Source organism: Xenopus laevis, chromosome 5L (assembly GCF_017654675.1).
Source record: "Xenopus laevis strain J_2021 chromosome 5L, Xenopus_laevis_v10.1, whole genome shotgun sequence".
Taxonomy (NCBI): Eukaryota; Metazoa; Chordata; class Amphibia; order Anura; family Pipidae; genus Xenopus; species Xenopus laevis.
This window is the reverse complement of record NC_054379.1, coordinates 146,943,331-147,015,419: the sequence shown is the minus strand read 5'-3', so window position 1 is coordinate 147,015,419 and position 72,089 is coordinate 146,943,331.

Below are 72,089 nucleotides of genomic sequence, written 5' to 3'. Positions count from 1 at the left end.
AAGTGTCCCTTAGAGACACAAAATGAGTAAAGCTCCATTCCACTAAACTACAACTGTTCTTCCAAGAAAAAATTGATTCACACATTACCAGTTTCTTCCAGTCTTGGTTGAAGGACAGCTCCATAGCTAGACAGGGGAACGGTAGGAGGGATCTGATTTGATTTGTTGATATGGAAGGCAGAAGTGCCTTCAAGAAAAACAAGACACATGACTAAATTTTAATAATGTTGTCACGATATGCAAGCAGTTTATATGTTGTCCCTGTACTTGCATGGGTTTCATATGGGTTCTTGGGGTATGTCCCTCTGACAAAGAGGATCATTGTCTCCGGCTAACATTAACTAGAGGGTGCATGATTGGGATAGGGACCTTAGATTGTAAGCTCCACTGAGGCAGAGACTGATGAGAGTGATATATAATGTCTGTGAAACACTATACAGTATATAGTTATTATTTCTATAAATTATTTTATTTATATAAATAAAAGACAATAATAAGCTTATAAATATTATCATTCATCATGTATTTCAGGCTGATATTGAAAAGAAAAAGAAGAGATCTACATTGAGTTGCAAACATTTTGATTGCTGACCCTAACACTTCAGTATAGAAACATTTGCTGAAATCCAAAAGCATTGCTTTGTCCCTTTCACCCAAAAGCTAGAAACCTACAAATCTGTCAGTAGTAACAGCAATGGCTTGGTAAAGCACCGTGTGTCTTAATTAAAACTCAAAATCCTGTGATTTTTAAAGACAGTTTTGTTGTGACAGCCCTGGGACTGACAATAGTACAAGGTTCTCCTTTTAAACCTCCAGACAATAACAGACTAAGGTAAACTCAGCATGTGACTGACAGCGGGATTTAAATCTTGACGAGATGCAGTATTCTTGCTGCTTCGTTGGATTTTCTTAGTTGGGCCCAGGAGGGCAAAAGAAAAGCTGCTTCTGCCTGATGGATTTTTTTCCCATTTTAATACCGGCCAGGGAGGGAGAAGAGGAAAACTTGCCTCCAGGTGGTCTCATAGCAAATCGCAATCTCCCTGAGGCAGAGAAGGACTTAAAGCCTGAGAGGAAAAGAGATCCGTAGCATCCATCTGACTCAATGAAATCCCCAGCACACGCCCAAAACAAGGTCAAGATTGTAAGTCCCTAGGGAGCATTCTAACAATCAAATGGTAGGTTAAGACAACATTGATGGGTCTTTGAGATTTATATTGAAAACAACCTATGTTGCACTCTGGAAGGAGAAGGTTTAATTGCCCAACAAAGCAAAAACTTTCTTTTGTAGAGATAATTTCATTTAATAGTGCAGATTAATGAACCATTTGTGATTTATTTGTCTTACTTTAATTTGTTTAAAGAAGTAGATACTGTAGCAAAAACTCACCACAGAGTCCCAATTTGCCCTCTCTCCATGCGAATCTAAACTCTAAGGGCTCTTACTCATGAGCGTTTTTACCTGCGCTCCCCTGCATCCGTTTTTCGGCGTTCAGCCGCAGGGGAGCGCAGGAATAGACGCATTTTTTTTTCAAATGGGGCTGTACTCACACAGGCGCATGTAGGCGCCGAACGCAGGAAAAATGCAGCATGTTGCGTCTCAACCTGCGTTCGGCGCCTACATGCGCCTGTGTGAGTACAGCCCCATTTGAAAAAATTAAATGCGTCTATTCCTGCGCTCCCCTGCGGCTGAACGCCGAAAAACGGAACGCAGGGGAGCGCAGGTAAAAACGCTCATGAGTAAGAGCCCTAAGGGCAGAGATACATGTGGAGATTTGGGGAGAATAGTCCCACAGAGACAAATCGCCTCTTCTTTGGGTGACTAATCTCCCCGAACTGCCTTCCTGTCGGCTAGAATGTAAATAGCCGGCAAGATGGCACTCGGAGCGTTTAGTTTTCCAAAGTCGTCGGAAGTTCCTCGTCATAAAAATGATGGCATCAGTGAACTCTGGTTTAGGGCAGAGACACACATGGAGATTCAGGAGATTAGTCGACCAGAAAGAAAACGTCTCTTCTTCGGGCGACTAATCTCCCGAACTGCCTTCCTGATGGCTAGAATGTAAATCGCCAGCAGGATGGCACTCGGAGCGCTTACTTTTCCGAAGTCGTCGGAAGTTCCTCGTCATAAAAATGATGGCATCAGTGAACTCTGGTTTAGGGCAGAGACACACATGGAGATACAGGAGATTATTCGCCCAGAAACAAAACGCCTCTTCTTCCGGCGCCTAATCTCCCGAACTGCCTTCCCGCCAGCTAGAATCAAAATCACCGGCGGGAAGGCAGTTCTGGAGATAAGTCGCCCGAAGAAGAGGCGTTTTGTTTCTGGGCGACTAATCTCACCGGAGTTTGTAGCAGAAAATACTGAGATAAATTCGGACTTTTATAAATAACCCCCTACATGTAACAAAGGTACAAGCACAACTTCTAATGAAGCTCATTATGTTCTACCAGCAATCTTTTCCAGCTGAGATGTCCAAATAAACAGCTTGGTCTGCAAAATGATGAAAATGAGCAAACGTGTATTGACATGTATTTTACTCTAAAACGTTACATATGATGGAACAGTTGCTCTGTAAGGCTACACATTTTCTGTTATTGCTACTTTTTATTACTCGTCTTTCTATTCAGTCCTCTCCTATTCATATTCCAGTCTCTTATTCAAATCAATGCATGGAAAACCATAAATAATAAAAATAAAAAAAACAATTGTAATTTGTCTTAGAATATCACTCTCTACATCATATTAAAGTTAATTTAAAGGTGAACAACTCTTTTAACTTTTAGTATGATGTAGTCAGTGATATTTGCAAATGGACTTCAGTTTGGAATTTTAACAGCTATCTAGTTACTACAGTCCAATTTACCCTAGCAACTAGGCAGTGGTTTAAAAGAGAGTCTGGAAGATGCAAAGGAAAGAGCCTGAATAGAATGGTAAGTAATAAAATGTAAAAGTAGTAAAAGACAGTAATGAAACTAAGTGGCGGTGGGCCCGGGTGCAGGTCTTGCAGCAGGGCCCCCACCCCCTCCAGACGCAGTTTTACATTAGCTTTGCTTTAGCGAAAGTGACTGGGGGGCCTCAAGGGGGTGCGTAACCAGGTGCGACCACACACCCTGCACCCCCAGTAGTTATGCCCCTGGTAAAAAGATAAATTGTTTTTTGGTTGCCAGGGTTGCAGTAAACCATAGCAACCAATCAGCAGGTAGCATTTACTGGTCAGCTGTTTAAAGGGCATGTAAAGTCTAAAATAGAATAAGGCTAGAAATGCTGTATTTTGTATAATAAATATAAACATGAAATTACTGCACCACAAGCCTAATCAAACAAATAATCTATGCTTTCAAAGTTGGCTACAGGGGGTCACCATCTTGTAACTTTGTTAAACATCTTTGCAAGACTAAGACTGTGCACATGCTCAGTGTGGTCTGAGCTGCTTAGGGATGGTCATAAACAAAGCTGCTTGAGTTCTGCATGGCTGGGAAGTAAGGTGGGGGCTCCCCCTGCTGTTCATAAGTATGACTGTTTCCCTGCTCAGCAGTTAGGGACCGTCTGACAATTCCTATCCACAGCAGTAAATGAAGGGAGAATTTCAATGCATACAGTCAGGTTTCTTATAAAAATGGTACACATGTTTTAATTAAAGTATATTGGAGATAGGTTTCTTTTTCATTAAAGAAAGTAAAAATGGGATTTTATTTTTTTGCCTTTACGTGCCCTTTAAATACAAAGATCGTATTGGTTGTTATGGGATACTGCTCCTGGACAAACTTAGTGCCTTTTATTGCTTAACTTCAATTGTGTGATATATACAGGTATTGTGTTTGAATTCTTTCCAATATCCTCCTCCCCCACTAGAAAATATAATTTTATTACCCAGACTTTGCTGGGGACTCAACCTCAGACTAAACATGGCCACTCATCCCATACAAGAAAAATAATATATCTGCCCATAAAACTAACTTACAAGAAAAAACACCTATATTGGTGCAGTGTGGGTATATATTGGCCATTTTGATGCAGTGCTGTTAGCAAGTAAAAATAAAAAATTCAGTGGGCAAAACAAATGAAGCTGCTCATATGTCATTAATATTAGACTGAAACTGCCATTAAAGGAATTGTTCAGTGTAAAAATAAAAACTGTGTAAATAGATAGGCTGTGCAAAATAAAAAATGTTTCCGATATAGTTAGTTAGCTAAAAATGTAATGTATAAAGGCTGGAGTGATTTGATGTAAAACATGTCAGTCAGAAAACTACTTCCTGCTTTTCAGCTCTCTTGGTTTACACTGACTGGTTACCCTAGCTACCAGGCAGTAACCAATCAGAGACTTGAGGGGGGGGGCCACACGGGTCATTTCTGTTGCTTTTGAATCTGAGCTGAATGCTGAGGATAAATTGCAAACTCACTGAACAGAAATGTACCATGTGGCCCCCCTTCAAGTCGCTGACTAACTCAGAGTTATAGAGCTGAAAAGCAGGAAGTTGGATTCTGGCTGTTTTATTAGACATCTGTTCACTCCAACCTTTATACATTGCATTTTTGGCTAACTAACTATATTAGAAACATTTTTTATTTTGCACAGCCTATCTATTTAAACAATTTTTATTTTCACACTGAACTGTTCCTTTAAGGCTTAACTAAATCTCATTTTTGGAGTCTAGGCCCAGGTGCACCACAAAAGCATTATAGGGACCATTTACCTTGCAGAATGCAGCATGCAAGGTGCTACAAAAGGCCAAAATTGGGCATTGTTTTCGATTTTGCTGAAAGGCTACAGGTATCTCTGCTCTGTTTTAGAGAACAGAGACCTAGGGTTGCATTAGGAAACTATCATAGAGGGGTGGGGAGTGAAACATAGACATTCAACCTCCTACCCTTAACCCATCCTCAAACTTGGTGCCCTTAATTAGGGAGCAACGGGAGGTGCTGGTTGCAATAGGGAACCTTCCAGATGGTAAGGACAGGGCTCACATTTACCTCCTGCTGCTGCTGCAATTTTCTCTTTACACCGGATTGAGGAGCTCAGTGTAACTTTCCCTGGGGCACAAGTGCTGTTTAGATGAGCCTCAGGGAAAGGTAAATGACCCCTTATAACTTTTTCCGAATTATTTTTTATCTTATGATATTATTGCTTTAGGGGAATTCCATAGGGATAGAAAACTTTAAAACAAAAATTAGAAACTCTCTCCCAGAAGGCCATCTGCTTCTGCAACTGATGCACATGAATAAATTAAGTGGGGAAAAAAACGATACAATTTAATTTATTAAGACAACACTATTGGGTGGTCTCCCCTCCAAATGCCTTTTATTCTGAGAACGAACATTGCTGTTTCTGATTTATTTAGGTTTCGCAATCGTCTGTAGGATATTACTGTGCGTTTCAATACACTTCGCTAGAAAATGAAAGGAAGGAAAATAAATCAAAGTATTCCGATATTGTGAAGCTTTTGTTGTCATATTCTTTGGGGTTTGGATTTCCTAATGACTGCTATTTTCGGCATTTCTGTCACATTCATTTTCTATCATCTGCTCACAGGGCTAACTCTATAGGAAAAAAATGTGTTTTGAATAAAGGTTAAAGACTAAGCATAAATATCCAGTTGGAGGGCATTCTAAATCTAGGAAGCCTATGTATATTATTTATTTGTGTACTTCAGTGGATGTTTTTTTGGGGGGGACTGGACATTTTTTAAAAAATGAGCAGGAATGCTTATTATTTTCCTGTTTTACGTAAATGGAATACCTAGACTAGCATACTTTTATGGTACAGGTAGGACCTGTTATCCAGAATGCTCGGGACCTGTGGTTTTCCAGATAATGGATATTTCCGAAATTTGGCTCTTCATACCTTAAGGGGCCAATTCATTAACTTCGAGTGAAGGGTTCGAAGTAAAAAAACTTCTTTTTTGGGCTACTTCGACCTTCGACTACGACTTTGAATCGAAGGATTCGAACTAAAAATCGTTCGACTATTCGACCATTCGATAGTCGAAGTACTGTCTCTTTAAGAAAAAACTTCGACCCCCTAGTTCGCCACCTAAAAGCTACCGAACCCAATGTTAGCCTATGGGGAAGGTTTTTTGGTCGAAGGATAATCCTTCGATCGTTGGATTAAAATCCTTCGAATCGTTCGATTCGAAGGATTTAATCGTTCGATCAAAGTATTATTCCTTTGATCGTTCGATCTCAGTTTTGGCGCAAAATCCTTCGACTTCGATATTCGAATTCGAAGGATTTTTATTCCCAGTCAAATATCGAGGGTTAATTAACCCTCGATATTCGACCCTTGATGCATCTGCCCCTTAGTGTACTAGAAAATCATATAAACATTAAATAAACCCAATAGGCTGGTTCTGCTGGTTCTGCTTCCAATAAGGATTAATTATATCTTAGTTGGGATCAAGTACAAAGAACTGTTTTATTATTACAGAGAAAAAGGAAATCATTTTTAAAAAATGTGGATAATTTGGATAAAATGGAATCTATGAGAGATGGCCTTTTCGTAATTCAGAGCTTTCTGGATAACTGGTTTATGGATAACAGATCCCATACCTGTATATTCCTCTATTAGCTATGGAAAAAGCCAAGAAGTGCCATTTACTGCTCTGTTCTACTGGCAACATCCTTAATGATATTGTGTCACTCTAGACGACAGGTCTACTCACCCATTCTGGCTGCTTATATTGAAATTCTTATAAGTTAGGTGACTATTGATACACTCTACAGCACTTTATATTTTTAGACCAGTCCATGTCTCAGTGGAGCTTACAATCTAAAATCCTTATTCACAATCAAACTTTGGGCAATATAATCAGGAACCAATTAATCTTCATGTGGGTTTTTAGAGTGTGGAAAGACACGGGAAATCATAGAAACTTATTGCAGGGAACACCTGGGCTGAAATTGAACCTAAGACTTCAGTTCTACAAACCAGAAATGCAGCAAGTAGTGATGGGTGAATCTGTGGCGTTTACCGCAAAATTCACGAAACAATGAAAAATTCGCAAAACGCATTGAAGTCATTGGGCATCAAAATAATTTTTACGCGAGTGACAATTTTTATGTGTGTGACTATTTGGTCCAAAAGCATCAAAATCAATGAGCGTCCGAATAATTTTGACGCGCGCCAATTTTTATGCATTAGCGACAAATTTCCGGGTTTCGCTGCAAGCAAATTGTTGGAGCAGTTTTGCAAATTAATTTACTTGCGACGAAACACAGAAATTCTTTGCTAATTCATGTCTGACTAATTTATTCAACTATCAATAGCAACAAGGTGGCAAACACTGGGCAGAAGTGATCTGGACATGAGCACTAAGTAAATATTTTAACATTTTTGTTTTTAAAGACTTATTTTGTGCACTTGTGTTGTGCATTACCGGTATATCTTCTATTTCTTAACTCCTAATACTCTAACTCCTAACATCATGCTATTCATATAGTAGAGTCTATTATATGAATAGCATGATATCAGGAGTTAGGGGATAATTGGAGGGGGTGTTTAGTGAGGAACAAATTTAGCAGACAAAATACCTGAAACAACTTCAAGGCATAATTAAGTTATCTTTAATATGTTATATAATGATCTACTCCTAGCAACTTTGCAACTTCATTATTTATTTTTGATAGATTTTTAATTATTTGCCTTCCTCTTCTACATCTTTCCAGCTCTCAAATGGGGGTCACTGACCCTGGCAGTCTCTCATTTAAGCCACTACTTGGTTGCTACGGTAAACACGACCCTAGCAACCAGATAGCTGCTGAAATTGCAAACTGGAGAGCTGCTGCACAAAACGCAGAATAACTGCAAAAACCACAAATAGTACAATATTAAAGCCAAATGCAAATTATCTCAGAGTATCAGTCTCTACTGTTTATTCTCCTAGGTAGTGATGGGCAAATTTGGGGCATTTCGCTTCATTCTCAAAACGGCAAAAAATCATGAAATTTGGATGCCGGCGTCTGTTTTTGGTGAAATTGCACTGGTGTCCAAAAAAACGGACGCCAGCATCCATTTCTTTTTTTTATGATTTCAGGTAATCACCCCGAATTGCCTTCGCCTGCCTTGCCGCTGGCTAGAATGAAAATCGCCGGAGGGATGGCACTCAGAGCAGTTCGTTCCCAAGTTGCCTGGTGTTCATGAGTAGGGATGTAGCGAACCGCCGCCGATGTGTTCGCGAACGCCGTTCGCGAACACCGGCAAAATTTGCGAACAGTTCGCGAACTGTTCGCGAACTTCGATCATCCGAAAATCGTTCGATTCGAACGATCGAAGGATTGTAATCGTTCGATCGAACGATTTTCGTTCGAGTCGAACGATCGAAGCCATTGGATCGAATGATTTCATTCGATCCAATGCTTCGATCGTTCGATTCGAACGAAAATCCTTCGATTTTAGCGCTCGAATGGTCGAACGGTCGAACGATTTTGACGCGAACGCCTATTGGCGAACGTCGCGCGACGTTCGCGAACTTGCGGCGGACGCGAACAGCCGATGTTCGCGCGAACAAGTTCGCCGGCGAACAGTCCGCGACATCCCTATTCATGAGGCAGGAAGGCAGGGGAAGGCAGTTCAGGGAGATTAGTCGCCCCAAAGTAGAGGAGATTCGTCGACGGGCAACTAATCTCCCCGAATCTGACCGTGTGTCTCTGCCCTTATGTGAAAAAGTTTAACAACCACTGATTTTGACGAAAGGAAGCCTACGGACAATGATCTACTGTACTTCTACTACATCAAACTTTTATACCCAAAACACAGACACTCGCCTGACAAACGAAAAACAATGTAGATTAAAATAGCAAAAAAAAGAACTCTGGAAATAACTATTTGAAGATCACAGAGCAATGGCAGGTTATTCTTTCATCTGCTCCTTCTCTGAATTCTGATTGTAAACAAATGAAGTCAAAGCTTCGGTATCACATAAAGGCAGGATGTTTTCCCTTTTTTTTTTACTTTTTGTTTCACAAACAGAGAAGCTATTTGCAGCACTGTTAGAAGCTAATTCCACTGATGTGTGAGATTCTCAGAGTTTATAAATTCCAATTGTTCCATCCTGTTGCAAAAACAAACACAGACAATTTGGTCAGCCGAATCTTTAACTTCAGCCAAAATATGTTCGATATGGAGAGTGTATACAAATGACATTTCATTCTAAAATTCCACAACATTTTAGAGGCTTATTTATCAAAGGTCAAATTTCGAATGCATGTGAATTTTTCTCTAATATATTCGAATATACTCGAAATTTCATTGGGGGGGTTATTAAATAAATAAAAAACGAATATTACCGACCCAAAAACTTTAATTGAATTCGAAACGAATTCAACTAAACTCAAAACGAGTTTTTTCTCTGTTGAAAACTCTAATGTCTAACTCTCTTCATATTGGTCACTAAACCTCTCAATTGACTTACATAAACTCGGCAGGTTTTAGGCTGCAAATAATCAAATTCAAATTTTTAGCGGCCAGGTTCGAAATTTGAATTTAAATTAAAATTGAAATCGAGTTTGGATTATGCACAATTCCAATTTGACCATAAAAAAAAATTCAAAAATCCGAGTTTTGAGTTTAAGTTGGAGCCTTAATAAATCTGCCCCTTAGAATTTGCTTTGAAACAAAATGGACTTGTTTTATTTTAAGATTTCATTTCAACACTAATCTATTTATAGCCATATTTATACTGGAATTTGAATTTATTCAATTTTAAACTCCATGTTTTTTCTTCTAAATTTCATTAGGGTTAAACTGGACTGAGATTTTTTTGGTATCAATTTTTTTTTCTTGATTGCAAGCATTAATATAAAAAATTTAAAATCAGAAGCAAATCACATTAATTAGCAGAAAAAAACTTGATGACAGTAAAAATCACAGTTACATTTTACAGTACAGGTATGGGACCTGTTATCCAGAATGCTCGGGACCTGGGGTCTTCCGGATAACGGATCTTTCTGTAATTTGGGTCTTCATGCCTTAAGTCTACTATAAATTCATTTAAACATTAAATAAACCCAATAGGCTGGTTTTGCTTCCAATAAGGATTAATTATATCTTAGTTGGGATCAAGTACAATCTACTGTTTTATTATTAGAGAGAAAAAGGAAATCATTTTTAAGAATTTGGATTATTTGGATAAAATGGAGTCTATGGGAGGGCCATTCCGTAATTCGGAGCTTTCTGGATATCGGGTTTCCGGATAAGGGACCTGTATTTTGTTACAAACAAAAATTTAAAAAAAATCAACAAATAAATAGAAATACACCTCTCTTTTAACTTCTATAAAAGCTGAGTTTTTCATTCAGATTTTTCAGACTGCTTTCAATTCGAGTTTGCAAAATTCAAATTCTAAAAAATTTGAGATAGCATTTTCCGTTGTGATTTTGTCAAATATAGGAAAATAAGCAAATCAAATGTTTAGAAGTAGGCCCCTTAGTAAATCATTTGCAAAGTAATCGCATGGGTTTTTTCATATTTATGTCCTAAATACATAGATAAAAAAAGATGTTTTGAACAAAATATTTGAGAAACAATTGGTCTTTATCTAAATATTGTCACCTTGTATGTAGTGCTCATTACATGAAATTTGAGAGTGCTAATTTGCTCCCCATCTGTGAACTTCCAGGCTTGTTTACCTGTGAGACCATGTGTAACTAAAAGAAATTCCCACAGCCAGAGGTGGGAGTTAAGTCTGCGGGACATTTCACTCAGTGCTATGGTGCTGTAAAACTTCCAAGTATTCTAAGGCCTCCACTGTTTAATTACCATGTTCAGTCCAGCGGAAAGGAGCAAAAAAAATGCTACCTGACAACTTGGAATGATTCTCACACTCCCTCCGAAATGAAAGTGAAGAGGGTGAGAATGTATAATGCATGTGCACTCTATGGCCAGTGGGGATGGACACATTTTATTTTCATCTCTGCTCTTTTTTTTTTACTGCAAATGTATATTAGCTGAGATAATGCTATTGGATCAAGTCATGCAAAAAATCTGCTAATGATAGGGTCAGTTGGTTAGAAAGATGCAAGAAATAACCAGAAATAAAAAAGATTTCTGCAAGGGTGATACAAAGGAAAATATAAGCACAAAAAGGCTTATTCGCTTTAATTACAAAATGATTGCATTCTGCATCTTGTGCTGGATTAAAAAGAGATGCAGAGTGCAGCACTGGTGGTTGTACTAACTGCCTGGCAAATCTGTATTTAGATCCGGTGGCACCCTAGGCACTGGACCTTCGCACACCCCCTCATTGTAGTAGTGACGTCTGTGCATGACATCATTTACACAATGTATTACATCACTTCCACCGACAAGCTCCAAAAAATGTGCTCCTAACGTCTATCCCCCACCTTCAGCTTATCTGCCAGATTTAACCACACGGCTCTGGTTGAGTCTGGAGAAATTATTTATATTTACATTAAAAAAACTATTTGACAATGACACCCGATGGGTGAAAAAAATAGTTCCACATCAAAAATTTGTTGCCCGTCAAACATTGTTGCCCATAGACTTCAATGCATTTTGTTGAATTTTAGCTGTTTTGCAAATTTTCAGCACAGCAAAACTACTTGCAACCACATTCTCACTATACTCAATATCTGGCCATCACAGTAGTAAAGTGCTGCGGATTATGTTGGCGCAATATAAATAAGAAATACTATTTAGAAAAAGAGCAGTACATAGGGGCAAATTCACTAACAGGCGTAAATTCGCCAGCGATGGCTTCGCACACATCGCAACACTTCACCAGGCGTAAATTTGCCTGGACAACGCTAATTCACGAAGATCCCAAGTTGCACACAGGATACCGAACGCTCAGCTCAGCAGTTCGAAGTTACGCTAGCGTTGGCTAATTTGCATACGACGTGCAGTTAAAGTACAATGGCCGTATATGCTGCAGCAAATACATTATACTACACAAGGCCAGGGAACCTTAATAAAATTATACAAAAGTTGTTATAATGCCCTATACATGTGTCCACAGTATAGTTTAGGTGCCATATGTTAGCAAATGTAGGGGGGAAGGAGGGTACCCATAAAAAACATTTACGATCTATCACCCTTTAAATAGGAAAAAACGCCTATCTACTCCATTGCACTTTGCCTGGTCTGTGGTGGCGAAGGCAAGTCTGGCGATAGAGGTAACGGTCAGAAATATCAAAAACGTAGTGAATTTGCATAGTAACGCTCTTTCGCCAGACCGTAAATTCGCCTGGCATTAGAGTGCGAAGTTGCGCCAGAATCTATCTCCTATCTCTAATTTACTCCAGTGTTAGTCACTTCACCCTTTAGTGAATCTGCCCCATAGTGTTTCGCCAGTATCTGCCATAAGTGCTAAACTGTGCTGCATCAGAATAATTCCATATTCAATAAACATTATTCATAAACAGCGATTATCTCCCATTTATCTTTTGTAAACAGGTTGTAGAAAGGATGAGGTTGTATTTAACTGTGTACTCAGAACATTATTTCGGCATAAGAAAAAGTTGCCATATTGGTGGCAACTAGGGATGGGCAAATTTTTTTGCCGTGTTTCGCCACGGGAAACGGCGCCCATAGACTTGTATGGCTTCCCACGTCAGAAAGGCTTTGATGCCCATAGACTTTAATGGGCATCGGCATAATCTCGCCGGCGGCAAATTTTTGGTGAAACTAAACGTGTCAAATTCGCCCAACCCTAGTGGCAACCAGAAAAGGGCTACAAATATATTGAGGGCCAGATTTACATAGCGGGAACTCTTAGGACGGCTGATGTTTGTCGCCTCCCTTTTATTGGTGCACAGGAAATTTAAAGAACTATTTATCTCCTGCTCATCCCCAGTGTTTCTAAATGAATGTGGGTGCGGTTGGGCAGAATGCCGCCCCCTAAAATCATGCTGCCCTAGGCCCGGGCCTTGGTGGCCTTTCCACATATCCGGGCCTGAATATATTGTGCACTGTATGATTAGATTGAAGCAGAAGGTCTTGGAAACTAACGTATAATAACTATGGGCAGATATGTTTGGATATCAAGAAAGAGACAATGTCCCAAGGTTTACATTAAGTCAATGAACTTCCATTTAAGCTCCATTCCCACACCTCTCTGTCTTCTACTCTCTCTCTCTCTCTCTCTCTCTCTCTCTCTCTGTATGTTTGTCCCAGTCTATCTTCCCCTCTTCTAACAATAAATCAAAAACATGTGCTGCCTTCCCTCCTTTCTTCAGTTCTGACATCTCTCTCAGACAGTTATTCTGTTTTGAGGTCAGGGGCCAATGCTTGATCCAACAAACAAGGCATAGTTTTAGCCTCATGAAAGCCATATTTGTTGATTAAAAATAAACTTGCTCTCTTGCCAGAAAAGTTCCACAAACCTCTGTTCCCAACCCCTACAGTAAGTGCATCTTTAATTTCAGTGATATATTTCTTTTGAGGAATTCATATAAAGCTACAGTAGATTTTGCTGATTGCAAAAATGTAACTGACCATTTTTAACAACCCTGTGTTCCAGTAGAGTACTAACCATTGTTTGTAAAATTGCCATATTCAGTTTTTATATAGAATGAGATGTATTAGTCTAATAGGTAGCAATAATGGGGCAGGTGAAAGTTCCAAAGTGCTTTAAAAAATCTTACCAGTCTTATTAGGTGTCACTAATGCCACCAGGATGAAATATGAACCCAGAACTGAGACAGGTAGAAAAATAGAAAAACATGGGTTACAGTAGGCAAATATCAAAAAGGTAAATATTAGTGTAGCACTATAGTCAATGGAGTGCACCGTTCTCTCCACTATAAGCTTTACCCCAATATGTTGCTCCGGATGAGACTGGGGGTAAGCCCTTGAAACGATGTGGAGCCAGGGTGTAGAGTAACAACATACATTAATTGCTCGCCAGAGGTTCTTATAACTTAACCAGAGAATATATTTAATGAACAAGATAATCCACAAAAGGGTGTACATAAAGAGCAAAGCAGGATCATACAGCAACAGTAGATAGGCATATACTCACAGCATTTGTTAAAGAGTTGGCCGAATCCTAATTTGCATATGCAAATTAGGGGTGGGAAGGGGAAAACATTTTTTACTTCCTTGTCAAAAAGTCACATGATTTCCCTCCCTGTCCCTAATTTGCATATGCAAATTAGGATTCGGATTGGGTTCAGCTGGGCAGAAGGATTTGGCGGAATCCTGCTGAAAAAGGCCGAATCCTGGATTCAGTGCATCCCTAGTTTAATGTTTAAACAATATTTTGGTACACTTAAAATATGGAGATCCAAATTACAGAATGAAGCCGTATCCTGAAAAGCCCAGGTCGCAAGCATTTTGGATAACAGGTCCCATACCTGTATTTACATTGTAATTTTATGCTCACTTCCCCATTCTAAAAGCTATGTAACCAAATCTGCAGGCTCCTACAGAATCCTGTACAAATGCTGTTTGTCTTTTGTTTATTTTCTGTCTTCATTGAGAGAAAGTGAAGAATTAGGAAATCATAAACTGTGCTCATAGAACAGTATAATTTTTCTGTATAATGGGGGTCTTACATAACAGGGAAGTTTTCATACAATTCTCTAAGCTCTGCCCTATCTCAGTATCTACTGTATTTTCTCCTTTTGCCTAATTGGCTTACTACATGGCAGCTCAGAAACCAGTGCAATTAGCATCAGAATGTAATAATTAGCACTGTAGCATCAGCTTATTTTCCTGCAAACCTAATTTTCTGCTTGATAAATTGCAATGACCACTAAGCTTTGCTTCTCAACAGCTGCTCAATGCACACTGAGCATGTGCAGTGTCAGTGACTAACAAAATCTAAGATGGTTGAAGGCCTGAATTGTTGCTTTTATAAAGATGCTGTACCTTTAGGCTGCTGCAATAAGTTCAGTATATAAAATATGGCATTTCTAGCAATATTCATTTTTAGGGTTTAGTTCCCCTTTAACAATATATATTGTGCATATCACAACTGGAAAGCCCGTATGCAAACCTAGTGCACAACACAAGACACCCAATGCATATATAATGCAAAAGAGTACAAGTGATTTAATTTGTGCAGCACAATGGAGCAGTTGTGCCAATAAATGGAGCAGCATTTAATTTGTGTCCAAAATAAGCCCTTTAATGAGCTATTGGGACGGCAAACCATGGCTTTGAATGTGATTATCATATTAGTCATATGGAAAATTCAATGAGCACAAGACCAGATTTCAGTTTTAATGAGAGAAGATGGGTGGTGCTTCACCCCAATAAATTGATGTTCAGATGGACTTGCATTTCTTACTGTATTAAATATGGACCCAAACAGATGCCTGATTGTGATGTTACCGTAAAAAGGAAAGAAATGCAGTCAACCCATAAAACAGTATGGGATTTCCAGCTTACTGTATTTAGCTACAATGACTATTTATACCATAAGAAATGTGTTTGTCTGTGCTGACGTCCCGTCCCATACAAATGGTTTATTAGCTGCTGTGGAAACTGGAGTCAGATGTTTGCTCTGCCTTTAACTGTGGAACACAATGCAGTGGCAATTATGCAAAAAAAATGGTGGAAAAGGGCAACTCGTTTACAACACGCAGCCCATAATGGCTTAAAGCAGCTTCAGGTTGTAAAATGGGTTCGAAAGTGCAACAGCTCGACTTTGCTGGATATACTTTACAGCCCACAGCTGCTCACTGGCTGCGCGGTGTGGTGTTGCTCGCAGTAATCCTTGCCCTCGAAAGAAAAAAAAATAAAGTTCCAAGGATTTAATTGAACTCTGGGGAATTAAAACAGTGTGCTCGAAATTAAAGATTTAAATGGAAAACGGAGGCTGAAAACAGTGGAAGATGGAAATGCGCTCTGTGTGCAGGTTTTGTACCGTTGGCAGTGGGTTTCGTAGGCATCAATGGTCTCAGTACATTGAAAATAACCTGTATGTTGGCCCAAAGCAAAAACAAAGTATTAAATAAAGTCCAGGGGCGTCAGAGAAGCTCTTTTCTACCATAAATATTAAAGAACATGTAATTAAACCCACCAATGTGCATGTGTAACTTGTAGAAAGATTCCTATATGGAATCACAGCCTTATGTATTAATAAAAAACTGTTCTGATCAAGAGCCAAACCCTCTGGTTGTGCTTGTACAGGTATGGGACCTGTTATCCAGAATTCTCGGGACATAGAGTTTTCCAGATAAAGGATCTTTCCGTAATTTAGATCTTCATACTATTATGAATAAACCCAATAGGCTAGGATTAATTATATCTTAGTTTGGATCAAGTACAAGCTACTGTTTTATTATTACAGAGAAAAGGGAAATCATTTTATAAAATTTGGATTATTTGGATAAAATGGAGTCTATGGGAGATGGCCAGTCCATAATTATGAGCTTTCTGGATAATGGGTTTCCGGATAATGGATACCATACCTGTATATAGCACCTACAGCTAATATGAAGGTATATGGATCACTCTCCTATTCTCGGTCTCCCTTCATATTTACTGTATATATATATATATATATATATATATATATATATATATATATATATATATATATATATATATATATATATATATATAGGTATGGGATTCGTTATCCGGAAACCCGTTATCCAGAAAGCTCCGAATTATGTAAACGCCGTCTCCCATAGACTCCATTTTATCCAAATAATCGAAATTTTTCAAAAATATTCAGTTTTTCTCTGTATTAATAAAACAGTAGCTTGTACTAGATCCAAACTAAGATATAATTAATCCTTAATGGAAGCAAAACCAGCCTATTGGCTTTATTTAATGTTTATATGATTTTCTAGTAGACTTAAGGTATGAAGATCCAAATTACCACAAGATCCGTTATCTGTCAAACCCCAGGTCCAGAGCATTCTGGATACCGGTCCCATACATTTATTATATAATAATCCCTTATTCTTAATAGGAAATAACAATGTCTACCTCTTGAAATTATAGCATTAGCTTTTTGCATAGGAAATTATAAATCAAATCTCGTTTATCACAGCTGTATCCAAATGATTCCCTAGCCTGGAAAAAGAACAGATGTCGCCATTATCATATGAATAGAATGGACTTCTACTGTGAGGTTATATAGCATCATAATTTGTCTTGGGAATAGCTGCTTCAGTAAGGATTGTTCAGCTGTGCTACTACCAGGAGCAGTAGGAGGCACTATTTGATTTTTAATGAGAGCTGTATTGGCTAAATATAATAAAGCATGTTCTATCGTATAGGTCGAACTTGAATAGCCACATGCTTTCTACTGGTTTAGTGCACAATGTCTGATATTATTGTTTTGTATTTTAGGATGAGCTGCATTATATTCCCTTAGTTCTGGGGCTCATAATGGTTCATTTATAAACACAAGGGTAATGGGTAATTCCAATCACAATTTCAGGCACTATTTGTCATGTTTTTTTACCCAAAGTCCAGCATTTCCTACCACAGTTCCATCATAATTAAAGGCTGCATTGAAGATTAAGGAATTACCACCACCATCATGGCGAGGTAGCTCAGCCATGAAATTGAAAATCTGGGGGTTCCGGCAAATGCCAGAGGGGCTCTTATAAGGTGCCATAGAAAGTTAGTATTTAGTGGGCTGGTGGCGGCTGTTTGGGCCTCTGTGTAGGCTGATTGACCTCTGTGTACCTGAAATGCCAGGGCCTATTTTAATTTATAGTCCAGACCTGCCCACACATAAGTGGTGGGCGATAATGCACTCAGCTCAGTTACGTCCAAGTATGTGGAAAGTGCTTAGACACAGGTACCTTAAATAAATTGGGGTATATTTATCAAAAAGTGAAGTTAGAGGTCGCCACAGTCCTCTAGAGTGAATTTCCACCACTCTCCATTCATTTCTATGGGATTTTTAAAAGACTATTTATCAATGGGTCAAAGTGAAAGTTCATCCTTTAACAAATACGCCTTTCAGATCCCATAGAAATGAATGTAGAGTGGTGGAAATTCACTCTAGAGGACTGTGGCGACCTCTAACTTCACTTTTTGATAAATATACTCCATAGTGTCGATATGAGCAATGACTGTGTCCATTTTTTTTTGCTATGGCAAAAATAAGGGCAAAAGCATATACAGTTCCCTAACATTAATTGGACTAGAATATTTGCACATGTTGCTGCTTAAAGGAACAGTAACACCAAAACATTTAAGTGTTTTAAAGCAATGAAAATATAATGTACTGTTACCCTGTGCTGCGAAAACTGATGTGTTTGCTTCGGAAATAGCCATGGGGGCAGCCTTTCAAGGCTGAAAAAGGAGAAAGAGCACAGAATACACAGCAGATAACAGATAAAACACTAGTATACAATGAGATTCTACAGAGCTTATCTGTTATCATCTATGTGTCCTGTGCTTGAATGGCTGCCCCATGGCTACAAAGCAGCTTGTTTACATAAACTATTGTTTCTGAAGCAGATACTCCAGTTGTACCAGTGCAGGGCAGTTCTACAATATTTATTCATTGCTTAAAAACACTTTCATTTTTTGATGTTATTGCTTCTTTAACCACCAGGTATATTTGGTTCCCACAAATCCAGTAGCCCATAGCAGTCATTTTCATTCATCTATTTGTGAGTGACAAATAAAAGCTGACTACTGATTGCTTGCAATGTGTTTTTCCATTTGTGAGGTTTATAACAAAGATCTCCAACCATGCCCTTATAATATCTAATATCCTATGGGATCCATGATCATGGAAACCTGTGATATAGAAAGCTCTGAATTGCAGAAATGCCGTCTGCCGTAGATTCCATTTTAATCAAATATTCCAATTTGTTTTTTATGATTTCCCTTTTCTATGTAATAATAAAACAGGATCTTTTACCTGATCCTAATTAATATAGAATTAATCTTTATTGTAGGTAAAATAATCCTATTGGGTTTAATTAATTTTTATCCTGAGCATTCTGAATAACAGTTTCCATACCTGTACAGATATGGGACATGTTATATAGAGTTTTATATTATTAAACTTGAATCTATAGGAGATTGCCTGCCAGTAATTCAGAGCTTTCTGGATAATGGGTTTCCTGATAACTGATCCCATATCTGGGGCATATCTAATATCCTTCTGGTGACTCTAAAAGCTGTAGTTCAACAACAGCTGCAACACCATACATTTAAAATACTTGCTTTAAACACAGGCCCCTTTTTTTCCCCCTGTTCAAGCAGTGAATAGAATTCTGTTGTGTTCAAGTAGACCAGACGTCTACATTCTACAGAGCTTACTGCAGCCAATAAATTCGCCTAAACCTCTTTCCCCCACCTTTTATGAATTCTGCTGTAAAAGCAAATCCCCATTTCGAGACCTGCTATAATTGTGAGACAGTTTTTCAAGTGCCAAATGTGTCAACTTCGCATTGAAAACATGGACACGTTTAAGAGTTACCATATGTTCCAAAGCAAGCGAGAACCTTGGGCGAGTTAATAATCCCCACTTCTTTTTTCTGTTTTTTTATTTTTTTTGTTGGCCAATAAGTTAATTTCAGTCTTATCAACTTTAATACAAAGTTATTCATTTTGCTGGCGGTAATTTATGCATCTCGATGGTTTATTAATAAGTGATTAGTTGATGGCCAAATGAAATGGCCCTTTAAGTGGTATAATTTATAGGAGTGCAGATGTCAAGGGCATCGGTGGCCGGGACTTAACATCATTAATGTTCATTAATACTTCAGCAAGGAGTGATATTTTGATTGTGTCAAGAGATTGACAGTTTGTTAAAAAAAAAAAAGAGTAAAGCTATGCTTTTCATTCCAATGATCAGAGTGAATATGATAATGACTATATGCAATTTTTTTTTTTAAAAAAGAGATTTTTTAGCTTTGGCTGTCACATGAGCAGGGTCCAGCAGCTAGTGACGAGCAGATGAACAAGAACAGGAATATATATATATAGATAGATAGATAGATAGATAGATAGATAGATAGATAGATAGATAGATAGATAGATAGATAGATAGACAGATAGATACAAGAAGTCCTCTGCACTCAACCAATTATCAATATATTGGTTCACCTTTAGGGCAGAGACACACGCTGCTATTTCGGAAATTAGTCGCCCGGCGACAAATCACTTCTTCTATGGGCGACTAATCTCCCCGAACTGCCTTCCCGCTGGCTAGACTTCGTTTTCTGAAGTTGCCTCACGAGAAAACTTTGGGCGACTTCGGAAAGACGAAACGATCCAAGTGCCATCCTGCGGGCGATTTACATTGTAACTGGCGGGAAGGCAGTTGGGGAGGTAAGTCGCCTGAAGAAGAAGTGATTTTTCGATGGGCGACTAATCTCCCGAAATAGCAGCGTGTCTCTGCCCTTAAGGTAACTTTTATTATGTTATAGAACGTCAGTTCTAAGCAACTTTTCAATTGGTCTTCATTATTTATTATCAATAGTTTACTAGTCTTATCACTGACTCTTTGCAGCTTTCAAGTGGGCGTCACTGACTTCCTTCTAAAAAACAAATGCTCTGTAAGGCTACAAATGTATTGTTATTGTTACTTTTTATTACTGATCTATTTATTCAGGCCGTCTCCTATTCATATTCCAGTCTCTTATTCAAATCAATGCATGGTTGCTAGGGTAATTTAGACCCTAGTTACCGGATTGGTTAAGATGCAAATTGAAAAGCTGCTAAATACTGTAACTCAAAAACCACAAATAATAAAAAATTAAAACCAATTGCAAAGATGTCTCAGAATATCACTCTCTACATCATACTAAAAGTTATCTCAAAGGTGAACGACCAATTTAAGCTAATAAAATTGCCTTACCCTTTAAACAAAACAGGGATTGTTTGTCCATATATTGCAATACATTTAAACTGGCCAACTACGTCAAAGTCATCCCATATCTGGCCAGTCCTATGCTCAATTTTATCTGATTCATTAAGAATTCTATTGCTTCATTATACATTTTACAAAGGGACTAAGTTTTACCTGCAACTTACTTGCTGCTTTCAAAGTAAACCCCCATACTTGGCTGCCCTTTTATTAGACACCAGTGGGATCACCTGACTATAGTTGGGAAGGGTGGGAGTTACAACATGGAGCTGGTCACTGCTCCTGTATAACTATAACAAACAAGGGAATGTTGTGCTCACCACTAGTTTTTAAAATCATTAGGCGGGGGTGCAATGAGGGTGTGACCACAAAATACATATAGACAAATACAAGAGTCCTCTGCACTCAACCCATTATCAATATATTTAAAACATTGAGACATTTTGTGCATACTGCTACTAAAAAATTCCTTACCCTTTAAAACAAAACAGGGATTGTTTGTCCATATATTGCAATATAGTTAAGCTGTCCTTAATATATTGATAATGGGTTGTGTGCAGAGGACCTCTTGTATTTGTCCATGGGAATTTTGTGGTCACAAATATATATATAAATCCCATACAACTGGTGCACTCTAAACTGTCCTCAAATGCCTGGGTGCCGGTTAACACATAAGTATAGCAGAAAACAAACAAACCGCACTCCAAGGACTTTGTGTCTCAAAAGCCAAGTGAAGGTTTATTCTTGCTCAACGTTTCAGCGCTTCAACTGAGGCCATCTTCAGGACTCAGTGAAGACGGCCTCAGTTGGAGCGCCGAAACGTTGAGCAAGAATAAACCTTCACTTGGCTTTTGAGACACGAAGTCCTTGGAGTGCGGTTTGTTGGTTTTCTGATATATATATATATATATATTTTTTTTTGAGAAAGGCCTCGAAAGAGGCCGAAACGTTAGTCATCCATGTGAATAAATTTTTTCTTTTTTCTTAGACCTGAGAGTGCGGACCTTACTTATGTGACATAGATACTAAATTTGGACACTGCACCCAGGCATTTATGAACCTTGTACCGAGAGTGCCGACTCCTTCTTGGTCTGTATATATATATATATATATATATATATATATAAGGACCAGGCTTGTATGGAAATATCATGGCACGTCAGTGCCGGTACATGAAAGCACCGAGCACTCATTGTTTGGCAGTTTGCAGTGCGTCGGCTATGTCTGAAACCTATCTGGCCATATGCTCTCGCCGAAATTGTATTAGGTGTGCTTTATCATGTAAAGAAAAGTTTCTTGTTTCAAGCATTGTGTGGTTCCTATAAAAAGTGGAGAGCTGTCAAGTTGGAACACATGTTATCCAAGGCATTATTATTGTATTCGGCCTGTGCTGGGAAGCAGATGTTCCCTTCTTTCTTTTCCTTCTCTTTGTAGCCTGTGTCTGCAGCAGTCTTCTAATGTAGCAGCTACAGTGGTATTTTAATGGTTTGTTTTTTTTGTTTTGTATCTTAATAATGGAAATGCTACGGAAGGCATAGGAAATAATATTTCTATTCAGAGGCTTCCCTGACTTCTTAAAATGTGTTACTGTGTTGACTCAGCAATTTACTCCATTTTTATCTGCTGTCATTGTCCACCTGTCAGTCTGACAACAAACCAGTGGGCGGCGTGACAAGCAGCTGCGCAGGTAAGGCCTCATTACTAACCCAAAGCAGCCAATCAGAAAGTCCGGCCAGCAATAGCAATAACCCCCCCCCCCACGCCCCGAGGCAGCTCATGGCATTTACAAATTGACATCAACAAGTCATGTCTAAGATACATGTCCCTTTATATTAAGAGCAGTACAAAGAGTTGAGGGGTCAATTACTAATTGCATCACACTGGGCTAAGGTCAGTTTCAAGCAGAATCACCATCAGTATTTACCATGATTCTCGCATAATTGCAGTTGCAACAGGAAATGTGCCTGATACAATTGTGGCCTATATGTTAAAATTGATACCATTGTGCTTGTACTTTCAAGCATACACCATTACACTGAAAACTTTCAAAGTTCGGTTGACATCAGGATAATGTGTTTGCTTGATTTATTTCGGTTCAGGTATATTGCTGAGATTGACTCAGGCTGCTGTAGGAACCCTGGAGAAACCACCTGGATCAGAGAAAACAGTGACTCCAGGGTTTGCATCAAAAGATCAAATATTGCTCGATATTGAACAATATGTAAATGCAAGGAATGAATAATATTGAATAGGATTTTTCACCAACTGCTGGGAAATGTGGTGTGCTAAGCAAATTGTTCACTGATTCTTCTGCCCAACAGATAAATGCACAGGATTTTTAAAGTGGACCTGTCACCCAGACATAATAGGTAATAAAAGATAATAGAAGCTCTTTTTAAATTAAACGTTAAACCCAATTTCTTTTTTTATCAAAACATCCATACCTGTTATAAATGTATTTAATGATCTTAGCTGTCAGCCATATATTGAATGTCCCGCCTCTAGTGATGGGCGAATTTGCGGCGTTTCGCTTCGCCGAAAAATTTGCGAATTTCGCGTGAAATTTGCGAAATGGGGAAAAATTCGCAAAAACGGCGCCGGCGTCTCGTTTTTGATGCCGGCGACCGTTTTTGACCGTTTTTTCGGAAAAAATTTTTTGGACGTCGGCGAATTTTGGCCGCAAATTTTCGTGGGCATTTTGCGAATTTATTCGCTGGCGGCGAATCGCTCGAATTTGCCGCGAATTTGCGCCTGGCGAATAAATTCGCCCATCACTACCCGCCTCTATACCTGAATCGGATTTCATAGATGTCAATGCCCTCCACACATTCCCCTTCCCTCCAAACTGTCTATAATTGTGTAGCAAGTGAGAAGTCATGGGCATCAGGTCCCCCATTCTGGAGCAAAAACAAGATTTTGGTGTTATACAAAGCTTGCCTTAATAATAGTGTCCACAAAATGACTGCTGCCTGCTTGCGAATTCCAAGATTGAAGGCAAAGTGGAAGTAAAGTTTATTTAGTTTAACAAATACAATAGAAAAGACTTTGGAATTAATTCTTAGGATGACAGGCCTCCTTTAAAGAAAAATGCTACTTTTATGTAATAAGGAATGAGTGAGATTTGCTAAAGGTATATCGTAGGTAAATAACGGAATATGTACATAGCTATCCTTACTAAGACACTTATTTATTAAACTGAAAGATTGTGTTTTTATCTTAATTAGAGAAAATGGCGGCAAAAAAAATAAAATCTCTGTTGATATACTGTATTCCTCCTTTGTACAGTTTTAAATGGTTATTATTATTATTGTAGGTAAATAATGGAATGTGTACATAGCTATCCTTACTAAGACACTTATTTATTAAACTGAAAGATTGTGTTTTTATCTTAATTAGAGAAAATGGCGGCAAAAAAATTAAATCTCTGTTGGTATATTCCTCTTTGTACAGTTTTAAATGGTTATTATTATTATTATTATTAAGTGGCTTGAAGGCAGTTTGACAATCACACGGACAAAGTTTCAAAGTAATGTCCTGGAAATAAACTCTACCATTCATAAATTTAAAATAAATTTGCATTTGAGTAAGAACACTGGATTTCTGGTTACATTTCTACTTTCTTTTAAGACCTATTTGGGCTTCATAGATAAACAGTATAAATCAGAGAGGCCTATGTATCAAAATTCAAATTTGTGAATCTTTTTTTAAATTTGGAGAAACTTGAAAGCTCACCAAACTTAAATGCATGTATATTTATTTTAAAAAAAACTGAAAATACTTGAAATACTTGATCACTTAGAAACATGAAAAAAATCATCATTCTAATCATCATTTTCAATTAGTCTTTATATGTTCGCTCCAGCTTTTTGATACCGAAGTTTTACATTCGACTTTTGCATACATTCAAGTTTCGGACACCTCAATTCGAATTTATAGATGATCCATAAAGTATGTAAGTTTTAAGTTTTAAGTAAGTGAGTTTTCTTGAAAACGTTTCATCACTCATCCAAGTGGATGAACTGAAGAAGCCCTTCGGATGGTAAAACATTTTTATGAAAACTTAGAAAGTCCCGTTGCTTTAGACTTAATTCTACTAAATACTGCATAGTGTGACCTGGATGAATGAGAATCTCCCCAGACTATGTGAGGTTTAGAGCAAAAAAACATTGTGATTGAAAACTTGAAATAAAATTGAAAAAAAATTAATTAATACATTGACCCCTTAGGATTTCCATGTTTTACTGAAAAAGTTCTTAAATTGGGTGTTCGTTCTTTATTATAACTGCACTATACAGTACCAGTCAAAAAGGAAGACAGTTTCTATGGGTACCAGTACTTCTTATAAAGTATATATAAAAAAGTAACAGCAAACCATGAACTCAAAAAGCACATAGCCTTAATTACAGAATGCAAATCTGTGAATTGTTCCTTCCTGTACATAACAATAAACTATATTGTTACTTTAAAAGTATGTTAAAGAAGAGACAAAGCCTGTTCCTCAAAGACATAGATTTTTTTAGAATGTTTATCCTTCTTCTCCATGGACGTGTTCTTTTCTCAATTCTGGAGTTCGCCTTAGGACACCGACATTAGAGTTTGACAGATGGAGATGCCTATCTTTTGCCTCAAGGCATCTAAGGCCACATTTCTTCCCTGAGCTGTTCTAAGTCAGCATTAATAAACCACCTACATTTTAGCTTCATTCTTGTCAAACTAGGCCTGTCCAATAAAATGTAAAAAAAAAAAACAATCACAAGAGTTTGTATGAAATAGATTTTTAAGCACTATAGTTAAAATAACACCAAATTATTAAACATGATATCTTTAGTTAAGATCTGTTGAAAGCTGATTTGCATTTTAGAAATATAGTAATGCTGGAGATGCAGAGAAACTATGGAGATTGTTGTAGTTATTTTATCATGGATGTGAACAACCACTGGTGATCACTATGTAAAGACACATGACTTGGGGCAGCTGCGAAATTGACAATATGTCTAGCACCATGTCAGATTTCAAAATTGAATATAAAACAATCTGTTTGCTCTTTTGAGAAATGGATTTCATTGCAGAATTCTGCTGGAGCAGCACTATTAACTGATTCATTTTGAAAAAACATTTTTTCCCCATGACAGTATCCCTTTAAGTTCTGATGGGGAGGACCATAGACCACATGCTTATTTCCTTACACAATTACCTCAGCATAATGGTGAGATAAGTGAGGAGATATTTCAAGTGTCCCGTAACTGTTCAGGTCCATACTCTTACCAACTCAACTGAAAGAGGTATTTAACCATGTGCCTACCACCTTAGATTGTTACCTTGGCACATTGATGATAACTCAACACACATAGTCATGTTCTCATTTTAAGTGCCCTGAATTTGTACCCCTCCCCAGTGATCACATTTTCTAGGAATGTACACTATAAGTAAGCATACAGTAGGTTCTGACTCCCCTTTCACCATTCTCATCAGTTCCCTGTGTTAATATTAACTTGTGATAATGATGTTAATTATGATGTTAACATTAAGGGGGTTAACATTAAGGGGGTTATTTATTAATCCAAATTGTCTCATTGTCCCAATAAAAAAAGCTTGACCAAACTCCCATTCCTGATTTTGCCTAATCTATTAATAAATTAAATCGATTTAATCAGATCTGTAAAAAAAAAATTTCAGACCGAAAAAATTGAGCGAAACCCTGAATTTTCAGGCTCTTTTCCCAGAAAGCTAGATTTTTTTTTGAGTTTTCAGCCAGGAAACCCTGAAAAAGATTTTTGGAATAAATCCAGCGCAGACCATGATCATTTAGAATTGGTATAGGTGCCTCTCCCGTTGATTTTACAGGAACTCAACAGGTCTGAGATAGCGGATTTTTTGATTCAGGCTTTTTGCAGCATTGTGGTTTAATAAATCTTGAAAAATCTGAGTTTTTGCCAAAAAAACTCAATCAGAAAAATTCAAGGTATAGTAAATAACCCCTTAACTGATATTACACATGTAAATTACTATATCAATATCTATAGATATCAATATATATCTATATCTATTACAATATAAGGCGATCAAACATGACCTTTTTTATTTTTATTCATTAATATAAGATTTAAAGTCCAACTATACATCAGGGGGAGATGCTCAATTAAAATGCATCTATTCAACCCCTAGTTGTACTTGTATCAAATTTACACACCAGAGAACTCCAGATATACTGTACCAAATGCCTGGGCATGTTTCGTTTTGGATGACCCAAGACTGCAAGCTCATTCTACTTCCTGCATCTTATACAGTGATTATAATGCAAAAGTAAGCTTATGGGATGTGATAATGAAGATTTAACCCAGCCTCTCAAAGAGGCAATGGCTGTCTCAGCAAGGCTAAATGTGTGTGAAGAACATGCCATGAAACATTTATACAATAAATACACTGTGTATGTAAAATGTTTAAGCATGGGTCCAATTGACCTTTATAGACTATGATTTCCATATGTTCCCTTTAGGCCTTCCAGGATGTCTGAACCTCATTAGTAGGGCTTAAGCCCTGTGTACAGATGCATAGTTTTGGAGATGTAAGGTTTTGCCAAATTACCAAAGCAATCTCATAATACTCAGCCACACAAACAATTTTGTTACATACTTATCTTTGCAGATCAAAATCAGATGTCCATGCATACTGTCCTAATAAAACACCTAGGCCTGATGATCTGCCAGTGGACTGGTACATAGTCCTCACCCTACAATTCCTCTGAACTCTGACAGCTACTTTTGAGTTAGGGAGACTGCCTGACATGATATATCAAGCCATCGTTGCAATTACATCTGAGAAAAGAGAATTGTAAAGTATCCCACCCAATCTACCTTTTTAATGGTGACATGAATTTGTTAGCCAATGTTTACAGTAGAGAGCTGGCTAGCTTCATCAGACAAACATCAGAGATTTAAATATTAGTAGTATGTTCAGCAATCTTGAAGAATTCCATGACAATAAAGACCGGTAAAATGAACTTGACTCCTCTGAAATCCAATTAATAGATTTAGAAAAGTAGATGGGTTTTATTAATGGGTTGAGATGTTCCATCTTTCTTCTAAGGCTTGATAATGGTTCCGCAAAAATTTTGCAACAGAAAGTTCACATTATTACCAAAGATGCACTTTCTATGGGATGAGCAATTGGTCTCATGGAAACCTGTGAAACTGATATTAAAAAGAACATATTTGTGCACCTGATGAATATATAGACCTATAAACACCTAGGTTTATACAGGTACCACTTTAGATTAAATACTTATGGTATATGGATTGATTCATAGGTGTTATTTAGGAAAATAAAATATTCTACAATGGAGGACATATCCTATTGTGTCCTCCTAGGGGAGATCAGTGAAGACAACATTAATAAGAAGTACCTCCTGTCTATATTGAAGCATTCTGTTTGGTTGAGGTCTACTTGAAACCGTGAAGGGTGCACATTTTTAAGGTCTTTAAACTGATGGAATATTACTAGCTAAAAGAAATTTTTTTTTGGCATAAAGATGATTTAAACAAAGCAACTACATTTATTCTGAAATCTTTAAGAGCAAAGAACTGATGTGAATAGTGGGTCTGTGCCCAAGGGCAACATTTTTAATGTTTAATGTCTTCAGGCAGGTCTAGGTGACACACATTCCTCTTCTACTCTTTATAATATCTGCATGGTCAGCCTTTTTACACATCTAGAGGCAGCTTATAAATAGGACTGTCTGCCCCATGACATCACCTGTTTACACAACTTCTATACAATGTTAATACTGTACTTAGTGAATTGACCATGGTGAAGTGCTAGAAGGTGTCTCTCAGGCTCACTAGATGCATGGCACCCATGGACTGTCCAGAGGAAACAGCCAATATGTCTTCTGCAGAAAGAAAATGTAACATCTTTAAAGCATTTATTTTAATTCATAAAATTTCCAACAATACCTACAGACTCATTTTCTGCTTATTGTTTGAGTTAAATGCAATACCTATATTTCTAAAATACATCCTTGGCTAGTCATTGTTTCTTTGATTTTTCAGAAAATACGTCTGCATGCCTTCTAAAAGATTTTCATTCTTTCCAGTAATCTATAATTCACTTCATAATTCCTTTTAGTGCTTTATGTATATTATTACCATTCACAAAATATAATTAACATTCACTTCAAAGGGCCCTCAATGAGCTGACTTATTTTAAATACATAAGGTTTGTATAACGTTAATATTTGATGACCTGAAAAAATATAATCCCTGCAAAGAAAATTGAATGTAAATTGTTAGAATTTTTTTTTTTCCTGTAAAGTGACATTTGCCTATTAGATACAATATTCTATAATATTAAAATACATCTGGGATGGTTACATATGCAATAAAGTACGGCTTCCAAGGTTTTAGATAAATGGTGCCGCCATGCTCTGGCCCCTAGACCTGCTGTCATTTGTCGCCCCCGCTCAAATCATCAACATCAGGACCAGAGCAATGGGGATTGGCACACAGGAAATTTTAAAAAAACTATTGTATCTGCTGTGCATCCCCAGTGTTTCTGAACCAACGTGGGTGTGTTTGGGCAGCATGCCGCCCCTAAAATCCTGCCGCCCTAGGCCTAGGCCTTGGTGGCCTCTCCACAAATCTGGGCCTGACCAAAGATGCTTATACCCTTGGAGCTCTATTCTCTTATTCTACATATGGTGTAGGGAGGGTAGTAATCATATTTGATGGATAAATACAAAATAGTTCTGGGAAAAAAAAGTTCCACCAGTTAATCCGCCAATAAAGAAAGCCACAATTTCAGTTACAGGTGCCCAGGTAGGAAGGAAGCTTACATTTTGCAAATCTCAAATCTGCCCCTTAGCAGATTCACTAAAGGGCAAATTGTCGGCAGGCGCAAATTTGCTACCACTATGCTAATTTACTTATGTTACGCCCTGGGTCCTGAACGCTGGCGACTTTTTGCTAGCGTTACTTCGGCGGTGCGAGCATTTCATAGCGAAGGTGCGTTAGCGTTCATTTGTGCCTAGCGAAAATTCTCTAGTGATGTTGGTGCAAATGCTTGAAGTTACCACTTTTTATTACACATGTCCAGGGAACCTTAATAAAGACAAGAGAGTTAATATAATGCCCTACACATGAACCCACTGTAAAATGAATGTTCCGTATGTTAGGAAATTTCTGGAATAAACCGGTTACCCAAAAAAAGTTTGTTAGGACTTGGAGACAATCCCTCTTAAAAAAAGGAAAAAGTCCCCAGCGTCGTCTGAGGTGACAAAGTCAAATCTGCCAAAAGAGGTGATGTTCAGTAAAATCCACACTTTACTGAATTTGTGGATTAACGATTATTTGCCAGAGCGAAAAGTCGCCTGGCGATAGAGTGCCAACAAACGATATCGACAGTCTCTTTCACTAGTGAATTGATGCCTGCGCCGGTTAGTGAATTGGTGATGTCACTGCGGATGTTATTTCTGGCGAAAAGTCGCTAACGTTAGCCACTTCGCCCTTTAGTAAATCTGCCCCTAGAGGTTTGCTCATATACACCATTCTTTGAAATCCCACTATTCACACATACTTCAGATCGACTTTTCTGCTGTCCATCCTGGCTCCACACTTCAGTCTGAAAGTTCTACAATGTTAACTGCATTTCCCCTGCTTTTGTACAAGAGTTTTGTAAAAGAAAAAAAAATGAAAAATGATATAATTCAGATTTCACCATGACATGAAACGTTGAAATCAAAGTTCTGAGTATTTCAAAGGAATGTCTTAATCTCACCGAATAACTAAACTGCTCAGTCGGATCTTGTGCACATGGGAGGAATGCAAATTTACTCTTTGACAAAAACAAAACAAATTATAATGAATCAATAACCTGTTCTTTCTTGTTAAAAACCTCCTACCTGTTTCCTCACCACTTTTTTTTCCCACGCTGAATGTTTCTCATTTTGCTCCAGGCAAACTGCCAATTTTAAGTATTCTCAGAGAGCAGATGCACAGACAGTGCTTCCTCTCAGTGAACTGCAGGAGATATTATACATTATACAGAAATATAAGAAGCAAGAATGATAATGAAGGTTAATAATATACAGGACTCACTAAATGCTCTAATTTCATCGTCCTCAGTGTGTGCTGTCAGGCTTTCATACCCAAATTTCCAATGTGCACTGTCCATGTTTGTGAGCAGCTCCAGTCATTAGGGTGTATTGTGTAAAAAAAAAGATTAGCTTTTGTTCAGGTAGACACCACAAAGAGCAGATTATCTCTGGGAAGCAGTTGAAAGGCTCTTTAATTATAACTTTACTTAAATTGATTTTGTTGGTATGTTTATTGTAGTATAGTTTAGATATACAGAAGAAGCTATATTTTTTTGTGCTGAATGGGAAATCACCCCTATGTTATTAAGTACCAAAGCAAAGGCACCCAAAACATGGCCAACAGGGTGGCCAGAGAGACATGTAAGTGTAAGTAATTCTCACCACATAAAGGCAAACATTTTTTCAATCAGGAGCGCACAGAAGAAGCAGGCTCTTAATTTGCAAGGGGGCCCAGGAGTTTAAGGGGCCCAGTAAGGCCTTAATTATTAAGCTATTTTAAGATATCTTGGTAGAATAAGTCAACGTACCAATGTTTTGGAGCCCTTAACTGAATTTGCTGTGGAGCCCAGTAACAACTAGTTACACCAATGTATTTGATAAAATATTTTGGCCTGCTAGTGAAGTGCTACTTAGCCAACTGGTTGAAGCACTCTTTGGACACTGCATTGCACTGGAAGGTTGTGGAAGGAGTCAATGGACTTGTAATGCTAGTAAATAGACAATATAATTTGTTGCTCCTGATTGACCAACATCAGTGTATATATGCATTAGTCATTCAAGGGCCCCATGCATGTAATAAAATAAAATACTATGTGCAGGGCAGGGTGAAAAAGTGCAAAAGGCTGGTACAATTTCTATACTTCAAAACTGAGTGCAGAGACATTTGTTCCCCCAATGGAAACTGCACTATATGCCTTCAGGGTCTGGGAGATGTAAACATAGGATTGAAGGAATCCCCCCTCATCAAAAAACTTGCACAACCATCAGACAAGCAAGTTAGAGAGTGCTGGTAGGCACAAGCTGCAATAGGGCCCTGTACTTGGCAGGTGGTAAAGACAGGGCTGCATGGGGGTGATCCAGATGCTTGTCGAGGATTTCTGACTCAATGCAAGATTCAGTTTGAAGTAGCACCAGAACAATTTGCAACTGAGAGATCTAAAGTTGCTCATATGATTGCCCTTCTACAGGGAAAGGCTCTTGATTGGGCTTCTCCGTTACTGGATAGAGACGATCCTCTACTTCATGACACCATGGCCTTCCTTTCCACGTTTTGCCAAAATTTTGATGTTCAGGGTCGGAAACTGAATGCCTCTGATCGGCTCATGAAAATCAATCAAGGATCCAATATGGCCATAAATATGCCATACATTTCCAGGCTTTGGTTGCAGAAGTGTCTTGAAACAACAAGGCGGTTATTGCAGCTTTCTGGAGGGGGCTACATGAGGATCTAAAGGATGAGCTGGTTACTTGGGATCTTCCTACTTCTTTTGAAGAATTTGTTATCTTTATTGTCAAGATAGATTACAGAATGAGAGAGAAGTCCTCTCTTAAGTTCCGTACCTGCAAACCTTCTGTTTCAACATTTGTTGAGTTACCTACAGTTCTCGTGTGTTTCTCCATGCTTCCCTCTCTACCTTGCCTGCTTTTGTGGATTCCGGAGTGGCAGGAAATGTTATTGATAATTCTTGCTAAGTCCTGTGCCTCTCAAGATTCCGCTTTCTGTCCAGGCAGTGGACGGCAGACCGATTTTGCCTGGTGTCCTCACTTCTGCTACTTCTCCAGTCCTAATTCATGTTGGTAGTCTTCATGAAGAGGAGATCTCTTTCCTGCTGATTTAATGTCCCAAGGGCTTCCCTTGGCTCAGGCTCCAGAACCATCCATTGACTGCTCCACTTACAGCTTATGGCCTGGAGTTCATCTTGACATTCCAATTGTAATCTTCAATTATTCCTGTGGCCGCCTCTTTTACTTCCAGCATCCAATCCTCTTCTTCCTGTTGTCTACAAAGAATTCTACCTCCTCATAGTTTCTACGATTGTCCCCTTGATCTGATTCATGGCTTTATTCCTCCTAGGGGAAGAACATATGCTTTATTCATGCCTGAGACTCAAGCCATGAAGGAATATATTCTGGAGATTCTGGAGAATCTAAAGGCTTCATCAGAAAGTCTACATCATCTACGAAGATGGCACTCTTAGACCATGCATTGACTACAGATCTATGAACAAAATAACGATAAAGAACCGTTATCCCTTACCATTGATTCCTGAATTGTTTGATAGATTAAGGGGAGCCAATGTTTTTACCAAATTAGACCTACGAGGGGCATACAACCTTATTAGTATTCGTCAGGGGGATGAGTGGAAGACGGCCTTCAACACCCTGGATGGCCATTATGAATATTTACTCATGCCATTTGGCTTGTGAAACACCCCCGCTGTCTTTCAAGATCTCATCAACAATGTTTTTTGTGAGTTTCTGCAGACCTTTGTCATAGTCTATTTCGACGATATCTTGGTTTACTCTTCTTCAATATCTGATCAAGTGAAACAAGTTTTACTCAAGTTAAGGGAGAATTTTCTCTACGCCAAACTTGAGAAGTACGAGTTTCACAAGTACACAATTTAATTTTTGGGATATATTATTTCTTCCGGGTTCGAGATGGTTCCTGCTAAAGTTTCTGCCGTCCTTGATTGGCCTGTTCCCACAGGTCTAGAAGCTAGCCAACGCTTTTTGGAATTTGCCAATTTTTACCGCAAGTTCATCAAAAAATTGTCCTGGACTGTGGCTCCTATTACGGCTCTCACGAGGAAGCCTTTTAAGTCTTTTTGGACCCCTCAAGCATTGGAGGCATTCTTGACTCTCAAGAAATTGTTTAGTTCTGCTCCAATGCTTCTTCATCCTGATCCTGCCTGGTCATTTATTCTGGAGGGTGATGCTTCGGAGGTGGGAGTTGGGGCCGTTTTGTTTCAAGGAGCAGAGTTTCATCCCTGTGCTTATTTTTCTTATAGACTGTCTCCTGCTGAGAGAAATTATGATGTGACTTTGAACTTTTGGCCATTAAGCTTGCACTGTAGGAGTGGCGCCATCTGTTAGAAGGGGCTCAAGAGCCTATTACCATCCTAACAGATCATAAGAATCTTGAACTAATCTCTTCAGCTAGAAGACTCAATCCTTGTCAGGCCCGTTGGGCTTTGTTGTTCTCTAGATTTAACGTTTTTATTTCCTATCGTTCTGGTTCGAAGAATACAAAAGCGGATGCTTTATCCAGATGTCTGGTACAGAGAGAAGTTAATCCAACCCCACCCACCCCTAGTATCTCCCTTGATTTAGTAGTGACACCTACTTCTCTATCATTGTCGGACTTGTCCAACTTGGAAGATTTTATTACCTGAGCAAAGGGTTGCTCAAGTTCTCGAATAGGTCATTCTTCTAAGATTTCTGGCCATCCCGGCATCAAGAAGAAGTTTATTTCAAGGTATTGTTGGTGGCTTCTACTGGCTAAAGATGTTAAGCTCATTGTCTCGGCCTGCACAGTGTGTGCATAAGAGACGAGTCCTCATTCTTTACCGTGTGTCTTCTCCAACCCTTACCCATACCTACTCAACCCTGGCTAGATATGACTATGTACTTCATTGTCAATTTGTCTAAATCTGTGGATATGACTACTATTCTAGTAGTAGTAGATTCTTCAAGATGGCCCATTTTGTCCCACTGAAGAAACTTCCCTCTGCAGCCAGGTTAGCTCAAATCAAGAGATTTTTTTTGCTTGCATGGTGTCCCTCAGTCTATTGTGTCCAATCGTGGGGTGCAGTTTGTATCCAGATTCTGGCGGGCTTTTTCGAAACATTTGGGTATCAAATCAAACTTTTCTTTGGCTTACCACCCTCAAAACAATGGTCATACTGAGAGGATCAGATCCTGGAACACTTTTTACGATGCTTTATTTCCCTAAACCAAGACAATTGGGTTGAACTTCTTCCCTGGGCTGAGTTTGCTCACAATAACCTACAATATGATTCTCTGGGATGTTCTCCATTTTTCACAGTGTTTGGCTATAACCCATCTGCCCTTTCGCCTGATGTTTTCAAGATAGAGATACCTGCAGCAGGTGCACTTGTTCGTGATTTCAAGACCATTTGGTTCCAAGCCCACCAATCTCTTTTCAAAGCCTCTTCTTCTCAGAAAGTTGCTGCTGACAAGCCCCATTGTTCTAATCCTCCCTATCAAATTAGAGATTTAGTTTGTCTTTCCACTAAACACGTCAAGCTTTGCTTACCTTCTCCCAAGTTTGGACCTCATTATGTGGGAGCCTTCAAGATTAAGGAGGTAATTGACCCTGTGTCTGTCCGATTGGACCTTCCTTCTACCATGAACATTTTCAATTCTTTTCACATTTCTTTGGTCAAGTTTTTGTTAGGAATAATTTTTCTGTTGAACAACTTCCTCCTGCTCCAATTATTCTCGATGATCATCAATAAATAAAGGAAATAATTTTTAAAAATTTGGATTGTTTCATTATAATGGAGTCTGTGGGAGATGGTCATTCCATAATTCAGAGCATTCTGGATAATGGGTTTTCAGATAACAGATCCAATACCTGTACTATAATAAATAATAAACTATTATAAACTATTATTATTACGTATCAGTCTTATAAGACAAATGGTATCTTTAAAAAATATTGAGTCTCATCTCTGCCTTTTACAGACCAGCCCTCAGTGTTTTGTTTCCAGTCATCTGCATAATTACAGCTGTGTGAATAGGTTGGCAGCATGCTAGTGACCTGAATTACATTCAAATAAGCCAGATAAAAGCAAATGAGGGCAAAAATGTCTGTGTGCAAGCTGTGGGGATTGATGTATATGCAAGAGGCTTGTATTAAACAGTTTCACGATATCTGTGTGAAGCACAAATGACAGAGAGATGTGGACACACTGTCATCAATAATACTGGCTATAGTTAGATAAAGTGGAGGCTGAAATTATTTACTGCTTTAAGAGAGGAACTGTCTGATAGACTAAGCCAGTGGTGGTACCTATGGTGTTGGAATTTATTGATAAGACCTCTTAAGTTTCATTTGAGTGTACCCTGGTTTTAGAGATTAAAACTGACTACATACTGCATTTCTTTTTAGTATTTTGTACTTTACTGTGCAGTATCTGCAACTATGAGACACCCTTTGCCATGCAGATTTGGAACAAAGAGGCAGAGGGGCAGATTTACTAAAGGGCAAAGTTATTAGCCATTAGTTAAAATATTCCAGAAACCCCATCCGCAGGGACATCACCAATGTACTAACAGGCATAGAGGACAATTCACTAGCAAAGGAGACCGCCACTAGAGCATTTTCGTGCCCTTTCGCCAGGCACATTTTCGCTCAGGCGAACGATCGTTTAAGTAAAGTGCGAATTTTACATAACATTACTAGTAATGGGGGAATTTGTCCCATTTCCCTAGAAATTCGCGAAACAGTGGAAAAATTTGTGAAACGCCCATTTTGACGCCGGTAAATTTTCACGGCAAGTTCGCAAATTTATTTCACACAAATGTGTGCCTGCCGAATAAATTTGCCCATCACTTAACGTTACCTCTTTCACCAGAGTTTCCTTTGCCACCTTACACCTGTGAACTGATAAAATGCAGCTACATCCTCCTCAATCTTATGTCACTGACATTATATATTGAATGCCAAAGATTCATAACAATTATAGAAAACTCTGGCGTTTTTTAATATTTTAAAGCGGGATTGTCTTTAAAAGTTTTAACTATATAAAACATTTTGTTTAACCTTTTTTTTTAATATTTGAGGAGCATGCCACATTTGTTTTAGGGTGGCCTTATGTTGGGCATTAGAGGATCTCTTTAGTCTTTATTTTGCTTCCTTGGACATTTGTAATAATAAGTGGCCACTTCAAGCATTTGCACCAACATCTCTAATAAAGACATATAAATGACCTATTTGTATCCACCTTATTAAAACTGACCTAAGCGCAAGTGTACTAACGAAGTTTCGCTAGGCAGAAATTAAAAGTTAGCGAAAGTTCGCAAAGTGGTAGCAAATTTGTGGTGAAGCCTTCGCAGGTGAAAATTTGCACTTTAGTGAATTTACCCCATAGTATGATATCAAGCCACGTTGTCCCTTATAGACTACTGGGGATACCAACAAATACAGAATTTTCTGTATACGGATTTGAAAATCTATGCAGCATCACAGCACACCTTAACTTATTACCTCCAAATATTCCACTTTATTGTCAGAAATCCCAAATGACTCCCTTTGACATGGGAACAGGAATTGGAAATCCAACTGAAAAATAAAGAATGAGAGAAAAATAATAAGAAATTGCTCTATCAGTAATAAATACCATGGAAATATCCATCGCAATATTATAGAACCCATCAATGCCTGGTTGTGGGATGACGCTATTAGCTGAAGGACTATGTTAGAGATATCTTCTGAAGAAAAGAGTTCCTTCATCTTGTTGACTCCAAATATTTAACAGAACTAGTGAACAAGTGAACAAATAGTGAAGTGGTCACATCTGGCCAGGTTGCAGCGGAACTAAAGTCTATTTTATTCTACTACTCAAAAGAATAGTGATACATGACCTCCATGTAGAAGAATACAAATATAAGTGATACGAGCCTGGTAGTCTCATGCTTGTTAAGACTTGTTACCAACAGCTCTAGAAACAATAACCAATAACGAGACCATGTAGCACCAATTTAACCACAAAGGAAAACCTAAGTAGAGTAGGAATGTGGCACATTATATTAACAGTGAACCCCTTTATCAGTGAAATCTTTGCCTCAAAAGATGAATAGTGATGGGCGAATCTGCAAAAATTCACAAAATGCATTAAAGTCAATTGGCAGCAAAATAATTTTGACGTGCAACATTTTTTCCGTTTCAGCTGATTTTTCGGGGGCGAATCTACGAACCAGTTTCACGAAAACATTCACGGGCAGGGAAAGCTGCCAATTTGCCGCAAATCCATGACTGTCTAATTTATTCACCCATCACTAAAAATGAATTGTAGCTCCTCATCTACTTTTCTGCTGATTTTCATAACTGATGTCAGTTACCTCAGCTTAGGGACCCCCTCACAATATACTGTATATATAGACTATGAGATTTATCAAAATGTGACCCATGTTCTATTGGTTCTTATGGGATTTTTTTGAATTGCATTAATCAATGGGAAAAGAACATGGATGAGATTTTATTGTTAATCTAAACTCACATCTGCCCCTAAAAGTCACAAATACAAGGCTGATTAGTTATTCAGATTGTCAATGCAAGGCAGCTCAGAAACCAGTGGAAACTGAATGAGAATTCAATAATCAACCATGTAGCTTCTATGAGAGATGAACCTCATTTTCTGCTTTAAGACCAGTGAGTTCATGAGAAAAGATATTTCCTCGTGGTTGATCCTCTACTATCATATAACTATATAGCAAAGCAATTGTATTATAATGCAACTGTGGTATAATGTTATACAAATTATGAAGTGGCCTGGCCCACCTCTATTTTTACTTTCTCTCCCCATTCTGTGCCATTTCTCTTTTAAAAAATGTGTACGTTTTTGTTGGCTAATGATTCTACTCTGCATTCCATAGAACTTTTTTATATACAGAATTCCACAACCTTAATGACTGTAAATACATACACATTATGTACTCTAGATCAAGCTGTAATTGACATGTCTTGTAAGCATATGATAAGAACTACAATGTGTTGTACAATGTAATACATCTACATGTGTTGTATATTCCGTTCCATGTACTGTATCTATGATGAACTACCCAACAAATAAAGCTTTCAAATAAAAACAAATCTGACAGACAAGCATATGAAGCAGCTCCTTCAAGTTTTAGGCACATACTGTTGATTTTCATAGTATTTAACCATAGCAGGCAGCTTGCATGTGAATATTTGGAAGTAATCATAGACCATTTGTTACTGCTCTGGACAAGGGACACTCATATCCCAGTTTCATCCCCCCGCCAATTTACTCCCACATTGCAAACTGGTGTAAATCTTTGCACTTCATTTTGTGAGCACAAAATATTTGTGCATATACATAGTTACATAGTTAAATTGGGTTGAAAAAAGACAAAGTCCTTCAAGTTCAACCCCTCCAAATGAAAACCCAGCATCCATACACACACCCCTCCCTACTTTCACATAAATTATATATACACATATGTATACTAACTATAGAGTTTAGTATCACAATAGCCTTTGATATTATGTCTGTCCAAAAAATCATCCAAGCCACTCTTAGGGGCACATTTACTTAGCTCGAGTGAAGGAATAGAATAAAAATTACTTCGAATTTCGAAGTATTTTTTTGGCTACTTCGACCATCGAATTGGCTACTTTGACCTTTGACTATGACTTCGACTAGTCGAATCGAAAAATCGTTCGACTATTCGACCATTCGATAGTCAAAGTACTGTCTCTTTAATAAAAACTTCGACCCCCTACTTCGCCACCTAAAACCTACCGAGCATCAATGTAAGCCTATGGGGAAGGTCCCCATAGGCTTTCTAGCCAATTTCTGATCGAAGGAAAATCGTTCAATCAATGGATTAAAATCCTTCAAATCGTTCGATTCGAGGGATTTAATCATTTGATCGAACGATTATTCCTTAGATCGTTCGATCGAACGAAAAGCACTAAATCCTTTGACTTCGATATTCGAAATCGAAGGATTTAACTTCGATGGTCGAATATCGAGGGTTAATTAACCCTCAATATTCGAACCTAAGTAAATGTGCCCCTTATAGTCATTAACTGAATTAGCCATCACAACATCACCCAGCAGTGCATTCCACAACCTCACTGTCCTCACGGTGAAGAACCACCTATGTTGCTTCAAATTAAAGTTATTTTCTTCTAATCTAATGGGGTGGCCTCTGGTATGGTGATCCACTTTATGGATAAAAAGGTCCATAAAATGGATCACCGTCCTCTAATGTACTTGTAAAGTGTAATCATGTCCTCTCGCAAGTGGTTGTGGATGGTGTGAAAAGAAGGTGGCTCTGAGAGGAGTGGAGAACAAGGTCAGGAATGTACAGTGAGAAGAGAATAAATATAGTGATGAGCTGAGGAGTGAAGGGCTTTGAATGTTGAAGGATTTTATATGCTATCCTTTGCTTAACAGGCCGCCATACTAAGGATATTAGTTGGGGTTGGACAGATTCCTTCTTAGGAGAGAGCAGAAGGATCCTAGTAGCAGAGTTTGAGATTGATTGGAGGGGAGAAATGTGGGAGTCAGGAAGGTCGGTTAGTAGGAAATTACAATAGTCTAAACGAGATAAGATAAGGGCATGGATTAGTAGATAGTAGTTATTTTGGCTATTGTTTGTGAAAGAAAGGGGCATATTCTGGCTATATTGAGAAGGAAGAAATTGCAGGTTTGGCATTAGTATTAATGTGATAAAAGAAGGAGAGAAACTGGTTGGAGATTACCCACAAGCAGTGTGCTGAATTAACAGGGTTAATGGTCATGCCTTCAATAGTAATGATGAAAGGAAGAGATGGGCTCGGTTTGGATGGGAAGACCATGAGCTTAGTTTTGGCCAAGTTGAGCTTTAGGTGGAGTTGCTTCATCCAGGAGGAGATAGCTAGTAGGCAGTTTGCTATCTGAGTCTGAATGTCAGTGGTTAGTGAAGGGGTGTCTAAATATATCTGGCATACAGGTGATATTTAAAGCCAAATGAAGATATAAGGTCTCCTAAAGAGAAAGCGTACAAGGAGAACAACAGACGACCAAGTACAGAACCCTGAGGCACCCCCACACTAACACGAATGGGGGGAGCGGATTTGTAGCAAGAGTAACAGAAAAGGATCGATCAGAAAGGTAGGAAGAGAATCAGAATTCAGCTCGATCCCGGATACCAATTGTATGGAAAATTTGCATTAGAACAGAATGGTCAACAGTATACAAAGCAGAAGATAAGTACAGGAGAATGAAAATAGAGTAATGTTTGTTGGCCTTAGCAGTGTGGGGATCATTTGAAACTTTGCATAAGGCAGTCTCAGTGGAGCGTGCAGGTCGAAAGCCAGATTGCATTGGGTCAAGCACATTATCGGTGCAGAGAAAGTTAGTAATACGGGAAAAGACTAGACGTTCAAGAAGTTTAGAAGCTAGCGGTAAGAAAGACTGGGTGAAGCCTTCTTCACTAAATCCAATGCAGATGCAATCAAAATCCAACATTATGTTCTGCATCAAAGCAGCCATGAAGCCCTTTAAGGTACATTATGATATCATTTACATTATAGATCAAGGAATGTACATGACCTAGAAAAGCAAAGCAGAAAATGAAATTAACGTAGAGAAGATCAAACATTTCCAAGAAAGAAAGTTGATCTACATTCTTACTTTATTTTTGCCAGTGAATATGTTATTTTTGTAGAAATATTTTAGACAACTGATACACTTACTTGAACAGGCTCATAATTACAATGTGTCCTTAGTCCTGGTATTGGATATATGTGCCAGGTGTTTAATATTTTGAGGTTTTTTTCAAACAGGTGTGTTTTCTAAAGACTTTCTTTGTTTTATCCTGGATATTCTATTACAATTTCTGCATGGTGTGTATGTAACTCCATAAACCCTGCAGTATAGTTTACTAGCCTTGTGTTAAATCAATATGAAGTTTTTATACAAGGCTCATGACATTTCTTCCTTTGGGTGTAAGATTAACTGTTTCACCTAATGGTACACTAATGAATTTATGATACAAAAATAAAGGCTCGTTTATGAACGCAAAAGCAAAATGTGTGCATCATCTATTCATGCAGCTCTAATTAAAATACCATACGGCTCATTTACAAATGTAACCAGTGTATTCGTGGTACAATGTACTTTTCCAATGTTAATGCTAATTTATACCCAGATTGGTAAATTGTCCCCAATTTTGTAGTCAGTGGAAACAATCCTGTATTGTGGGTAAAAAATATGATTATTTTCACATTGTCCTTGCACTTGCAAATTTGTGAGATATTACCAAGTACTTCCATGGCTATATAAAGGAACGAACATGTTGAGTGAAAACTAAAGCTTACACTAGCGGTTGGTCCTGTGCTAGTGGGTGGCTTCCATAACAATTGCACCATTCCAAGGTAGGAAATTTCTCAGCAGGGATTGGCCATTTTGAACACTTGACCTGGACATTTCAAAAATTGTTACTATTAACTGTGCTACCAGTATTGTTTTTCTAATGAATGTCTGGGTAATTCAAAATTCTTATTGATTAGACTTTCCCCAATCTTACAGCCCTTTCTACTAGCAACAAGAGCTGAGCCTCTTCCTATTCACTTACATGAGGGGGTCTGTATGTGCCCGTCACCTCACAATCTGTAAAACTTCAACCCATTGGATTTAAACCCTCTTATTCTACTCCATACTCTGTGAAGTTGAAACGTTGACATGAAAATATTTTTTTTCCACTAAAATCCAGTGTTCATCCAAATATTTTTTGAATTATTGTTATTGGGGGGTAGGGGTAGGAGAGATCCCCTATCTAATTAGCACCTGGTAATTATTTAGAATAATAAATTAAATTCCCTATTAATAAGTTATTAGAGAGTTGGTGGCCCATTTACTAAGGGTCGAAGTGTATTCTAAGTGAATTTTAGAATTCAAAAACTTCGAATTTCGAAAGTAATTTTTGGGTACTTCAACCATCAAATAGGCCAAAATTTGATTTGAATTGAAAAAACTTTGAAAATTGAAGTACCGTCTCTTTAAAAAACTTTGACTTCGACACTTCTCCACCTTAAACCTGTTTTTTTTTCTGAAAATTGTTCAATTGATCGATGAAATCGTTCGATTCAAACGATTTCTACATCGTTCAAACTATTTGAATTCGATCAAAAACGGCTAAATTTAATCAAAAAAACTTTGACTATCGAATTTCATCAATTCGATGGTCGAATTTCGAAGTTTTACCACTTTGAAATTCGTCCCTTAGTAAATGTGCACTTTAGGGTGTTTTGGTAAAAAATTACTTTTTTTTGAAATGTGTTTTCATTAAAAAAATAGACACCTCCCATTATAAAATCTGCCTATATTTTTTTATTTCTAATGTTTTACAATTTCTGAAAGCATAAAGTGGGATATAATAAACGCACCCCTCCGAAGCAGGCTTATAAAAATGTGAATTCTCGAAAATTCTTGAAAATTTTTCATAAAAAAAAAACTTGAATTTTAAACTTGATCTCTTAAAAACATATAAACAACTGCAAGATATTGTACTTTTCTATAGAAACTCGTCCACTTAAGCTGATTATTACTTATACATAAGTTACTTGCTCTTAATACATTTCAAATATTCAAGTTCAAAATTCAAATTTGAGTGAATTTTATGCAGCAAAAAAACTTTACTCCATAGTCAAAAGCAATAACATTCAAGTTTGTGAGTTTTATTTATTTTTTTTAAATCAAATAAACTCAAAAACTTATCATACTTGAATGCGTGAAAGTTCTTAAACTTGCATATATATAAAAAAAACCTGAAATAAAAACTCAAATGCGGCAAATTCATATTCTACCCAAACTCAATTTGAAAGTATTGCTTAAATTTTGCATATGAAAGCTCCTTTTGACTTCTACCGTACATGAACTCAAGATTTTTGGAAAACTTGAATTTGTGAGTCAGCGCAAAAAAACTTGAATAATGGTAAATAATCAGCCTCATAGAGGCCTATTTAAATTTTGATTTGTGCAATTTCCTTATTTATTAAAAAATCAGAAAGTTAATAAAATTAAGGCAAAAAACTTGAATACCTTAAATTCATGTTTTGCTCATCATTTTTAGTGAGTTTACAAGCTTAAAAACCCTAGTAAAACGCAAATTGAATAAATAGTTTACATTTTGGCTAAGACAGGTCTCACTGACTTCTACATGACCTTGCAGCACGATTTTAGATGACAAAGTTTTTTATTAAATAAAAATTGAATTTTTTTATTGTTTTTTAACCCATTGTTCACATTCATGAAAAACATTGCAGACACAATGCAATTATAAAAACATAAACTATTTCTTATCAGACTAGTCATTGTTTGTTTTCAAACAATTTGACGAAATCTTACATTCAAAACGTTACCCAGGAAACGTTTTTGAACTCAGAAAGAATATATTTTAGTTAAGTAGATGTTTTAAGAAGAGAAAAGGGTAAGCAAAATAAAAAGGAAAAAAAAGCTGGATGTTACTAGTAAACAGGCTTCTAGGAAAGAATCATTTGCAACTTGAATACAGGATGCATCATTAGATTCAAGAGCTAAAAAAACTCTATGCAGATTTTCACGTCATTGAACAATGGAGCAGACGCTGAATCTAACCATCTGTTCGTACTAACGTTGGCACTTGCTCTGTGTAACAGTTCATATAAATATATTTAGCAAAACCTGGCACCAGAAATTGAAGTCTGGTTGGGGCATCTGCAGATTTTTTTTCAGCATGTTAGAAAACCTTTTGAGAAGACTTTCCATCAATTTTCAACTGTTATATAAATTAGCACATAGTATGAAATCATTCTCACAGCCATTTGCTCTCATCTAAGTCCTGTTTACAGCGAGCAGTGTATATGCAAAGGGAAAATGCCTTAAATAAAAAGATATAACCTTGATTTATTTATGATTAGTGCAGTAAATGTGTGCCACCCCTCAGCCCTCAGGAACATCTGGTTGAGATTTGGAAATCTACAGAAACTAATAATGTTGGAATGGACATTGCCAATATAAATATATATATATATAAATAAACAACACTTTAACTATAGTTTAGTATTGGTATGCATTGAGCTGGCATTATGTACCTTACTGGTCTGAATGATGCACAAATTAGGTAGAGGGGCGGGAACAATTCTGTGCTTTCCTCCTGCACTCCTCATGAATACAGTGCTGCCAAATGAAGGCAACACTGTATTCATGGGATGAACACAGGTCACTATGCTCCATTTTGAAGCACAGAGACCTGCAGCAATTCAGTGCAGGGTAGAGTGCAAATGTGCAAAAAATGGTGATATGTAATTGTGTAACCAACGTTTGGTCTAATTTTTGTCATATTTGGGTGGATCGTGGTCTGGTGACAGGCCCTGGACCTCAAAGTGCTTTTTCTACCTACTCCCCAGCACTCTCCAATGAACTTGTCTGACTCCAACCCAACTGCCAAATGTATATTCTATATCCAGCTCCTCCTACCTCCTCTGCTTATGTCAGAGGTGGGCTGGTTGAGTATATTAACCATGGCCTGTTAATGGCACGATCCAGTGGACCTGTGCATCACTAGCTGTTTTTTGCAGGGCAGATAAAAATAGTGATAAGGTCAGAAAAAAGCTCAAAAGTGAGGCCTGGGTGTGCATGCCCCAGACCTACAGGTCAAAGCAGTGATCCATAGAATGAAAAACAGTAGGCACTCATAGATTCCACGATCAAGTGTAGTAAATGAGAGGTATAGCATAACCTTACACATTTCATGCATACAGCACATCAGCCTATGATTAAGTGCTACATCCATAAAATGCATAAGGCTATGATATACCTTACATGTATTTAAAATAGAGTTTATCTTTAATTTACTATGCCTGATCATGGGATCTTTGAGTGTCTGCAGTTTTTTTATTACTCTGGTTTTATTACATTGTCACAAACCAGGATGTCGAGAACGAAGTGGTGCAGTAAGCCTCCGCTACAAAAAAAGAGAACCGGCTTCTAAGGTTGGGAATTGTTCTGGACTTAGCAGAGGAATGGTGGATAGCTGGATACAGGAACTCCAACAGATGAATGAGACATGGTCGATGCAGGCTGAAGTCAGTGCGCGCAGCAGTCAATCAAAGCGAGGAAACATTGTGGGGTAATTTACTAAACGCCAAATTTATCTCATTATTTTAGTGAAAAAAACACAGCCAAACTCCCATGCATGATTTGACCTTATTTTTTAATAAAAAAAAAACCTTGAATTAATCTGATCTGGGGAAAAAACCTAATAAAATCAAGTAAAAACCAGAATCATCCATTTTTTTCCTGACTTTTTTCCCAAATCCCTAGATTTTTTTGGGTTACCCAAGACCCACAAATTACTTGCATTATTGTGCTAAACCTGGTGCAAACCATGATATCTTCAAATTGGGAGAGGGATATCTGCCATTGACTTGTACATGACCTCGACAGGTCTGAGGTGACGGATTTTCAGATTCAGGATTTTTTGCAGCATTGGGGGAATAATAATTTTTTGCCCCGATAAGGTCGACCAGATAAATTTGTGGTTTAGTAAATAAAACTTTGATGTAGACTTGTGCAGGGAACACGCCTGAGAGATTGCTTCTTAAGTGTATAAACAAAAAAGCAGGTTAATTGGCTCCTGATTACCTGACTCTAGTGTGTGTGAATGTGATAGGGACTTTAGATTGCAAGCTCAACTGAGAGAGGGACTGAATGATACACCACAGCTTTATATAAAATGTGTTCATCATTCCATGGAACTATTGAGCATTAGAAGAGTTTCATTGATCATATGGAACTTCCGTGTTGGGTTTAGTGCTAAAGATTTATCATGCTTTTATCTGTGGATCAATATTAATTTCAGGGTCTTAAATTTGCTTTACATTGAGATGAGGAAACAGTTTCCTGTCTTGATTTCCCCATATAAAAGATAAGTAATAATTAGACATATATATTTTTATCGTACACCTTATAATGGGAATTATTAATGGGAATTCATCCATGGCTCGTGGTATCTGTAAAGCCGTATATATGCAGAAAGCATCATGTCAAGCTAAAATAGTTTGGGGGCATAAAATACATTTATGGAGCATCAAAGTGATAATTTAATTTATAAATTAATTCCATCCAGACCATTAATAATAAATGAATGAGGGGACTGAGTTTCAGAGCTATAGCACAGACAGCATAATAAATCCCATGCTTTGGCGACCTCTGTGAAATTTAAAGAGGGTAATCTAAGAGGTAAAGAACTTTGTTATCCCTGTAGTGCCCATTAGGTATCTCTCTATGGGAGATTATACACCACCACCTACTGTATCTGAAGTCAACTCGGCTGGCTTGTAGAATTCTCTGTTGCCTTCCTTATTCATCTTTGGTGATAATTGTTTTGCACTGGAATGATGAATGGTTGCAGAGAAATAAGCAAGCCATTTACAAAGCTATTAAGAACCAGTTAACTCACTACTTCATGTGCGGTGTTCCCATTTCATCCCAATCTAGGAGTTAAGGATGGAAATAATTAAAAAAAAGCCTAGAGTTGCAGAGACTGTGTTCATTATTAACAGCTTTGCTTAGGTGACTGGTATGTTTAATATGGTTCTATCCCCCCCTGCTAGGAAAAAACTCCACCACTCCAGAAGTAACTCAGCAGATTTACAGAGGTTGTGCTATGCTTTCTGTTGCCAATATGCCAGAAGACATTCCTGTCATTAAAAGTGATGTCCATATGTTTGGGCCATGCTGCCAATACACTGAGGGGCAGATTTATGAACATCTGAATTTGAATTCAAATTTTTATGCAGCAAAAATCGTGAATTTGAATTTCGGTTTCTGAAGAGCAAGAAACTCAAAAATGCATATAAAAATTTACCATCTAAAATATGTGAGTTCATGTAACAGCCACAGGGAGTTGAATTTGCAAAATTCTAATTTTCTTATTCAAGTTTTTAAGATGAATTTAATATCTGGTAATTGGTATATAGAGGTGTTCTAAAGAATCTGCAGAAAGTCGGTCAACTTTGACTCTTTTGACTCTCTCTGCATTTTCATGAAAGTCTGCGTTTCATTTTACTCCAAGGGGCAGATCTATTAAGATTGCATTTTCACCATGATTCCAATTTTTTTGTGGCAAAATACACAACTGAGATTATTTCCTAATAAGAGTTTCACAAATTCAGTTTTTCAAGATTTATCAAATAAAAAATCTTGAAAACCCAAATTAGAAAGCCATATCTAAAAGCTTGTAATCTCCTGTACAAAACAATGGAAGGCTTATTTTTCAAAATTCTGGCTATTTTAAAAAATGTCAGCATTTAAGAAATATCAGAGATTTTGCAGACTCTTCGAAAATGAATTGAATGGGGAGAAAGAGTATTAATACTAATGATTTTAATGTTGTTTGTTTTTTAAACATTATTACACAATGGCTGATAAACTTTTCAACAATGAATAAGCTTCTTCTTTTCTTTTCAGACAGAAGTATAGCATCGTGAAAGTTCAGAACTAAACCAATTTATCAAGAGTGCCAATTCAGTTTTACTGCCATTTTTTGCCAGATTAAGACTGGTGAACTACAGAATCATTATAAAGGTTCTGTAACATCCTACCTAGAGTCAAACCAGTGAACTAGTGTTTCCATGCTGTCTGCAGTACCCCTACCCAATGTGAGCAGACAGCTATGGTTTTGGTTCATTCCTATTGCGAAGCTTGTAGCTGCAAGTAGGCATGGCTTGTTTCACTTGTTGCTTTGCACTGACTCATTGCCCAATGTAGGTCTATTTCCTGGTAGTTCCTGGGTGTGATCTCCATCTGATTTACTGTTCCTGAGCCTTGGTCGTTCCCGAAATTTGCTGTTTCGCATCCTGTACCGACCTTTGCCTGTTCCTGACCATTCTCTCAGATACTGACTTTGTACTGTGATACTGTTTGGTTTGACCCCAGCCTGGGACCTGACTTTGTTCCTGGTTTCCAATTCTTTACTGCACTTATTGGTATCAACCTTGGCCTGTCCTTCGACTACACTCCCTGTTCCCTTGCCCTTCCTGTATATGTTAGGGTTACCTTGTTGGTCCTCTCACTTTAAGATCTGGTGGTATTCGAGTAGAGGAGGGCTCCTCCTGAAACTAAAAGCAGATGTTATAGGCAGAAGCTTGAGCCGAGCCTAGAACCTTGGGGTTTCTTCTGGGTTTTGGGATACCATGGCTATTTCTGTAACCATTTTAGCAATATGCTGGTGTATGAGACTAAAGGGGGCTTTTACTAAACTACAACTTTTTCAGGTCATGCTTTTTGTTACATAAAAAACACAAAAAAGTTGGGGGGAAATTGCGACTTTTCCAGAATTTATTGTGTGATAAAACTGCTACAATTCCTGGAAATACTCTAAAACCTGTCAAAATCATGTAGAAGTCAATGGTAGATGTCCCTTTTACAACTGGAAGATTTGAGTTTTTTGGGTGTTTTGTTTAACAATGCAAAAAATTCATAGTCGTGGTTTCCTTAACCTTTCAGCAACTTTTTTCTTGTTCATGCATTTTTCAGTTTGGATCATTTGATAAATGACTGACATTCATGGAAATGTGATTAATTGTGGTTTCTTAATAATAAAAAATGTGAGTTTAAAGGGATTCTGTCATGATTTTTTATGGTGTAATTTTTATTTCTAAATTACACTGTTTACACTGCAAATAATTCTCTCTATAATATAAGATTTCATTCTTGAACCAGCAAGTGTATTTTTTTCTAGTTATAATATTGGTGTGTAGGGATGTCGCGGACTGTTCGCCGGCGAACTTGTTCGCGCGAACATCGGCTGTTCGCGTCCGCCGCAAGTTCGCGAACGTCGCGCGACGTTCGCGTCAAAATCGTTCGACCATTCGATCGCTAAAATCGAACGATTTTCGTTCGATTCGAACGAAAATCGTTCAATCGAACGATTAAAATCCTTCGATCGTTCGAATCGAACGATTTTCGGATGTTCGAAGTTCGCGAACTGTTCGCGAACTGTTCGCAATTTTTGCCGGTGTTCGCGAACGGCGTTCGCGAACACATTATCGGCAGTTCGCTACATCCCTATTGGTGTGTAGGCGCCATCTCAGGTCATTTTGCTTGGTCATGTGATTTCAGAAAGAGCCAGCTTTCTGGCAGGCTGCAGTTTCTCCTACTCAATGTAACTGAATGTGTCTCAGTGGGACCTGGATTTTACTAGTGAGTGCTGTTCTTAGATCTACCAGGCAGCTGTTATCTTGTGTTGGGGAGCTGTTATCTGGTTAATTTCCCATTGTTCTGCTGATGGGCTGCTGGGGGGAAAAGGGAGGGGTGATATCACTCCAACTTGCAGTACTGCAGTAAAGAGTGACTGAAATTTATCAGAGCACACGTCACATGACTGGGGCAAGCTGGGAAACTGACAATATGTTTAGCCCCATGTCAGATTTCAAAATTAAATGTTTGCTCTTTTGAGAAATTTCAGTGCAGAATTGTGCTAGAGCAGCACTATTGACTGATGTGTTTTGAAAAAAAACAGTATCCCTTTAAGTAAATGACCCTCTTTAATTTCAGCAGCAATTTCTCCTCCCAGTATGCTTGCATTGGAGCAGTTAGGGTATAGTTATGGCCCCAAAAGTAGGCCGGCTTAGACACACTGGGGCATATTTATCCAATGGGGAAACTAGAGCTTGTCATAGTGCTCCAGAGTGAAAAATCATATGATGACATTTGACCTGTTTTACCCTTAGGCTTTGCCTTTTATTCTTCTGAATGACTGGACTCCATGCAAGATTGTGATCACTGAGAATAAGAATGTGAGAACCCTGCACATGGAGCTAGTTATCTCTTTCTCCCCAAATGAAATATACCAATTCTATTGCTCTGTGTTTGAGCAGCTTTAACCTTTATAGATAATCACCAACAAAATAAAACTGCCGTGCGATACTTCACATGAATTGCAGAGTTGCTATGGGAAAAATAATTGGCACTAAAAGGAATATAGTTTAGGCAAGTTTTAAATATTTCTGTCAGCAGGGATTTTTCAATGTATATACTCACTGGGAGATGTGACAACTATATGAGATATTGTTGCTTTATGGATGGCAGAATGATTTCCCATGCACAATGGAATTACAGATACATCAATTGTAAGAACTATGTTTATCGTATGTGCTATCATGAGGCGGTGCATGTGAATAGCCCTAGGCTTGTGTCTCTTCTGATAAACTACCTAAAGTCATGAATCTTTTTTTTCAGCTTGTACTGACACCACTGAGAATCTCTTCACAAACACCTAATGTGCAGGTACTGGAATTTCCAGCTCTCACTGCAGTTGTGGTATTGGTAACAACGTACAGAAATATGTTTAAGGGTTGTACTGTGTGTAGGTATGTTATATATATATGCAAAAGTCTGCCCCTTTGTGCTAAAAAAGCATTTGCCAGCTAAAGAGTCAACACTGGCAAGCTTAAGGCAGGCCTTTCCCATGTCCCCAGCAGCGCCAGGCCAGGCCAGATATCCTAGGTAACATTGGTTGCCATTGTGTCAATATGAAGATTTCCATTAAGGATAGGGCGAAAAAATGGCCTGCTCATGGTATTCCAGCATAATCTTTCCCTATTGTTTTAGAAGGAAGAAGAAGATTGGGAGATAAAGGTAGGAGGTCTGCTTGCTTTTGTACCTGATGCTAGGTAAAGATGTTCTATAGCTATTAAGGGGCTATCACTATTTATCACACAACTATTTTTGAATGGAGGCCTAACTCATTTCTTGCCTTTTGGAGCCTATGAGTAAGTGCCCCAATAGGCACTAAACGTGTTAGGCCTCCACTCATTATGTCCTAATAAATATTTTTGTATTTTTATTATTTTTGGTTTTCCTAATGTGAGAGGACCAAGGAGAAGGTTCTGAGTGAGCAAGGAAACTGTATGTGCAAACAGGAACAGAGAATAGGAGCGTGATCAAAGGACAGGTTGAGTCGATACCAGATCAGGTGGCACAATACAGAATCGAGAGACAGAAGTGTAGTTGAGGTCACAGGTAAAGTCGGAATATTAATGTAGCGGGTTTAAATCAGGATCCAGGAGAATGGTCTAGTACAGGCATGAGTCAGGACAGGCAGCAATAAGGCAATAACAGGGACAGGCAAGGTCAGACACAGAATAACCAACTAGAAATCACACCACAGGAACTAGCAAGCTAGATCTACATTGTGCAACATGTAACTAACTGTGAGTGCTTTAAATAATTGAATTTCACGCTTATGATGATGTCACTCGGTACGCCAAAGCCAAAAAGATGCGCGCCAGACCCGGAAGTGCCGCGCAACCAAAGAGGGCGGAGTGGGGCAGACATCCCCACCATACCACTGGGCCACCAGGTACTTTCCTCACATTATCTATTAATAACTGGGTTTGGATGTTTTCCTGAATGCACCATTATATTATAGCTTTGTATGCTTATACAGTATAAATGTGAGAGTCTGCATGGTATTATTCATGTTAAATTAATGTAATATTCTTGATTCAAGGAATGTTTCCGATCACTCCTGGGGTCAGGAAGGAATTTTTTCCCTCTTGAGGCACAATTGGCACTGGCTTCAGGTTGGGTTTTTTACCTTCCTCTGGATCAAAACAGTGGATATATGATTATGTATTTTAAGTTGCACAGGAAATTTTAGAAGAGGGAGTAACGAGGTTCTCTCCTGTGACTGCACAGTGGGTTGAATGATACAGACGCTACTACTGCATGTGCTAGATGACAGCCTGCTTGGATTTCCTATCATCGAGACACTGCAGATTCAGGACCAACAGCAGGGCTGCTGAACTTCTCTCATGGTGGGAGATGCAGCTCCTGCTGGTAACAGATTGTGGGGCCATCCTCTCTGTAGGTAGAGGCAGCCTAATATTCAGTGGTAGATATAATGATAATATAGTGCTGACCACATGTCTTCAGTGAGGAACGTCAGAGCATAGTAGCTTATGGAATTCTGGCTTTAAATATTGCATTGGGGTAAGGCTGGCTCCTGGTGTTTCATTAAGGTATGTAACAATGGGGTTCAGTAAGATGGCTGAAAATGAAGGGTCAATCGAGGAGTCCGCTTGTCATACACTGTATTTCCCCATTTATTTTAGAAAATGCACTAGAATGTTTCCTCGACGTTCAATATAAAGACAAGCATAATGGGTGATATTGGAAACATGAAAAGATGATATAAAGCAGGTTAGACTTACACTGATGTAATTTAATAAAATTAGTGAATGCAAGAGGATATTTGACTTTCATGAGTGTATACTTTATGCGCTGCAGTCATTACATAAGCATCTCATTTGCCGCTGAATCCTATAAACTATTTATGAACTGAATAACAAATTCAGCAAGCAGAATCATCTGAATTTGGAATTTCCTGAGTGTGCTTTGAAGTAACATCATTCACACAAGATACATTATATCGTATTTACTTTAGGAAGACGTTTCTGCAGAAAATATGTTTGCGATAAACAGGGAAGACTAATAAAAACACTTTCTCTAAAATGGGAGAGTAAAGTATTGTTTGAACATACTTAAATGCAAATAGTATCACATCTTTAAAAAAGTTTAGGAGTTTGTTTTGTTTTAATCTGAAATCCATATTTACTTGTCAATTCATTTTTTATTTTTATTTTTGTGTATTTTATACAATACATATAAAAATGAAAGGTAGCATATTATATGTCAGTACATGGTGCTTAATGTTGGTGCTTAAGGAAGTCTTCAGCAATAACTGTGCTGAGTGATGTCACTCTACATTATGGTGGCAAAGAACGTGCCTATGGCAGGATGTTGGCACTGGTTTGGGCACATAAGATATATATCAGCACGCATGCGGGTACACAGGGGATACTTCAAAAACACATTTATTGTTAATATTTTATATTTAAATCTTAGACTGACACCAATGTGGCTGCCTGATTTTAGGCACACTTGAGCTACAGTAGCTGTTGTTCTTGTTCAAATCCTGGCTTGTTTTCCTGACTGTCCTGAGTTTTGCTTACACTTACCTATGCCTGAGCTTGGACTCTGCATAACCCCATTCTTACCCCTTGCTATCAGATGTTGCCTATTTTGCCTGTTCCCCTTTACCAATTTGTTCTTACTACCCAATCCTGATGGCCATTCGCATTGACAGTAGTATCAGTCCATGAATAAGAAAGTGTGATCTGAACTGAGGAAACTCTTGCAGCAATTTGTTATATGCACAGATTCCTATCAAACTCAGTAAACCTGCTTTGAACAAGTTATGGAGACACTTTCGGCCCATCTTTCATCTCCTGCCCTGCCCCCAGCAGCAAATGAAACTCAAATAACATTTAGGGCCCCATTTACTTAGCTCGAGTGAAGGAATAAAGGAAAAAAACTCAAATGTTTTTTTTGGCTACTTCGACCTTCGAATCGAGCGATTCAAACTAAAAATCGTTCGACTATTCAACCATTCGATAGTCGAAGTACTGTCTCTTTAACAGAAAACTTCGACCCCCTAGTTCGCCACCTAAAAGCTACTGAAGTCAATGTTAGCCTATGGGGAAGGTCCCCATAGGCTTTGCTAGCTTTTTCTGGTCGAACAAAAATCATTCGATTGATGGATTAAAATCCTTTGAATCCAACGATTAGAAGGATTTAATCGTTCGATCGATTTAATCGTTCGATCGATTTTTCGTTCGATCGAACGAATAACGCTAAATCCTTCGACTTTGATATTCGAAGTCGAATGATTTAACTTCGATAGTCGAATATCAAGGGTTAATTAACCCTCGATATTCGACCTTAAGTAAATTTGCCCCCTACTGTTTCTCCTACAAGGGAACATCTTATTATGCCTCCTATGCTCTACAGATGTAAAAAGAGTTGGGAAGCAATGCAAACATGAAAAATATTCCTGGGTGGTATTGTGATTGGCCATTTGGTAGCCCTAATGTGTACTTGCAGCTTACAGAAGGCTGTACACTTGGTTTTTATGCAACCAAAACTTGCCTTATAACCATGATTTAAAAATAAGCACCTGCTTTGATGCCACTGGGATCAACATCCAAAGGATTGGTGAACAACATTTTGCTCACGAGCCACTAGTTTGGGATTAATACTCTACATCAGTTGTCCCCAACCAGTGGCTTGTGAGCAACATGTTGCTCTCTGACCTCTTGGATGTTGCTCCCAGTGGCCTCAAAGCAGGTGCTTATTTTTGAATTCCAGGCTTGGAGGCAAGTTTTGGTTGCATAAAAAACAGCTGTACTGCCAAACAGAACCTCCTGTAGGCTGCCAGTCTTTATAGAGGCTACCAAATAGTCAATCATAACCTTAATTTGACACCTCCATGAACATTTTTCATGCTTGTGTTGCTCCCCAACTCCTTTCACATCAGAATGTTGCTCACAGGTAAAAAAAAGGTTGGGGATCTCTGATCTACATTGTTCACCCTCTGTAGCACAGAGGTTTTGCTAAACAATATATCTGGTTCATTGGCTTATTCATCTATTTCGAATTCCAGCCTTCCCACTGCTCACCCGGGCCATCTGGGATAAATGTGGGATAAATACTTTTGTTGTATTATGGTGAAAAAGAACTGCCCACCAAAGCTGGGTAAACCCCAAAATTAAGGTTTTAGGAGAGTTCCTGTCCATGTGTCCTTCTGCTTAGTTGAGTGACAATGCCACTATGAAAACCGAGTATAGTACTTACAGTATGGAGTAAAACCAGACAATAGTATCTAAAAAACATTTCATTAGATATATAGGATTGAGATATTGCAAAATATGCAAATTTTTGCCATTTTGCAAACTTGGTGTTTGCTTGTCTTTTTGACTACTATTTTATAACCATGTTTGAAACAATATCACTCTTGTGATATTGCTATGATTCAATGGCTCTATATTTAGATATGTTTAAATTTTTAGTGCACAGCTAACCCACTAACAACATTATCTCTCACAGTAATTCTAGGCAGTGCATATTATTTATAAGTATTAACATCACCATACTTTATAACAGTTAAATGAAGTCAGGCAATAACAGACAAAATAAATGCTGATACTCAATATTGACAGATGCACATAGCCAAATATGCAAACAAAGTTATTATAGAGAGGAGCTTTCATTTAGATAAATCCCAGCATATTTGATAGTAATGGGATTTGACAGAAGTCAGCACAGGCAATTTTCAGTATGGGGGGGGGGGGTTCAATTTAATTCCTTCCCAAAATATAACCAGCAGTTTATTGCATATTTATTTCCAATAAGACAGATGCATCACATTGTCTTCAGAATTAACTATATCATCTGGGGTTATGTGCTGATCTGGCTTATTTCATCTGTGTGCTTCCAAGCTGTTCATATTTCTTGATAGCTGCAGGTTGGTTAAATTATTTAAAAATTAAAGAGATCAAAAATTGGGTGAAAGGTGTAACTTGAATATTATAAACCAGAGCACTAATGCATATGAAATGTTAAATGTAGGTGTTCCATGACTAAAAAATGAATTATAGGTTAATATACCAGGAGGAGAGGGAGAAACATCAAATATTCATAAAAATTCCAGCAAATGTTCTTTAATTTGAATGCATACTTTAGTTTTTCAGCAATTTACATCCTTTATAGAAGGAAATAATTATCATAGTTGCACATCTGTGAAACTGGCAGAGATAGCAACGATACATCCCTTGATAGAATGTTTAGTGCTGGAGTCATGTACTATAAAGAGAGGCATCTCAGAAGTAGGGATGGGCGAATTTTTTCACCTTGTTTCGCCGCAAAAATTATGCCCATAGACTTGTATAGCGTTGTGCGTTAAAATAAAAAGCTGCGCGTCAAAAAAAAAATTTGGCGTGTGACAAAATATTTTTAACGTCTATAGACTTTAATGGCCGTCAGCGACATTTCGCCGGCGGCATATTTTTGATGAAACGAAACCGGTCAAATTTGCCCATCCCTACTCAGAAGTGAAGAAAGGAGATATAAATCTGATGGAACTAATGATGGGTAGTGATGGGTGAATTTGGGGCATTTCGCCCAAAAATTTGTGGGAAATTCGTGAAACAACGAAAAATTTGCAAAATGACGCCATTATCCCTTTTTTTGATGCCGGCGAATTTTCGCTGTGGTTTTGCAAATTTATTGCCGGCGGCAAATCGAGGGAATTTGCAGTGAATTCGCGCCTGGCGAATAAATTCACCTATCACTAATGATGGGTGAATCTGTGCTGTTTTGATTCCTTGAAAAATTTGCAAAATGCATTGAAGTCAATGGGCATCGAAATAATTTTGACGTGGGTCAATTTTAATGCGAGCCATGATTTTTATATACGCAAGGATTTGGTCCAAATGCATTAAAGTCAATGGGCGTCTAAACAATTTTGAAGCGCACCATTTTGTTTTTGATGCAGAGGATTTTTCACCAGTGAATTGTTGCTGCAGCTTTGCAAATGAATTTGCTTGCGGCAAAATGCAAAAATATTGCTGCAAATTCGTGTCTGGCGACTTTATTCGCCCATCACTAGAGGGAACATGTACATTTAAATTACTAAAAATAGGCAATGCTGAGGTTCTTAAGTAGCTACAATGAAATGCAGCAAGGAGGGCAAAAATGAAATAAAATATAAGCAGAAATATAATATAAGCAGACTTTGAAGATTTTGAAAAATTTGGATGGCAAAACAAATGTCTCAAATGCCTTTGCCTCTACACACTTGATCAAAAAATTTTTTTTGAATTTTCAAGGACTTTTTTAACTAAAAAATAATTGATAAATGTGTTACTTATTTTAAATCTTGAATATCAAATCTAGAAGTTAATATAAAAAACTCAACTTGAGAAATAGCTTGACTTTAGCTTACACCATTCCCATTCCAAGTTTTTGAGCTTTTTTTGGGCTTGATATATCTCAAAAATGATGCAAGTTTTGTTAACTTTCATTCAAATTTGTGATCTTTGCTGCAAGAAAAATGCACTTCAATTGCAGTAAAACATCAAATTTAAATGTTATAAGACTTAGGGGCAGATTTACAAAATTCGAGTGAAGAATTCGAATGTAAAAAACTTCGAATTTCGAAGTATTTTTTGGTTAAATTCGTTCGAATTCGAACGATTCGAACGATTCGAAGTAAAAATCGTTCGACTATTCGACCATTCGATAATCGAAGTACTGTCTCTTTAAAAAATACTTCGACCACCTACTTCGGTAGATAAAACCTACCGAAGTCAATGTTAGCCTATGGGGAAGGTCCCCATAGGCTTGCCCGTGATTTTTTGATCGAAGGATTTTCCTTCGATCGTTGGATTCAAATCCTTCGAATCGTTCGATTCGAAGGATTTAATAGCAGGATTTGCGCAAAATCGTTCGACTTCGATATTCGAAGTCGAACGATTTTAGTTCCCAGTGGAATATCGAGGGTTAATTAACCCTCGATATTCGACTATTGATGAATCGGCCCCTTAGAGGATGTTATAAACCCAGTGTTATACAAATGATCACTTTTAACAGAATTGCAATTCATAATACAGAGAAAAGTATTCCAGCTGCAATTGAAAAAGAAACATGGAAAAAAAGCCCCATGAATCATAGCTCTATGGGGCCGGAACCTCCTACTGTTTCTTTTATTACAGCCCTTTAAGGGATTCTGTAATCCTTTATTAATGGGCAGAATGTGGATGCAGTAGTTAGCCCTTCTGCCTTCAATGGAGTCCCTGATACTTGCAAGGACTCTAGCTCCCTCCCAGACTCCAAAAACATACAGGTAGGTTCATTGGTTTCTGATACAATTGGATTCAAGTATGTGTGAATGTGATTGTAAGCTTCACTTATTTTGGTTTAAATAACAGTATTCCTTTAAAATACCTTGACCTGTGGATCCTCAACACCCAGGCCCATTCTTCTTCCCCAACAACTGACACCAGAATGGAAAGGTTGCAGCTTAGTTTATTATACATGTTACTGTAAATAACAACCCCTCAACATACAAATGATTGACCACCCATAATGATTATCAGGAAAACTAGCCCTTGTTGCAACTCACATTCACTACTTGGTTGGACCTCATGGACGTTCTGGACTTCCTTCTCCTTAAATTGACTGAATGGGTTGACTAGAGAGCCTAAACTTCTTTATATTCCTCCAAGGGTTGAAGGAAATGTATAAAGGTGGGTTGACTTTTCATTCCCCATTCTCATCATTACCAGAATGCTGAATACATTTCACTTTTAAACAGCCAAGTTTCTGTTTTAAAGCACTGAATAATTCAATGATTTTCACATTTACAAAGACAGAATATCTGCTTTGAGTAACAGCGCTATTTATACATCCTTTCCATACCTATTCAGCAGTCCTTAGCCGCTGCATTAAAAAATGTTTCACCCAACATTTCTGCTAAACCATTATGAAATGTAGGATTAATATGTTATTCAAACTCAAGCTTGCCAAATTTGGAATTAGTATATAACTATATTGCAGTGCTCAATTTTACAGCATTTTAGTTACAGTATTTTCCCAAAATACAAACACTTGGACTGTTTCTCGAAGTTGTACATGAAGGACGGCTATGTATGCATTTGCTATACTTGTTACCAAACAGTGATACTACTTTCATGCGATATATGTTTGCAGTATAGTGTTTGCACTGGGCAATTAGGCTGTTAACCAACCCTTAGCTAAATAGTGCATGGGGGGAAAGGGTACACGGGTGGAGAGGTACAAAGGAGTCTGATGTGAATACAGGGAAAACACACAGCACCAATAAAAGCACCAGAGCTTTTCCTTGAAAAGGGTCAATTCTGCATTGCAAAGAGTTGGCCTGAGCCTGTGAGGCTGTACATTTGGTTTACAGATTATGCATTTAACTTCTAGTACAGGGGGGTCCCAAACTGTGAGGGGCTCAGTCTCAATGCTAATTTAGCTGAGATTTGGGGAGAAAACACATTTGCTTACCTTGATACACCTGAAAGTCTATTCATAAGTTCAGTTGAAAATTGAGATTTCTTATCTTGTCCTGGACCAATGACGCCAATGTTTTCCTGTATTTCAAAATGTTTTATAATAAGGTGTCCTTATTGAAGGTTAGGTTAGACCTCCAATGTGGAATTGAACTAGAAAAAACTTACAACCACTGCTCTAGGGTATTTTGACAACTAGACCTGCTGAGAGAATTCCAGTCATAGTCAAGTCCCAAAGAAACTAGAAGAGGTCCCGTTGACGATATAGCTAGCCTTCTGGTGCAATTAGCCACAAATCACATTGAAAATGTAAACTGGTGTATATTTGAATTATACAATTTGAACTGGCTCAGTATGAATTTAGTCATAACTCTAAGGGCTCTTATAGACAAACATCTTTGTGATTTTTATATGTTTATTTCTGTGCTGGAACACATGAAAGATCCATTGGTCTGTTAAGAGGCTTTACTGGTAAACAAAGGTAAAACTTAACAATTAACTAGATTTTAACAAACTTCAAACTAAAAATAAAGAAAAAATGCATGTCAGTTTGTAGTAGGTTAGATGATTCAAATGTTATTCTCATTAAATAAATCCTTCTCAAGGAGTAGGGGCAAACTCAGATATTATGGAATGCTGCTTAGTTTTGATGGGAATAAAAAATTTTCACTTGTTTTTGTTGCAAAAAAAGCCCATAGACTCCAATGTATTGTGAAAAAATGTTAATGTTTTTAGAGTATTTTAGAGAATTTGCAATGGCTCGTTCATTTTTTTGGTGAAACTGTACAGATTCATCCTGTTAGCTCTAGAGTACCTGCAAGCAGTGGTGAATGAATCTGTCCTGTTTTGCTTTGCTGAAAAATTTGTGAAACTGCAAAAAAATTCACGAAATATTGAAAAATTTGTGAAATGCATTCAAGTCAATGGGCGTTTAAATTTCCTTTACAAGCGACAATTTTTTACATGCGTGACAATTTTTCTCTCGCCAAATACATTAACGTCAGTGGGCATTTTTTTTTATGGGCGTTTTTCTTATTGAGACTTTTTGTCGCAGCACATTTTTTTGCTGTAAATTTTTGCCGCAGTTTTGTGACTGCAGATGGTAAAATGCGGAATTTTGCTGCAAATCCAGCTGGCAAAAAATTCACTCATCACTACCTGCAAGAGTTTATTAGCCAAACAATTGCTAAATGGATATAAGTGGCACAATATTGTATTTTTACCTACAATATTCCTTCCCAGAATTCTAAAGTAGTTGTGAACACAATAATCAGGTATTAAATTTGTTCAAATTTACTGCAAACTTACAAAAAAGAGGGGACATAGATTCACCATGTCCAAATACAGTCAAAAAAATGTCTTTAGTTACATATTTATGATCAAAATGCCATGCCACGTTAAGGTAATGTCCATATAATGGGCCCAACTATTTACCTAGCCATATTTTTCAGCTTTATGCACCTACATCTAGTCAAGGCAAGTGTTAAGTATAGTGTGTTAGAGTGTTCTGCCATGAGTGAAAGAGGCCCAACTGGTAAACTAATGCGTGGAACAAATAGACATAAGCAAATTTGTGTATGATACTGTTTATTACCTGGCACAATTCTGCATCTACGTTAGCATCTATAATTCCTCCAACTGATATCCGTGTTAGAGCGACAACACGTTTGAGCAGCTCTTTACAGAGATGTTCATCATTCACATCAGTGGAGGTTGCAGTCTAAGGTGCCTATCACATTCACACAACACACTTGGTTCAGTTTCATCAGAAGTCAATTAACCTGCCTGTATGTTTTTGGATTTTGGAAAAAAAATATTATCTTTCTTTGATGTCCAGCATTTGCATGGTTTGTATCAGAATCTGTTCTTTTCCGTGTGTTCTTGCTAGTGCTAATGTACATTCAAGTCTCATTACATAATGCCTAATAGGTTTTGATTTCTAAGTGACCACTACACTTATGCAAAGTAGATGGATAAATGCTGATAATTACAGGAAGGACCTTAATCCCATTAGTAACAAATTCTAATGCTTCCAGTAACACATACGATTATACATAGGATGTCATTGTGTGTATAGCCATGATTCTGAGATGCCAAGGATTGGGTGTACAGCTATTACTGGCACACATTATTATGGGAAATAAAATATTTCTTATCATTACTTTCTATTTTTTATGTTGGCAACTATGAAAAATTCATGAATGATAAAGTGAAAATATTTTAAGAAATATTCCAAGAAATGGATACAGGTTTTACTTAATGATAATGACCTACAGTATATCAGTGCTTCCCAAACTGTGGAATTGGCTCCTCTCAGAGAAGTGTCTGGGAGTCCAGACTGAAGGCATGTTATGAATTTGGAGAGAATGTCTAATTGTTCTTCTAGATACTCCTGAAATCCCAACTTGAAGGTCAGTGCCAGATTTACTGCTGTCCTAAATATTTTTGAAACTATGGCTGAATGGCTTAAACAGCTATGTTTTATTTTAGGTGTCACTTTGTTATGAGCAAATTGATAAGATAAATAAATATGTGAGTTGACATTTATATGTTGCATGCTAGTAAAAGCATTCTGCATTTTCAGTCTCTGACAAGCATATTGCACATAGATTTGATTTTGGACCTGTAGGAGATTTTCCTCCAGTTCTGCCTGCTGTCTTTTTAGGCCAATTAGCTTCTGCACCTATGACATTATCCAGTCCAATTACAGACAGGGGAACAATTTGATTGGTGGGGAATCTGGTGCCTGAAGTATGTTGGGAGCCGTAGAGTACATCTGAGAAAGAAGGAGGGCCCAGAGAAAGTCTTGTTTTGGTGCCAAAGCTACAAAATGGGACACAGTCTTCCAGCCAGATAAAAAAAGACTGTCCAAGACAGCAAAGAAGATTCTTCATCTGCACATGTTGAGGTTAGCCATGAGGTGAGGCCAGAGCAGGCCCGGACTGGCAATCAGGGGCTCCAGTAAGATGCCATAGACACTCACTATTTATTGGGCTGGTGGGGGATGTTTGGGCCCCTTTGTACCTGAAATGCCAGAGCCTATTTTAACTCCAAGTCCAGACCTGGGCCAGAGCTGCAACTGCACAGAATGACCTTATCCTGTTTCATACCAAGCTGCTAGATATCCAGGAGGTGACTGGTGCCATTGTGGAGAGTGTTAGCTCTGCAGAGCTGCCAGTGAACTCCAGTGTGTGTGGCCCCTATGAGGACAGGTCTTGTTACAGGGCCTGCTACATGGAAACACCTCGTTTTTTGAAGGAGAAATACTTAGGGTAAGATAACTCAACCTATAGAAAAAAGCTCTTGGGAGGGACATAGTTCAATTAACTAACTTGTGCCCTTATTTATTACCTTTCGACTTTGTTATTTAGTTAATCAGAGTGTTTTATCCCATGTGCCCCCAATGTAAAAGTGACTGAATGTATTAAATGGCCATTGCATTTCTTTATTTCTGTATAAAGTTCATTATAGTTGCATATCTTATTTCCTAGTTTCTTAGCGTGACCCCCTGATGTGTATCCTTAGTGTCCATTAAGTGGAGGCACTGTCTTGTAAAATCCCAGTTTACCAATCTCTACCAAATTTCTGTGGAGGGGGGGGGGTGTTCCAGGTTTGCTGAATTGCCAGCAGGTAAATGCAGCCTGTCTAAGGTAGTGTGATCCTATTGTAAGTGAGTGTGCCAAAAAATGGTTACAGAGACCTGTTCTACTTCAATTTAATGCAAATGAATCCATGGGCAATTGACTACCCTTGACTACAATATGCTTTATTACTTGTTTTAACCAATGCTGACTCTATAAGTGAGCTGGCTATATATAATCAACACTTTCACTACATACTCAGCTTTAATTATTGTATACAAATTATACCTATGTCTTATCTAATGACCATCACAGCATGCGTTCCAATCTTAAGGTAACCAAACTCATATTGCTTTTATAATTGGATTAAATTTATCATTCTGCAGAGAAAGTCATGCGTGACATTACACAGAATATATATTGATAAACACCACATACTGTACATATGTGTAACATATACACTGAGGCCGAGCTAAATTAATTATGCAGGACATCTTAGATTTGTTAGCGTTATGAAGATTTTAATTTAGCTGTATACTTACGGTAGTCTATATTTAGAAGGAATGAACAACAAACAGATATTCCCCAATGCACAGTAATTATGCCTTTATGAGTAAATACAAAACTCCTTCCCGCTATAGTATTTTAATTAAAGCATATTTTATACCGAAAATATTATTTTATTATACAACATCCCCATGTAATCTTCATTTTGACACTCTTAATGATGTTAACTGTATGAAAGTTCCTCCCTACGGCCATAAAGCAAATTAAATGATTCCAATAAATAGTAAGTGAATCTTATAAGCGATGATACTGAACTAAAACTAGGCGGGGAGATTCAAAATAAATCAGTCTATCGAAAAAGAGGCCTGCGCTTGTGAAGTATAGTCAGATAAACAATCAAGATCAGTTAAAAGATGTTATGGTTCCTATTGATGACATTGTAATGACGGCGCTAAATCATTGGAACCCGGTTCAAAGATTTCTTAATATTTTACCCATTGATTAATCAGAAATTTATAATCCTATAAAACCCTTTTTAAGGCTAGAGGCAAAGCATCAAGGTCATGGTAGGGTCTCTAATAAAACAATGTTTACAATATATTGATTTATGTTCTTCACCATTTTTTAAGGGTCAAAGCATTTTATTTATAATGTGTTATATTTTTTCAATAAAGACGTCCTAAAATAAGCAAATATTTTATTCATACGTCAATGGGTAATAAGAAAGACTGTCTATAATTGTGTCAAACATTAATATGCTGGAACAATAAGACAGGTGAGGAAATCTTATCAAATCTAGTCTGGGGATCTATCATGTCTAAAGGCTTCTTTTAAGGCCAACAAGAAGACAGGGTTACCATGGAATGCCTTGGATAAAACAGGGCCAGAGCAAAATAAACTAGTGATATCAGATCATGTGGCTGCAAACGAGTTTGGTACAAAGATTATTCAGGAACTTATGCTCTATAGTTGTACCAATTTCTGTTGCAGGCAACTTTGCTAGATGGGTGCATTTACATGAGTCACCAAACTGTAACTTTATAACTAAGGTTGAATACATTTTGCTTAAACAGATTTGTGGTGAAATTCATGACAACATTTTTTGCAAATGTGTGCTAGAATTTTGCCAAGAGTTTTGTTTTGGGAAGAAATGCATGGGAGGAAAAGTGAGGAAAAATGCCCAATGACTCCAATGCATTTGGCACAAGAACAAACGTCCATTGACTCCAATTCATTTGGTACACAAAAAAAATTCTATTGACTCCAAAAAAGCTCTAAGGTTAAAATCCACATTTAGGTCTAAATGTGGATTTTAACCTTAGAGCTTTTTTGGATTAAAAAAACAAAAAACCCTCGCATCCCCCATCCTTATTTTAAAGAAATGGGTCAAAATTTAAAGTGGAGAGATTCTTTTTATGAGCAATTTTTTAGTGATTTGATTGCAACTATAAGTGTATTTTTTAGACTGTATTTTCTAGACTGACTATAATTATATTGTGAAGCAATATACATTATTGTGATTTGTATAAAGGAAATTGCTTCATTTTAGCATGCAAGGAGTTAACAGAATCTTGTGAATGTGCAAGTATACTGGAGGGGCATATATGTCTTTTCTGGAGTGCAAATACTGGCACCAAAGTATAGGACAGGGTGCAAAAGTGAAAAAAAAATGCCATATTGTGCCCTACACTTTATAAATGACCTCTACAAACTCCTTGCAGAACACAGCCCATTCAGCTAACTCTGCAGCCAACACATGGACAGCATTATAGTTCCCCAGGAATGATGGCAACTGTAATTCAGCTATAACTAAAGAGCTACACTTTAAAGCTGGTTCTTAAAAAAATTAAGACTTTGCTGCATGTAACCCTCAAGAATAACAAATAGAAGCATAATTTGTGCGTTAATGTTTCAGTGTGATTTTAATTAATGAATAAAATTACCCTGTCTGAGAAATATTTATCGGTATTTATATATTAAGTGCCAGTAAGTCACGCAGCACTTAAAGGAGAAGGAAAGCTACGGAGGCATTTTATTGGCAATAGATTAGCTGCAATAGTGCAAGCTAGAATGCTATATTTATTCTGTAGAATATTTTACCATACCTGAGTAAAAAGCTCTAGAAACTCTCTGTTTGTTTAGAATAGGAGCTGCAGTATTAACATGGTGTGACATCACTTCCTGCCTGAGTCTCTCCCTGCTCTGGGCTCAGATTACAGTAGAGAAGGGAGGGGGGGTGGAAGAGGAGCAAACTGAGCATGCTCTTGCCCAGGGCAATGAGGTTTAAGCTGAAGGCAGGAAGTCTGATACAGAAGCCCATGAGTACACAATAGAAGGAAAGAAATGCTGTGTTTCTTTTGACAGGGGACTCAGAGCAACATTACTTTGGGGGTTTACTGGTATATGTAGATGGACCTTTCTGTTAAGGCTTACTTAGTTTTAACCTTTCCTTCTCCTTTAAAATATACTGCCATTAAATTATATTAAACAGGGGATTTACAGCAAACGAACAAACAAAAACCACAGGATAAAAGGAGCAGAACGAATTTAAAAGCTGTTTTTCTATAAAACCTTACAGGCGTTTGACCTCAAGATTTGTTCTTTGGGGCAACATTACATTGGACTGGATACACCGCTGCGGTACGGCAGCCTGTACAGATAAATACATTTCCTTACTACATGTTTTATTAAAGATTATAAGTAAATCATATCCATGTGAGTTAACAAAATGGATAATGTGCAAACATTTATATATATTTTATTAAGTTTAATATATATATAATAAGCCATGTTTTATGGAAAATACACAGCAGTGTCCCTTTTCCACATATGAGGGGCCTGGCTGTACTTTGCACTTTGCACCATAATAAAGACGAAAAAGATTGTGGATGCAGACCAGTCCTGTCCAGTGTCAGACTGGGGTGTCTGGGGCCCACCGGGACTGCCACCTCAGACCCCACCCCTGTTACAGGCCCTGGCCCAAGTCACAGCACTCCCCGCTCCAGTAAGGCCCCACCCCAGTCTCAAGCTCCTCCACCCTCCCAGGGTACCTTTTAAACTTTTGCAGCCATGATATGCATTAAGCTGGGCATACACTGTAAGATCCACTCAGCAAATTTGCCTAACCCTGACTTGGCCACTAAGCCAACAATTAGATTGTAATGGCATTTTGTGCAGCATTTTATAGCCTTTATAAGACTTACACTTCTAATGTATTTATCATTTTTAAAAGAGAACTAAAGCTGAACTAAAGAAGTAGGCTAGAAATGTATGTTAAAAGTAAAGTTCACTCTGGAGAACCACATTCGATTCAGTGTATTTTATTTAAAATAAATAAATTACACTGAATAGAATGTGGTTCTCCAGAGTGAACTTTACTTTTACCTTGGATATATTGTGGCTTGGACGGTGCCACCGACTCTGTTTGATAGAACCCTGATACATTTGGAGTGAGGGACCACCCGGCAATCAAGAGAATTACCTAGAAATGTATGTTATGTTTTGGGCATCTGTACCAGCACAAGACAACTACTGTACTGTATTTTAGCAGTGAAGAAGTTGCCCCAGTAGCTCCCCATCTCATTTTCTGATGATTCACTGCTCATGCTCTGTGCTGCTGTCACTTACTGAGCTTAGGGACCCACACACAATATACAGTACACATAGAATAGAAATGTCACAATATAAGGCTGATTAGTAATTAATACAAATAATTACTACAGGGCAGCACAGAAGCCAGTGCAACTAGCATCAGAATTTAACAATCAGCCCTGTAGCATCAGCTTGTGGCCACATGGGACATAACTATTTACTGGGTTTGCTTTTGATCCCTATCATTCAGCTCAGATTCAAAAGCAAAATGTTATGACCCATGTAGCACCCCCTCCAGCCAGTAACTGCCTGGTAACCAATCAGAGGAAACCAAGAGACCAGCAAAGCAGGAAGTAGTGTTCTGGCTATTATATTAGACATCAAGTCACTCCAAACTTTATAGATGACATTTTTGGCTAACTAACTATATTAGAAACATTTTTTATTTTGCACAGACTATTTATCTAACCAGGTTTTATTTTATACTGAACAATTCCTTTAAGCCATCTGCTACCAAACTAAACTCTGCTCTTAGTTCTATTTCTAACAGTATGTTATTGTTTTCAAAATTCCTTATCATAGCATCCCCTCTACACAGCTCTTATTGTGCCACTGCATACCACCAGCCTGTCTATACTAATGGCCTATCTGTAGTGCTGATCAAACACACGGCCCGTCCTGGAACCAGATTTAAAACACATTTCAGTGAAAGCCGTGAGATGACTGCAGCCCCTTGATCACAATTTACAGGGTGTCAATACGAGGAAACAATTCCTGGACTCTTGGCACAATCTAGGAATGTGGCTGCGCCCTTTTCGGTCAGAAGTGTTCGGACATGCTGGTGTCAGCTGTGTCCCAGCACATTCTTTATATAGCAAGTGTGTTTCCTTACACGAGGCAGACAGGCTGTTCACTTTCCCCCCGGCATGGGTAGGAATACTTAGAAAGGAAGCTGCTGCCTGTCCCAGTTGCAGAAACAATTTGAATGGTTTATTGAACGCTAAACAAGGCTGTAAATAATCTATAACCTCAAAGCTGCTGTTGAACTACCTTACTTTTGGCTTTCAGTTGGAGTTTTACTTTAGTTTCAGTGGAAGAGGTGCAACTGGGGCAACACTGATAAAATATTACTGTCAGCATCAGCCCAGTTTGGCCATCTTTTATTACTTTCTCCATTTCATCCTGCCATATCTGCTGCCTCCCCCTTTACCTACGCCCAAAGCTACTATCCCCTACCTCGCCGCAACCCCCCTACCCTGCTGCATGCTTAAGTTGGTAATTGTGCCACCATTTAAAAAATAAGTGTTTCAGGATATGTTAATGCTATAGAGCAGGGGTCCCCAACCTTTATTACCCATGAGCTATATTCAAATGTAAAAAGAGTTGTACACAACCATGAAAGAAACCCTTGGGGTGCCAAATAAAGGATATGAATGACTATTTGGTAGTGCCTACATCAATTGTCAGTCTACAGGAGGCTCTGTTTGGAAGTTCACCTAGTTTTTATGCAACCAAAACTTGCCTCCAAGCCAGGAATTCAAAAATAAGCACCTGCTTTAAGGCCACTGGGAGCATAATCCAAGGGGTTGGTGAGCAACATGTTACTCACAAGCTTTTAGGTCAAGTACAAGGAAGTTATAATCAGGTAAAGGTCACAATGGGGATTAAACACAGAAGGGTTTACATGCTTAGAACCCAGACAGAGGTATAAGAAAATATAGGGGCAGATTTATCAAAGTGTGAAATTAGAGCTCACCACCACTCTCATTTCTATGGGACTTTTAGAGGTATATTAATCAATAGGTGAAAGTTTAGAGCCTCTAATAATCCCATAGGAATGAATAAGGAGCAGTGGAATTTTACTATGTTAAAGGGATCCTGTCATCGGAAAACATGTTTTTTTCAAAACGCATCAGTTAATAGTGCTACTCCAGCAGAATTCCGCACTGAAATCCATTTCAGAGCAAACATATTTTTTTATATTCAATTTTGAAATCTGACATGGGGCTAGACATTTTGTCAATTTCCCAGCTGCCCCTGGTCATGTGACTTGTGCCAGCACTTTAGGAGAGAAATGCTTTCTGGCAGGCTGCTGTTTTTCCTTCTCAATGTAACTGAATGTGTCTCAGTAGGACATGGGTTTTTACTATTGAGTGTTGTTCTTAGATCTACCAGGCAGCTGTTATCTTGTGTTAGGGAGCTGCTATCTGGTTACCTTCCCATTGTTCTTTTGTTTGGCTGCTGGGGGGGGAAGGGAGGGGGTGATATCACTCCAACTTGCAGTACAGCAGTAAAGAGTGATTGAAGTTTATCAGAGCACAAGTCACATGACTTGGGGCAGCTGGGAAATTGACAATATGTCTAGCCCCATGTCAGATTTCAAAATTGAATATAAAAAAATCTGTTTGCTCTTTTGAGAAATGAATTTCAGTGCAGAATTCTGCTGGAGCAGCACTATTAACTGATTCATTTTGAAAAAAAATTTTTTTCCCATGACAGTATCCCTTTAAGTTCTAATATCACACTTTGATAAATTTGCCTTTAAAGGGTGAAAAGATGTGCCCCTTTGTGCTCATTCAGAGGGCACAATCCCGTCCAATGCCTGGCTTTGCAAGGTGCAGAGTGCAGCATCAGCAGGCACAAGACAGTAGTGTCCTACAGTAGAGGGCCTTGATACAGCCTTCACTTGACTGTACTCCCTAATGTAGGCATCTGATTCTTGCACAATGAATTAGGAGCAAAGGGCAGGAGGGAGGGAGACCTACATACTTCGCCCCACCCATGAATACAGCATTGCTAATTGCAGGCAAAGCTGTATTGATCATCAGGCACATACTGTAGGTCTTGGAGTGCAGAAACCTGGAGCAATTGCAACCTGTGCATATGGTAAATTGCTCCTGTTTTTTTGCACTTTGACCCCTGCCCTGTTAATAATAAACGACCCCTTAAATCTTCCCACCAAGCGTGGTGATAACTACAGTGTTCCTGCGCTGATGGGAGGGTTAAGACATCAGTGTCGCCGCTAATTCAACTTCGGATTTTCCCTTGCTGGAGGAAAACGTTACAACTGAACCCATTAGGGTAGGGACACACTGGGCGATTTGGGGAGATTTAGTCGCCTGGCGACTAATCGCCGCGACTTTCCACGACCAATCTTCCCCGAATGCCTCCCCTCACTCTGCGCCTGGATAAAATGAAAAATCGCCTGCGCTAATCACACGCGGCGATTTGTTTTCCGAAGTCGCCCGAAGTTTCCTCGTGATGCAACTTCGGGCGATTTCGGAAAACGAATCGCCGTGTGTGATTAGCGCCGGCGACTTTTCATTTTATCCAGGCGCAGAGTGAGGGGAGGCATTCGGGGAGAAAAGTCGCTGCGATTAGTCGCCGGGCGACTAAATCTCCCCAAATCGCCCAGTGTGTCCCTACCCTTAAGGGTAGGGACACACTGGGCGATTTGGGGAGATTTAGTCGCCCGGCGACTAATCGCCGCGACTTTCCACGACCAATCTTCCCCGAATGCCTCCCCTCGCTCTGCGCCTGGCTAAAATGAAAAATCGCCTGCGCTAATCACACGCGGCGATTCGTTTTCCGAAGTCGCCCGAAGTTTCCTCGTGAGGCAACTTCGGGCGATTTCGGAAAACGAATCGCCGTGTGTGATTAGCGCCGGCGACTTTTCATTTTATCCAGGCGCAGAGTGAGGGGAGGCATTCAGGGAGAAAAGTCGCTGCGATTAGTCGCCAGGCGACTAAATCTCCCCAAATCGCCCAGTGTGTCCCTACCCTAACCAATGAGGTTCCAATGTTAGTAAATAATGGTAAATCTGTCTTCCTCTGTTCTTGTGGTAGATAATGACACACAATGACAAATCTCAGAGCAAACTAAAGTGGCTGAAGGGACAGCAGGTAAATCACATATATAAATAGGCCAGACAGACTAACTGCCATGTCCAAATATTTACTGGCTTATTCACTGTCACCAGTGATCATTTCCTGATGGTGAAAGAGCTGCATCATCTTCACAAGAGAGAGAGAAAAACTCACCGGGAGACTTTTAACCCTTTGAGGTCAAGTTTAAACAGCATCCGTGCCCCCAGGTGCTACTCAAGCAAAGCTCTTATGATCTTCAATCAGTCAGCACATGGGAGTGACAGGAGATGGATGTCAGCAGAAAGGCAAGGGCTGCTTAAAGGCTACAGTAGCTGTGCTATTTCAGAAAGGAATCATTGTAAAGATATACTGTATGATGTCTGGCATGAGTCATTCTAGACAAGAGGAATCATACAGGCTAGAGTATGTGAGACTACACGAGTAGATATGATAATAAGAATATTATATAATCACACACGGGGCATTGGTGATCTATGGAAGGGTAGGATGCATGATGTCAATGTTATTATATTGCTGACATCATGGCTCCGCTATGAACGCTGCGCAGCCACCAGTTGACATATGCGATTATTCTAATCTAATGTAGAAAAATAATAGCAAGTGTCTGATTATTTGTTATTGGTACCAGCACAATCCCAGGGTTCCCTAAGCACTTTGGGGCAAATTCATTAAGCGCCGAAGCGCCGAACGCTAGTGTTACTTCGCTAGCGTTTGGCATTTTCGTTACTGCGCAAATTCACTAACGAACGCTGGCGTAGTTTCGCTAGTGTTACTTCGCACCCTTATGCCTGGCGAAGTTTCGCTAGCGACGTAACTATGCAAATTCACTAACGCACGCAGTGTACTGAACGCTACCTTTTACGCTAGACTTCCTTCGCCACCTCAGACCAGGCGAAGCGCAATAGAGTAGATAGGGATTGCTTCAAAAAAAGTCAAAATTTTCCCAAAAAACGCTGGCGTGTTTTCTACATTATAGGTGATAGGCTGAAAAA